This window comes from Leucopleurus acutus, assembly GCF_964270905.1.
Source record: "Leucopleurus acutus genome assembly, chromosome: 19".
NCBI lineage: Eukaryota > Metazoa > Chordata > Mammalia > Artiodactyla > Delphinidae > Leucopleurus > Leucopleurus acutus.
The window spans coordinates 21517905-21587878 of NC_139161.1; the positions used below are offsets into that span (position 1 = coordinate 21517905).

Here is a 69974-nt window from a genome sequence, read left to right on the forward strand (position 1 = left end):
AAGCTGGCAGATTCTAAAGGTTTGGTGCAGGGAAGCTGATGGAATTTCGGTTCGATGGTTTCTATTTAACTCCGTAAAATACGCCTGGAGTAAGGGGGTTGGCTGTGAGTCGAGGTTTGAGGAGACTGCGGATTTGAAAGGCCGTTTAGAAATTCCGGGCGGCCCAGGCTGATCCACGCTGGGGCTTCGCTAGGGAGGCCCCGAGTGGAGCTCCGAGGGGGACGCCGCGGTGCGTCGCCACGGCAACCGAACCGCCGGGCTAGGCCCAGGACCAATTGTAACTCGAAACAGCCGCAGCGTTTTAACTCACTACTCCAGAAATCAGGGGAGGAGCCAACCCGAGGCGACCAAAGTGAAACCACAGATCCCGCGATATCACGGCCGCAACCTGCGAAGCTGCACGTGACGCTACCGCCACGCAGCGCGACAGCGAGTATTAAACGTCATGGTACCGCGACGCAGTCGCTCTAATACAACGCTCTCCCGGAAGTGGTCTCTGGATCGGGCAGTGAAAGTGGTAGCCAGTCGTTCCCGGGATCAGGTCTCCGGAGGTCGTAGCTGAACTCTTTCTCTGCGTTTCGCCTCGATCCTTCCTGAGTCTTCCAGGTTCTCCACCATCATGGGGGGCGGAGACCTGGTAAGTGAGGGAGCCCAGGGCTGGGGCAAGACTGAGGCCGGAGACCGACTGAGGCTGGGGACGGAAATTGGTGGGGGTGGCAGTGGGTATTCTTGCAACGCAGCCGTTGGGGACAGGGAGCTGTAGCCCTGGACAGGGGACGGATAACTAAGGCCATGAGGGACCGGGCGGAGACTTGGGAAGATATGTGCGGTGGGTCGCCAAGGAGGGGAGATGGTGTTTGTTGACAGGGAGCTCTTCTGGCTGGAAATTCTGGGAAGACTCGGGGGCGGTTGGAACCATGGCTAGGAAAGGAGGCAGGTATGGAGAACGTGTCACTTTGTTTTGTATATCTTGTCTTGGGATACATCTCCTTTCCTCAGCTAGGAGCTCAGTCATGTCCTGGGCTGTAGTAGGGGTGATTTGTGCCCCCGTTCTCCTCGTCCCTGAGCCATGTCCTGGGGTCACGGAAGATCTTCCTCATGTTCACTTTTCTGACTTCCACTCCTTCTTCAGTGCTGCATTCTGATCTGTAGTGGCAGAGCTTTCTTCTGAATTCATAGCACTTAATATAAGTTATGTAGCTATTTCTCTTAAACTGTATAGTTCATTTGTAGGGGGCTAAGCCTCCGAATTGGGCAAATGTACCCATAAGAGCTTGGTGCAAGATCAGAAAAATGCTAATCTCCTGAAAGTGTAGCTAATTGAATCAGCAAATAGATTCGTTTAGCCACCTGTCCAGTAGCTATATTAGAGTTTGTCAGGTGTTATCAGTTAGAATGAGTTCCAAGATACCATCAAGGTTCTTCTGACTTAGTGTCTTCAAGTAGCTGCGTTTAGGGATAGGAAAGCTCTAATCCAGAGTTTCTCAACCTCAGTGCTATTGACATTTTGGGCTGGAGATAATTCTTTGTTGTGTGTGTGGTCCTGTGTATGTAGCAGCATCCCTGGCCTCTAGCCAGTAGCACCTTTCTCCTTCAGTTGTGACAACCAAAACTGTCTACAGACATTGCCAAATGTTCCCTGGGAGGCAAAATCACCCATATTGAAGGCAAGAGACGAGGACCATTAGGACAAGGTGGAGGGTTGGGGAGGAAGGGAGGAAGGACTGAACAACCTGATGAGGGGAAAGGAAGTACAAGAAGAGAGAGAGAAAAGGAAGCCCTCATCAAAAAAAAAAAAATTATTTTGGCCACACTGAGCAGCATGTAGGATCTTAGTTCCCTGACCAGGCATTGAACCCTGCCCCCTACAGTGGGAGCATGGAGTCCTAACCACTGGACCACCAGGCAGTTCCCTCATTTAGGTTTCTTAACTGGTCTCCTGGTTTTCAATCCTGATCCTCTCCAATCCATTCTTTACATGCTAGGCTGGTCATGCCTCCCACCTGCATATGAATGTTTAGTGTTTTCTGCTGTCAACAGGATAAAATCCAATCCCTTAACATGGCTTATAAGGCCCTTAATCTGTTGCTTTCTTAGTTGGCTTCATCTTGAGCCCCTTCCCATCAGCTTGCTCTCCTATCTCCAGCCATGCTGAATTATTTGTTCTTTCTCACCACTGGGCCTGCAGTTGTGTGTGCTGTTACCTCTGTGTGGAAAGCTACCCCACTCCTTCCCGCTTCCTGCATCACTGGGCTAATTTATAATTATCCTTGGATGTCACTTCCTCCAGGAAACCTTTCCTGGTTGGGAAGCTGAACCAAAGCAGTGGCTCATGGGGAGGAGGGAGAGGAGAAGCATTCCTTGAGGGTGAGGAGGAAGATCAGAACCAGGGGGAGATTCTTGGGAAGGAAGGTTGAAAGAGGTACTAGGTGGGGTTGTAAACCATGCAAGTTTAAGGCACGTTAAGTGGACTCAAGGAAAAGAAGGCTGTGTTCATAAGAATGAACGTCCAGTGCCAAAGGCACTTGAATTCTTCTGCCTTTCAGAGTCTATACTTTCCTGCTTCTCTACCCCATTCCTCCTGTATTGTCATCACCAACCCTCACTTCAGGCATGGCCAGTGGAAGTCAGACTCACACATTTCAGGATAGAAGTATTTGAAGGGAATCTCGGAGGGGCCTGTTTTATCCTGAAGCTTTATGTACTTGAACAACCTCTCTCCCGCCCCGCCATGTGTGAGATTTTTGGGTGCCAACCTTGCCATTGTTAAAGACGTCTTGCCCTTACATGCCTGCCTTGGCATGAATATAGGGGTGGGAAAGGGAGGGCCAGTTATACTCACCACCCACCCACTGCCCGCATTGTGTTCTCCCTCCTTTCGTTTACCTCAGAATCTGAAGAAGAGCTGGCACCCGCAGACCCTCCGCAATGTGGAGAAAGTGTGGAAAGCTGAGCAGAAGCATGAGGCTGAGCGGAAAAAGATTGAGGAGCTTCAGCGCGAGCTGCGGGAGGAGAGGGCCCGGGAGGAGATGCAGCGCTACGCGGAGGACGTTGGAGCTGTCAAGTACGTGAGGAGCTGGAGCGATTTGGCCTGGGGGTGTCTTGGTGTGTGGGGAATTGCAGAACTGCCTGCAGGTGCATCGTCCAGTTGTTGCATAATAGCTGGTTAAGAGCGTGAGTTTGGAATCAGACTGGCCTGGGTTCTGAGGCTGGCATGGCATGGACTAGCCTAGCTGTGTAACTGGGAGCAAGTTTGGGAGCCTTGGTTACCTTGGTAGAACCGGGGGAATGAGAGTACCCAACTCCTAAGGTTTGTTGAGGATCAAATGAGATGACATATAAAGGGCTTAGTGGAGACCAAGTTCATGGTAGATGATTGCCAAACAACCGTGGCTGAGGATGATTGCCTATACCCTGCTTCTCAGTATGTGTTGAGGCCTCAGTCCTGCTTTTGTTTATTTATGGATTGCAGGCTCATTTTAGGGAGGCAGAGAGGTCCCATGGAAGGAGGTAGATGGTGTGTCTGTCAGTAAAAGCTGTGTGAATGTGGACAGTCTCATTCGATATTCCCTGACTTCAGTTTCCTCTTGTATAATATAGGATAGGAGTAACAGACAATAATTACTCTACCCATCTCATAAGAGGGGATGGGAATAAATGTGTTCTGAGAAAAATTAAAAGCATAAAATATGCAGTGCAGGTTTCCCGGAACCTGGGATTCTAATCTGGGGCGTGAGGATAGACAGTGGGAATGTTCTTCTTTACTGATTTCTGTAATTTAATAAGGCGAGATCAGCTCCGGGTCCAGCCGGGGCTCTTGACCGGGAAGTGGCCGCGCAGTGGGGAGGGTGCTCTCAAGCGGAGGTTGCGCGGCCCAGGGAGGGCAAAAGCAAAGTCTAACTTGTTCTCAGAGGGAGGTTTCTTGAGCCAGGGAGGTGGTCTATGGTGGCGCTAATGGAATTAGCACTGGATAGAAGCTAGGTGTTGTGAGAGCGCCCCAATTTTTTTTTTTAAAGCCTATCCAAATTTCCATCTCTATTTTCTTTACTCTTTCTTGTTTCTAAATGTTCAATGTACTTTTTCTGCAGCTAATGAAAAGTGAAGGTCTTCAAATGTCATGTTTGAGAGTACAGGTAGTATTCAGTGGAAATTGGGAGTCGTCAATATGTTTTTTTTTTATTCCAAGAACATAAAACAATCTGTACATACATATTTTTTGTAAATCTTAAATGTAAGAAAATATAGTTAAAAATCACCTGCTTTAAAATCAAATGTAAAATTATTCTTTGGGAATTGTTTTTTTAAAACAGTGAAAAGCAATGAGTAGTGAATATACTAAAGATATTTATAATCTCTGACTTATTTTAATATACTTGAAATTTTGTTTCTGGTAAGAGCTATTGCTTTCTTGTTTGACTTCCTGATTAAGTTTCAGTAAAATGTGCATATAATAACAACAAACTGTATTCTGTATGAAAAAAACAAATCCGAGAAAACCCACGTCTTCACTGCAACGATCACCAATAAATCGGTATTTTTTAATTAAAAAAAAATATGCAGTGCATTCCTAAATCAGAATTGAATAAAAACTCCAGATAGACTAAAATTGACTTATCTGTACTACCCCTTGTTCATATCCTAGTGGGCAAGTCTCCAGGGTGACATGTGACATACTTCCCCTGTTGGATATACAAGGCTTTTCCTTAGTAATTTCATGACAGGAGGATTTGTGGCATTCAGAGGCATGTGTGTGTGTGAGAGAGAGAGAGACTTAGTTTCAGTTCGTGGAAATGGCATTATGGAATTTAGGCAGGATAACAATTACATTCTTTCTTTTTGTTTGTTTGTTTATTTTATTTATTTTTTATATAGCATGTTCTTATTAGTTACCTATTTTATACATATTAGTGTATACATGTCAATCCTGATCTCCCAGTTCACCCCCCCCATTTCCCCCACTTGGTGTCCATACATTTGTTTTCTAAATCTGTGTGTCTATTTCTGCCTTGCAAACCGGTTCAACTGTACCATTTTTCTAGATTCCATATATATGTGTTAATATACGATATTTGTTTTTCTCTTTCTGATTTACTTTTACTTCACTCTGTAGGACAGTCTCTAGATCCATCCATATCTCTACAAATGACCCATTTTCGTTCCTTTTTATGGCTGAGTAATATTCCATTGTATATATGTATACATTCTTTCAGGATTGGCAGAAGGCCATTCTGACTTAAGTATAAAATTTGAAATGTTTTAAAATAAATGAAGTCTTGGAGTTTTTAAAGTACAGCACAATATATTTAGGGCATTAATATATAAAATGAGGTAAAATAATGAAATTTTATAAGTTTTTTTAACCATAGATACACATTAAATTATTTTACTTTATACACTTGGTATAAATTATATTCTTTATAATTTAAACTAAATAAATTTCACACATTTGAATTAATTCCTGGGCAGCTTATATGACATTTTTATATGTGAGGTTTGAGATTTTTTGAACCCTTGATTTTAAAACAAATGTCAATTTTAGACGGAATACCCATTAGTTATAAGAGTTTACTTTCCCACTAACCAAAAGTAAAAAATTATTTTGAAATTTTTATTCAGCCAAGCATTACATATTCTGTGCCTGATACGTCAGAAATTTGGGCTTTGCAGAGTCTAATTAATGAGGTCAGAGTATAGATGAGCAGCTTCAGAGCTGGGAGTCAGTGTATATCCTGTTGCTGACCCTTATGCCCTCTTGTCTGTTGGGAATGGGAGGAAGGTGATTTTATATTCTTTTGATTTTTTTGCCCCCTCACATATTCTCCAATGTTATGAAACTCAAAGGTTAGCACGTAGGTCCCTTTTTTTGGTCTTTACTTGCAGATGTATTTAGACGATCTGCTTGTCCAGCTGACTGGTTTGTGTAGTTCTTTGCATAGTGTCGTGCTTTTCATTTATCCAATACAACCCTTTGCTATTTAACAATTCACTTGTATGGTTCAGATAATCTTTTCTGTGTTTATTATACAGCTCTCTTAGAACAAAGAAGAAACCTCAATATGCATGTTATCCTTGATCTCCATCCAAATCCCTCTTTGCAATAGAATGTTGTTTAAGTATTTACTGATAATATTAGAAAATTGTGTTTTCTTTACCAGCATTTTTCAACGCTTGCACTTTAGGGTGTCCTTGGAAGATGAGATAAATGAAGATGGGAGTGATTCCCACCCAAGCAGACTCTCTAAGATTAGCAGGGGGGTGTCTGGGGCAAGGGCATCTGGATACTTTAAGAGCTCCCCGGGTGATCCTCATGGGCAGCCTCAATTGAGAACCTGTTCTATATCCTTAGTGATAGCAACAGCAAAAGTCTATACACCATTTCGTTTTTATATGACTTTACCCCAAATGTTCTCTCATTTAAAAACTCAGAGAGAAGGTCTCACTTTAAAAATGATGAGAAATGGCAGTTACTAGCTCCATTTTAGACGTGAGGATATGGAAGTGCACAGAAGTAACTTGCATGTTTACCCAGCTGGGTAGTGGCGGAACCAGGTCAAGTCCAGTGGCACTGGATCTCAGCGATACAACATGTTCTCTTACTGGAGGGCCTGAACAGGACTGATATTAGTTGAGTCCTTTTAAGACTAGCTGTAGCCCTGAAAATACTACTTTATAGAAGTATCTGTCTTCATTTTATCTATCCTTTCTTCTGGATACGTCTTGCTCCTTTGCCTGCATATTCCTGGCCCTCCTACCTCTTCATACTGTCTCTTCTCTTTTATTCACTTGCTTAGCTTCTTTTCCCTCATCCAGTAACTGCTCCTGCTTCCCAAGGCTCACTCTTCTTCTCCCTTCACTCCTGTGGTACCAGTGTCTGCTGCATGCTGACGACTCCCACGTTTATCCCACACAAACTCTTGTACCTCTGTATATTCAGGCAGTTCTTTTTTTTTTTTTTTTTAATTCAGGCAGTTCTGCTTCAAGTGTCCCACAGTTACCCATCACATACTTAGCTCTCAGCAGCACTGTTCAGTAATTAGTTGACCTCTGTGCCTCATCTGGTAGCCTGTGAGCAACTCAGCTGCCTGAATCTTTGTCATCTTTCTGAGCTTCTTCCTCTGCCTGGCACATAGGAACTGTGCCGAGTCATTGTTTACAAATGAATAAACAAATATTTATTTCCAGTTTCCCCATCTGCATTCGTGTCAGGCATGCATAGACATGATCCCTTGAGCCATCTTTGACAAGTCCTTTTAGGATCCCCCACTACTCTATCACTGAGACCTGCTTTTCATTCAAAAAGTACTGCCAGTTCCAGACCCACTGCCCATGAATTGTCAAACACTGAACATATTAGGCAACTATCTGGGATTCATTCCAGCCATCTAGGAGTTTAAAAAAACCTGGTGGGAGATACAAAACACATACATAGAGAATAAAAAGACTAGCTAGTGGGAACATCAGTGATTATCCCCAGGGTAAGAAGACATGACAGAACTACAGGGTAGGTTATGGGATAGGAGGGGCAAAGAAATTATGAAGTACATATTTTATCTCAATACATTTATGTTTCTTCTGCCAGTTGATGAGTTGCCCTTGAAGTAAAACAAAGACAAAACAAAACAGACTAGCTAGTGTTTATTTAGTACTTACTTTGTGCCATGCACTCTTCTGAACACCTTAAAAATTCATTGACTTATTTAATCCCCAACAACCCTATGAGGCAGGTACTCTTTTATCCCCATTTTACAGGTGAGGACACCAGTGCTCAGGTGAGTTGCTTGGCTTTAGAGCCGGGATTCAAATCCATGTTGCCTGACTCCAGAGCTTGTGCTCTTAACCATTATGTTATACTGCCTTTCAGGAAAATGAGCTTGCCAGAATATTCTAGTCACCACTGATCTTCTTGCTTAGACCTCTTTAAGCTCTTATGTAGTCTGCCTTTCACAGTCAGTTCCCTCCAACCCCCAGGAGTGTTTTATTGTTTGAATAACAGAACACACAAAACCAGGCAGAGAAGTCTCCAAGGAAATGATGGTTGTGTTTCACTGTTATTTGTCCCTTGGTTCTTCATCTTCTAAGCACTTATTACAGTTTCTTTTAAGGCTGTTAGACATGTATTTTGATTATAAATACAGTCCAACTGTGAATAAATAACTATTGTCTTTTTACACCCATCCCCCATGTTCCTTTAAATAGAAAAAAGTGCTCAATATCTCTTAATAGCCTATTTGGCCATGGTTGTCTCACCTGTGATTTAAAAATACATTGTATCTTGATCTTCCAAAATCCTTCTTGAATTACAGCTTATTCTGTTAAAGAAATTCTGGGAAAGAAGTCATTGATATTGTCGATAGTCTCCAAAAGGTGAGGGTGGTAACTGAGTTGAAGGCACCTGGGAGGGATCTTCAGCAAACCGAGGACCATTGGGAAACTACACAGAGGCAGGTCTTGTCAGTAAGATACCAGCTCCTCCAATTAACCCTAGGAGAATGCCACCAGTCACAGCTGACCCAACAACTGTGGCCACTGGTCCCTTTTGGCTGCCAGTGTGACTCCTGTGAAGGCTGCACTTGTGACAGAATTCCAGAGGTCTTTCTAACATGCACCATCCAGCAGAGAATCGTGGAAAACAGACCTCCCCAAACTGCAAAGCCACCTCCCAACTGTGGAGGCCTGTTTTTTTTTTTTTTTTTTTTTTTGGCGGTACGCAGACCTCTCACTGTTGTGGCCTCTCCCGTTGCGGAGCACAGGCTCCAGACGTGCAAGCTCAGTGGCCATGGCTCACGGGCCTAGCCGCTCCGCGGCATGTGGGATCTTCCCGGACTGGGGCACGAACCCGTGTCCCCTGCATCGGCAGGCAGACTCTCAACCACTGCGCCCCTACGGAAGCCCGGAGGCCTGGTTTTAATAGCTGTCAAACTCCCACGTAGTCTCTGGTTTACTCCCACTGGAGAATGGTGAAAACCTTTAATTGCATAAAAGACACTACTACCTGTGGTACCCATCATAAAGGCCCCACCACAGTCTTCCACATAGTTCTCCGGGGCACGGCTCTCACTCTTGCTCCTCCATCTTGACCCCAGTGGTGTGAGTGAGGTTGGGTAAGCTGGGTGGAGCCTGACCCCTGTGGCCCACAATCAATTCTTTTTTTTTTTAAATAAATTTATTTATTTATAGCTGCACTGAGTCTTTGTTGCTGCACTCAGGCTTTCTCCAGTTGCATTGAGCAGGGGTTACTCTACGTTGTGGTGCACGGGCCTCTCATTGTGGAGGCTTCTCCCGTTGGGAAGCACAGGCTCCAGGCACGCGGGCTTCAGCGGTTGTGGCACACGGGCTCAGTTGCTCCGCAGCATGTGGGATCTTCCTGGACCAGGGCTCAAACCCGTGTCCCCTACGTTGGCAGGCGGATTCTTAACCACCGCACCACCAGGGAAGCCCCACAATCAATTCTTAATCATAGACTATAGTGTTTCTCAAGCCAATCCTTATAATAGGAAAAGAAATCTGAAGGGTTAGACCCTCTATTATTGGTTTAAATTATTTTTATTAAAAATATATGCAAAAAAAATATATGCAAAGATATAACTAGGAAGGTATTATTTATGCTCATAGTTGTTATATAATCTTAAACAAAAATAAATACACAAAATTTAAAAGTCATAGTCAAAAACCACTGCACCTAATGTTATAGATAATATTGTTTCGATGAACCTACTTTGCTACTTGTAGTGTGAATGTGATATTGGCTGCTCCAACACATGCTCTTATGAATGAATTCAGCACACCTTTACTGTCTGTTGTGTGAGGGCTCAATTTTCTCACCACTTTTTTTCTCTTAGAACCACAGGAAAATATTTGGCATGATACTGTGACATAATTTGGCTTCCCTCTTTTGGCTTGAAAGCATAACTTGTTATTGCTGGTCTTTTCTCATTATCCCCTTGAATGTAGTATATTACCGCTGGTGCCAAGGTGACAATAAGCACCAAAACACACAGTAAACACAACTGCATATGTGGTCACTGCAATTGTTTTGGTGATGAGCTGATCCAGAACATGCATGTTAGCTCTTTCAGATTATCCTCGAAATGAAAGCACAACATAAAGACTTTGTAAAGGAGACTTGAGAAACCCTGAGCAGAAGATCCATGCCCCAGGCTGAGGAACTTTTTTTTCCTCATAAATTGCTTTAGGTGTGTGGAAATGATTTCTCTCCTAAAATGTAAACTCCATGACAGCAAGTACCGTTTCTTCCCAAGTGCCCCATGGAGTGTGGTGTTTAGCCCTTGCTAAGGGGCCTGTAGAATGAGTCCAGTTCTGACCAGCTGTGCCTTTTTTTTTTTTTGAAGTTTGGCCACGCCTTGAGGCCCGCAGGATCCTTGTTCCCTGACCAGCAATGATCAAACCTGCACCCTTGGCAGTGAGAGCATGGAGTCCTAACCACTGGGCCGCCAGGGGATTCCCCCAGCTGTGCTTATCTATCCCTAATGTTCAGGTATTGTGTGTAGGTTTGAGAAGTCTACATTTTCTTTGACTGTATTTTTTTTTTTCTTCAACTAGGAAAAAGGAAGAAAAATTGGACTGGATGTACCAGGGTCCTGGTGGGATGGTGAACCGTGATGAGTACTTGCTGGGGCGTCCCATTGACAAATACGTTTTTGAGAAGATGGAGGAGAAGGAGGCAGGCTGTTCTTCTGAGACAGGACTCCTCCCAGGCTCTATCTTTGCCCCATCAGGTGCCAATTCCCTTCTTGACATGGCCAGCAAAATCCGGGAGGATCCGCTCTTCATCATCAGGTACTGATGAGCGGCTGAGAAGGGGGTTTTTATTACAGAGATGCTTAGCAGAGATGTTATCTCACCTCTTGCTTTGCAGTTGGTTTCCTGTTGGCTTTTGTCTGCCATGTAAAAGGATTTGTCTCCATTTGGGCTTCTGATGTTGAAAAGGAGGCTCTATTAAGGGTGCCTGAACTAGGCTGTTTGGGAAGAGATTGGTAAATGTGCCAGGCCAGACCAAATTTATTCACTTACCTTTGGCCCTTAAACAGAAATAAGAGGTAGAAGCAAGGTGAGAAAGACTGGCAGCTTCTTAGAAATTGGGGGATATGTGTAGAGTTGGCTGGGGGGTTGAATAGGCCTTTTCCCCTCCCCTCTACCCCTCCCTTTTGTTTGTTTTTTGCAGCAGAACCCTTTGAAAAGAAACTTTAGAATTTTATTTAACCCTAATATGTAACAGATCAAAGTAGAGCTGCATTTTGGGTGTTAAATGAAATCATGTGGTGCATTTTTTTTGTTTTTGTTTTTAATTTTCATTATTTTATTTCAAGTGTGTAAGGTTGAACATTAAAAAATGTTTATTTCTTATTTACATTTCTTTTGAAAATTCTTTTAAAGTTATCTATATGTTACAGATATATATTTATATGTAAATATTTTCTCCCATTTTGTTAGCGTCTTAATTAATTAATTGTAGTAAAATATACATAACATAAAATTTACCATCTTAACTTTTTTTTTCTTTTTTTTTCAAGTTCCTTAAACTCACCAGCGTACAAATGTGAGCAGGCACTCTTCCCACACTCACATTGTATCATGAGTACATGTTTGGGTTTTTTTAAATAAATTTATTTATTTTTGGCTGCATTGGGTCTTCACTGCTGCACACGGGCTTTCTCTAGTTGTGGTGAGCGGGGGCTACTCTTCATTGCGGTGTGCGTGCTTCTCATTGCGGTGGCTTCTTTTGTTTCGAAGCACAGGCCCTAGAGCGCATGGGCTTCAGTAGTTGTGCCGCGTGGGCTCAGTAGTTGTGGCTCGTGGGGTCTAGAGAACAGGCTCAGTAGTTGTGGTGCACAGGCTTAGTTGCTCCATGGCATGTGGCATCTTCCTGGACCAGGGCTCGAACCCATGTCACCTGCATTGGCAGGCAGATTCTTAACCACTGCGCCGCCGCGGAAGTCCCATTTTAACTATTTTTAAGTGTACATTTCAGTGGCAGTAAGTATATTCACAGCATTGTGCAACCATCACCACTACCTATCCTTCTCCAGAACTTTTTCATCTTCGCAACTGAAACCTTATACTCATTAAACAGTAAGTCCCCATTCTCTCCTCTTCCCAGCTCCTGGCAACCACTTCTACTTTCTGTCCCTATGAATGTAACTACTGTAGTTACCCATATAAGTGGAATCATATGGTATTTGTCCTTTTGTGACTGACCTGTTTCACTCAGCATAATGTCATCAAGGTTCATTTGTGTTACAGCATGTGTCAGAATTTCCTTCTTTTTAAAAATTGTGGTAAAATACACATGACATAAAATTTACCATTTTAACCATTTTAAGTATATATATAGTTCAGTAGTAAGGGTATCCAAATTGTTGTGCAACCAATCTCCAGAAGTTTTTCATCTTGCATAACTGAAAATCTGTATCTGTTAAGCAACAACTCTTCATTTCCTTTTCCCCCCAGCCCCTGGGAACAACTATTGTACTTTACATTTCTATGAGTCGGACTATTCTGAACCTCATAAAAGTTGAAATCATTCAATATTTGTTTTTTTGTGACTGGCTTATTTTACTTAGCATAATGTCCTCAAGGTTCATCCATGTTGTAGCATGTATCAAAATTTCCTTCCTTTTTAAGGCTGAGTAATATTCCGTTGCATGTGTATACCACATTTTTTAATCCATTCATCTGTCGTGCACATTTGGGTTATTTCCACCTTTTGGTTATTGTGAATAATGCTACTATGAACATCGGTGTACAAATATGGTGCATATTATTTTATAAACTCCTTTTTATCACCTAGTCATATATATGGAACATTTTTCTGTGTTGCTGACTATACTTCTGTCACATCATTTTTAATATCGATATTGTATGGATATACCATAATTTATTTATTTATTTTAAAACTTTTTTTTGACACCTTCCCTTTCTTTTTTTTTGTTTTGTTTTTTAAAATTTTTATTTATTTATTTTTGGTTGCATCAGGTCTTAGTTGCAACACGCAGGATCTTTCATTGTGATGCGTGGGCTCTCTAGCTGTGGTGTGTGGGCTTAGTTGCCCCAGCATGTGGGATCTTAGTTCCCTGACCAGTGATTGAACCTGCATCCCCTGCATTGGAAGGCGGATTCTTAACCACTGGCCCACCAGGGAAGTCTCTACCATAATTTATTAATATTCTCCTGTTGGATCCCTAACTTGTTTCCAAGTTTTCATTGTTATAACATGAACACCTTTTTAGTGACCTTCCTTGATTATATCCTTTCAGTAACAAATTCTTGAGGAAACATTTGTAAGATTAAAGAGTTTGTGAGTACGTACAGGCTGTGATAAATGTTGCCGAATTGTCCTCCGGGAAGGTTGACCAGTTTACCCTCCTATGAACCCTATGTGAGAGTAAGACTTCTTGAAAGAGGTATCCATTCTGTTCATTTCCCAGGGGTTATCATGCTAAGCAGTGGAGGTAGTATTGAAATGTTGCATACGTTTGATACACAAGATGACATACATTTACTTGACCAGTTGGGAAGCCCTGAGCATGAAGCTTCATAGGCAACAGACCAAACTCACTTTCTTGCACAACAGGGAACCAGTGTGAACTTTCCCCACAATAGTCAGTCCCTTACGCAGATTTGGGAAAGATTTCTGGCTTCCACACAGTCATGCAGATTGCACCATGGGGCCTGTCTGCCTGCACTGAGAAAAAAGATTGCTGTATAGAATTATGGAGAGTAGAATGAATGGTTTAATCCCCTTTTCTGAAAGAAAGAATCTTGATTTTTATAACTTCTCTTTAGGAAGAAAGAAGAAGAGAAAAAAAGAGAGGTATTGAATAATCCTGTGAAAATGAAGAAAATCAAAGAATTGGTAAGTAGTACATCAAATAAGCATCAAGAGCTACTTAACATGAAAACTCCTCTCCATTTACTCTTACGAGAGGGAAAGCAGCATGGCTTTAAACATTTTTGTCTTTTAGAGACCTTCTCCTGGTGATTTTGTGCAATCTTAACATATAAAGCTTAATTATGCTTGATTTTTCTCTTTTATGTCTTTTGGTTGGAAAAACAGCATGTTATATCATTCTTCCAGAAAAAGAGGGGTATTGGGATATGCCTGTGGAAAGCATGATCATGCAGTGTGTTCAGGAGATCAGGTGGTATCAAGCCTTTAGGGCCCATTCATCACTCATGTAACATATTATGTGATTGTTTCTTGGATTAGTTGGTAAGGAAAATTTAAAGATTGATCTTGTGGTCCCTGATTACTGTCAGCAGAGTTGCAGTCTTTTGACAAATGGGAATTCCTAAGCAGTGGTTCTGGGGACTGTTTCAAAACACAGATTCCCAGCCCCACCCACCAGAGAGTCTGTTCAGTAGTCTAGGGGTGTTTGTGCACAACCAGGGTCCAGGCCCTCCACTCTTGTCGACAGGGGACGTCTGATCATGTCCTGGACCCCCGTAGACCCTGAGGCCTGGAGGCAGGTAGTTTACACATGACCCTGTCCCCTCAGAGGGACTGACAGGGGTCCCAGTAATCTTGTGCGGTTATGTTCTGGGTATTTTCTAGTTGCAAATGAGTCTGGAAAAAAAGGAGAAGAAGAAAAAGAAGGAGAAGAAAAAGAAGCACAAGAAACATAAGCACAGAAGCTCAGGCAGCGATCGTTGCAGCAGCGAGGATGAGCACGGCCGGGAGAGGTGAGTGCGTGGAACGGCGTCCTGCACCTTGATTCACTCACTCATTCATTCCACAGATACGAACTGAATACCTGCTCCGGGCCAGGAGCCACCAGGTTCTGGGAGTTCAGTGGAGAACACTTGCACACCGGCCCTCTGCCCCCAGAGCTGGCCAGCTAGCACTTGAGTTCCCGGAGGAGTTGGCGAAACCCCCAGGGGAGCTGGCTGTAGCTGTGTCAGTCTTAGGTCAGACGTCCTGGATATGCCTTTCATCTCAGCTCTTGATTCCTGCAAGACTTACGTGGGTTTTATGGAGGCTTTTTTTTTTTTTTTCAAATGCATTAATGGGCCCATCTGGACCTGTTCTGTGTGTCTCCTTTGCGGGAGCCGCCAGCGCTGTCTCTGCTGACTCGTAGTCCCTAGAATAGCAGCACGAGGTGAGAGGAGAATGTGCTCGGGCGCTGGGGCTGAAAAGCAAGGCCCACGGTTTTTCTCAGTAAAAACATGACTGTGCTGATGCATCTTCCCTCAAAGCTAGAGAAACACACTCCCATGTGAGAGCCGGGAGGTGGGAGAGGTCACGTTTGAAACAGGAAGCACGTCTCAGCGCAAGAGCTGTAAACTGGACCTTTAGGCATTTTCTTTTTCAATGAATATGTGTTTTAATCTCTTAGATCTCAAAAGAAGATGGCAAATTCTTCCCCTGTTTTGTCCAAAGTCCCTGGATATGGCTTACAGGTAAGGATATGGGCTTCTCAAAGGGAGTGACTGTGGGACTGGAACGTGCCAACCTGGGTACCTTTTTGGACACAGAGCATATTTAGCAGCCAATCAGACGTGCGGAAAGAAGGGAGTTTGGGCAGCACAGACTGGAGAACAGGCCCATTCCTTATCCCTGAGCCTCTGACTATGGCTGAAGGCCCTCTGAGCAGAGAGGCTAAACTACCAGTGGGCATTTAGGCATTCCGTCCATCCCTCTGCATATAACTTACATGAAATGCGTACATGTTAAGGGTTGATGACTTTTTGATTAATGTACATCCCTCTGGATTCCTTTTTTCCCCTGAGTATGTTTAACCTGAGGTCCTGTCCTCCGTATTCTGCCTCCTGCTCCTCCTTTGGCTGTAGCAAAGAGCCAAGCCAATTTAGGTGGTTGGGTGATACATCCTTTTAGGGCATTCTGAGGATAACTTTCCTAAGTTTATACAGCTCTCAGTGATAACTGTGTGATGGGATCGGTATACCCAGTTGGCTCCTTACAGAACCTCAGTGCTTACTCATTTTCTTGTTTCACTGCATCTTCTCCTGAGCTGCTAGATTTTCCTATGAATAACTTTTCTTCCTTTCCTTGATGATATAGGTCAGGAACTCTGACCATAGCCAGGGACTGCAGGGTCCTCTGACAGCTGAGCAAAAGCGAGTGCGTGGGTTGAAGAATTACTCCAGGTCCAGAAGCTCCTCTCCCTCACCTCCCAGACATGGCAGCAAGAAGAGCACCAGAGAAGCAGGGTCTCGGGACAGGAGGTCTCGATCCCCGGGCAGAAGGTCACGGTCCCCAAGGCCAAGCAAACCGTGAGTATGGGAATTCAGCGGGAAATAACCTGTGTATGTGGGGGCCTGGTTACAGCTGGTATTTGCTTTTAGCGATGTCTGTTCATCAACTCTTCCAAATGTCTTTGCTTTGTTATTATCTTTACTTTTTTTTTTAATGTAAAGCTCAGACCCCTAGAACTACATATTTATATATGTGGAATCTCTAGAGTGAGATTAATATCAAATCTTACGTATCCTTATGCCTTTGTTTTTCTTCCACTTCGTCCCTCTATTTTCTTCAATTTGGATTATAGTTCTAAAACTGTTAGCTTTTCTTCCATCATTTGAGGGACATGATACAAGCCACTGTATTGAAAAAGCTCTTCTCCTCTCTGCCCTCTGTGTCTGTTACAGGCACAACTCTAAGGTAAATAGGAGAGACAGAGGCCGAAGTAAGAGCCTATCACCTAAAAAAGACATCTACCAAAGGCGGCATGGTCATGGGTACACCAGGTGAGTCAAGAGCCCAGTAGGTTAACTTCAGACTTTCAGGCCTGAGTCTTGGAATGGCTCAGACCAGGGCAAGTGGATAATCTATATCACCTTTTTTGCCCACCCCTCTTTTATTCATCTTGGTCAACTTTTAACCATCTGCCCTGCCCCCGACCCCATGCGAGTCACATTGAAAGGACAAAGTAAATAGTTTTGAACTATTGAACTAATGACCAATTCACTAAGTGATTGTCTCTCAACACCTGTAAACATGTTATTCTCACAGAGATTTCTACAGGAAGCTTTTCTTAAGAGTGTGCTCCTTTCTTGAGGCATCAGCTGAAAGGGAAACAGGAAGGTGGTCTTGAGGGCAGACACCCTAAGATAAACTCTGTGTTTGAGTTGGGTGTGGTGTGGGTCAGACAGAACATGGGTGTGCAGTCATGGGACCTGAGGGGAGTTGGCTGTGCCCATGAAAGGCTGTCCCTAGGGGTCTTGATTGCTCTTAGAAGTTTAGATGAGGGAATTCCCTCGCAGTCCAGTGGTTACGACTCGGCGCTTTCACTGCCGTGGGCTCCAGTTCAATCCCTGGTCAAGGAACGAAGATCTCATTAAAAAAAAAAAAAGTTTAGTTGACTTGGGCAACTTTTGTGTACTTCCTGTAACTGCCTCCCCCAGTTGGCTGCACATTAGAATCACCTGGAAAGCTTGAAGAAAAACCAAAATCCTAATCAATCCCTTGTTGCACCCCAGCCCTATTACATCACAATCTCTGGGGATGGGCCCAGACATCAGTATTTTTAAAGCATCCCAGTAGTTCCAGTGCACAACCAGCACTGAGAACCACTGAGAGTTCCTAACAACCTCTTTTATTCAGTATGCTGTTAGAAGAGAGGCAAACCCTAAAGTCCCTTTTAACTTTTAATTGCCTGATTCCCTAAGTTTAAGGTTTCATTTTCACTGGCAACTTTCCAAAATACCCATGTACATATTTCCCTGCCTTCCCAGAGAGGGAGGGTATATTATGCATAATTTAATCTTTTATTGGTGACACTGGGTCAGTTCTTCTGCTGTGCTGTCATTCATGCTGTTCTTAGGGATGGATGCTCATGAGTGTATTTTTTTTGATGTATTTTAAGGCTCTTGGTCAGCGCAAGATCTGCTTTTTCAGATCCCGCTTTGTTTTTCTGTCTCTTTTGCCATCTGCCATCACTTAAATTTGTCTCACTTTGTCAGCCTTTCTTATCGCCCTTAGAATCTTTGTTGAATTTTGTGGTTTAAAATGAGTTAGAATAAACAACAAGGTCCTACTGTATAGGACCAATAGACCAATACTTCAATAAAGTTTTTTTTTTAAATAAATTTATTTATTATTTTTGGCTACGTTGAGTCTTCGATGCTGTGTGTGGGCTTTCTCTAGTTGCAGCTAGTAGGGGCTACTCTTCGTTACGGTGTGCGGACTTCTCATTGCGGTGGCTTCTCTTGTTGCGGAGCACGGGCTTTAGGCATGTGGGCTTCTGTAGTTGTGGCACTTGGGCTCAGTAGTTGTGGCTCACGGGCTCCAGAGCTCAGGCTCAGTAGTTGTGGCACATGGGCTTAGTTGCTCCGCGGCATGTGGTATCTTCCCGGACCAAGGCTTGAACCTGTGTCCCCTACATTGGCAGGCAGATTCCTAACCACCGTGCCACCAGGGAAGTCCCAGTAAAATTTTAAAAAATAAATAAATAAATAAAGTGAGTTAGAGCCCTCAAGACTTTTGTCTTCCAGGAATGGAAACACAGAAACTTGAAAGCATGGATTCTATGATATCTCTTTGTTTTGGTTTGGTGTTCCAGCGAGTTGAACACCAAAGATGAAACCAAGATGGTGCTGAATTAAGACAAAAGAAAAGTTATGGCTGTGAAACCTTTCTTAGCACTAGTTCCACTGTTTCTCAGATTGAGAGTCACTGGATATTTCCTCAAGGGCCTGAGAGTTCTGTAAGGATTTAAAATTTTTTGAGTTATCTTTTGTGTGTATGTTTTGTTTTAATTAGTGATCTAAAACAACTTTTTTGTCAGCTGAAGGATGAAGCTTTTCTTTAGCAGTGAGGCTCTCAATTTAAAGCGATTTTTACAGACTAAGACTTTTTTTTTTCTCTTAAGTTTTTTTTGGGGGACTGAGGGATTCCACATTATTTTTCCATTGCTTTCAGTGCTTCCTAAATTTCTTACAGTCAACACAGCACTTTTAAAAAAAAATTATTCAAGTATAGTTGATTTGCAATGTTGTATTAATTTCTGCTGTACAGCAAAGTGATTCAGTTACACACACACACACATATGCACATTCTTCTTCATATTCTTTTCCATTATGGTTTATCACAGGATATTGAATACAGTTCCCTGTGTTATACAGTAGGACCTTGTTTATGCATTCTATATGCGATAGATATCACGATATCACAACACTTTTTTAAAAAATTTATTTAATTAATTTATTTTTGACTGCGTTGAGTCTTCCATGCTGTGCGTGGGCTTTCTCCAGTTGCAGCGAGAGGGGGCCACTCTTCATTGTGGTGTGCAGGCTTCTCATTATGGTGACCTATCTTGTTGCAGAGCACGGGCTCTAGGTGCGCGGGCTTCAGTAGTTGTGGCATGCAGGCTCAGTAGTTGTGGCTCGCAGGCTCCAGAGCACAGGCTCACTAGTTGTGGTACACGAGCTTAGCTGCTTTGTGGCATGCGAAATCTTCCTGGACCAGGGCTCAAACCCACGTCCCCTGCATTGGCAGGCAGATTCTCAGCCACTGCGCCACCAGGGAAGCCCCACAACACTTATAATTTAAAAAAATGTGTATGCTCAAAACAAACTAACAAAGATCACTACTATAAGGTCACACCCCAGAAGTGGCTAAAATTCCTTCTGTTGGGTTTGTAAATTGCCCAGAACAAAGGTGGCAATAGGAAATAGAAAATGGAGTTACTATTCTTGCATTAATTACTATTATTAAGGCACAATTTCTTTAATTGTTTTGATCAAATAATAGACACCTTTTTTTTTTTTTTTTGCGGTATGCGGGCCTCTCCTGTTGTGGAGCACAGGCTCCGGACACGCAGGCCCAGCGGCCATAGCTCACAGGCCCAGCCGCTCCGCGGCATGTGGGATCTTCCCGGACCGGGGCACGAACCCGTGTTCCCTGCATTGGCAGGCGGACTCTCAACCACTGCGTCACGAGGGAAGCCCCAGTAGACACCTTTTTTTAAAGTGTAGTTTATTTATAATATTATATCAGTTTCAGGTGTACAACATAGTGATTCAATATTTTTATAGATTATACTCCATTTGAAGTTATTATAAAATATTGGCTATATTCACTGTGCAGTATAATATATCCTTGTATCATATTTATTTTATACATAGTAGTTTGTACCTCTTAGTCCCCTACTCTTATCTTGTTCCTCCTCCATCCCCCTCCCCACTGTTTACCACTGGTTTGTTCTCTACATCTGTGTGTCTGTTTTCTATTTTGTTATAGTCATTCATTTGTATCATTTTTTAGATTCTACATATAAGTAATAACATACAGTCTTTCTCTGAGTTATTTTACTAAGGATAATATCCTCCAAGTCCATCCATGTTGTTGCAAATGGCAAAATTTTCATTCTTCTTTATGGCTGAGTAATATTCCATTACATACCACATCTTCTTTATCCAGTCTTCTGTTGATGGACACTTAGGTTGCTTCATATCTTGGCTATTATAAATAATGCTGCTATGAACATTGGGGTGCATGTATCTCTTCAAATTAGTGTTTTTATTTTCTCTGGATATATACTCAAGAGTGGAATTGCTGGGAATTCCCTGGCAGTCCAGTGGTTAGGACTCTGTGCTTCCACTGCAGGGGGCACGGGTTCGATCCCTGGTCAGGGAACAAAGATCTTGCATGGCGTGGCAGAAAAAAAGAGTGGAATTGCTGCTTCATATGGTAGTTCTATGTTTACTTTTTTGAAGAACCTCCATACTGCTTTCCATAGTGGCTGCACTAATCTACATTCCCACCAGCAGGGTAAGTAGGGTTCCCTTTTCTCCACATCCTCACTGACCTTTGTTATTTGTGGTCTTTTTGACACCAGCCATTCTTCAGGTGTGAGGTGATATCTCATTGTGGTTTTTGTTTCATTTCCCTGATGATTAGCAATGTTGAGCATCTTTTCATGTACATGTTGACTATAAGAAGACTAGCCAACATGCACAAGAAGATATAGAAGACTATATCTTCTTTGGAAAAATGTCTGTTCAGGTCTCCTGCTCATTTTTTAATTGGGTTGTTTGTTCTGATATTGAGTTGTTTGAGCTGCTTATGTAATTTGGATATTAACTCTTTGTCAGTCATATCATTTGCAAATATATTTTTCCCATTCAGTAGGTTTTTTTAAAAATCAGTTGTATTTCTTTTTTTTTTTAAGTTAATTAATTAATTTATTTTTGGCTGCATTGGGTCTCCATAGCTGTGCACGGGCTTTCTCTAGTTGCAGCGAGCGGGGGCTACTCTCCATTGCGGTGTGCAGGCTTCTCACTGCAGTGGCTTCTCTTGCTGCGGAGCATGGGCTCTAGGCGTGTGGGCTCAGTACTTGTGGCATGCGGGCTCAGTAGTTGTGGCTTATGGGCTCTAGAGCGGAGGCTCAGTAGTTGTGGCACACGGGCTTAGATGCTGTGCGGCATGTGGGATCTTCCTGGACCAGGGTTCAAACCCATGTCCCCTGCATTGACAGGTGGATTCTTAACCATTGCGCTACCAGGGAAGTCTCGTTTTTTTTGTTTTGTTGATAGTTTCCTTTGCTGTGCAAAAGCTTTCAAGTTTAATCAGGTCCCATTTGTTTATTTTGGCTTTTGTTTCCTTTGTCTGAGGAGACAGATCTAAAAAAATAATTGCTGTGACTTATGTCAAAGAATGTTCTGCCTATGTTTCTTTTTTTATATATTATTTTTAAAAATATCTTTATTGGATTATAATTGCTTTACAATGTTGTGTTAGTTTCTGTTGTACAACAAAGTGAATCAGCTATAAGTGTACACATATTCCCATATCCCCTCCCTCTTGAGGCTTCCTCCCATCCTCCCTATCCCACCCCTCTAGGTCACCACAAAGCATCGAACTGATCTCCCTGTGCTGTGGTGCAGCTTCCCACTAGCCATCCATTTTACATTTGGTAGTGTATGTATGTCAGTGCTACTCTCTCACTTTGTCCCAGTTTCCCCTTCCCGCTCTGTGTCCTCAAGTCTGTTCTCTACATCTGCGTCTTTACTCCTGCCCTGCCACTAGGTTCATCAGTACCGGTTTTTTAGATTCCATATATGTGCGTTAGCATACAGTATTTGTTTTTCTCTTTCTGACTTACTTCACTTTGTATGGTAGACTCTGGGTCCATCCACCTCATTACAAATAACTCAATTTCATTCCTTTTTATGGCTGAGTAATATTCCATTGTATATAAATGCCACACCTTCTTTATCCATTCATCTGTCGATGGATGTTTAGGTTGCTTCCATGTCTTGGCAATTGTAAATAGAGCTGCAATGAACATTGTGGTACATGACTCTTTTTGAATTATGGTTTTCTCAGGGTATTTGCCCAGGAGTGGGATTGCTGGGTCATATGGTAGTTCTATTTTTAGTTTTTTATAAAACGTCCATACTGTTCTCCACAGTGGCTGTATCCATTTACATTCCCACCAACAGTGCAGGAGGGTTCCCTTTTCTCCACCCCCTCTTCAGCATTTATTGTTCGTAGATTTTTTGATGATGGCCATTCTGACTGGTGTGAGGTGATACCTCATTGTGGTTTTTTTTTTTTTTTGCCATACGCAGTCCTCTCACTGTAGTGGCCTCTCCCATTGCGGAGCACAGGCTCCGGATGCGCAGGCTCAGTGGCCATGGCTCACGGGCCCAGCCGCTTCACAGCATGTGGGATCTTCCGAGACCAGGGATCGAACCCATGTCCCCTGCATTGGCAGGCAGATTCTTATCCACTGCGCCACCAGGGAAGCCCCTGTTGGAAGGTTTTTAATCACAGTCTCAATTTCAGTGCTTGTGATTGGTCTGTTCATGTTTTCTGTTTCTTCCTGGTTCAGTCTTGGAAGGTTGTACTTTTCTAAGAATTTGTCCATTTCTTCCAGGATGCCCATTTTATTGGCATATAATTGCTTGTAGTAGTCTCTCATGATCCTTTGTATTTCTGCTGTGTCATTTGTTATTTTTCATTTCTAATTCTGTTGATTTGAGTCTTCTCCCTATTTTTCCTGATGAGTCTGGCTAATGGTTTATCAATTTTGTTTATCTTCTCAAAGAACCAGCTTTTAGTTTTATTGATCTTTGCTATTGTTTCCCTCATTTCATTTTCATTTATTTCTTATCTGATCTTTATGATTTTTTTCCTTCTGCTAACTTTGGAGGTTTTTTGTTCTTCTTTCTCTAATTGCTTTAGGTGTAAGCTTAGGTTGTTTATTTGAGATGTTTCTTGTTTCTTGAGGTAGGATTGTATTGCTATAAACTTCCCTCTTAGAACTGCTTTTGCTGCAGCCCTTAGGCTTTGGGTTGTTTTGTTTTCATTGTCATTTGTTTGTAGGTATTTTTTGATTTCCTCTTTGATTTCTTCAGTGATCTCTTGGTTGCTTAGTAGCATATTGTTTAATCTCCATGTGTTTGTATTTTTTACAGGTTTTTTTCCTGTAATCGATATCTAGTCTCATAGCATTGTGGTCGGAAAAGATGCTTGATACGATTTCAGTTTTCTTAAATTTACTGAGGCTTGATTTGTGACCCAAGATGTGATCTGTCCTGGAGAATGTTATGTGCGCCCTTGAGAAGAAAGTGTATTCTGTTGTTTTTGGATGGAATGTCCTATAAATATCAATTAAGTCCATCTGGTCTATTGTGTCATTTAAAGCTTGTGTTTCCTTATTTGTTTTCTGTTTGGATTATCTGTCCTTTGGTGTAAGTGGGGTGTTAAAGTCACCTACTATTATTGTGTTGCTGTCGAGTTCCCCTTTTATGGCTGTTAGCATTTGCCTTATTTATTGATGTGCTCCTATGTTGGGTTCATAGATATTTACAATTGTTATATCTTCTTTTTGGAGCGATCCCTTGATGATTATATAGTGTCCTTCCTTGTCTCTTGTAATAGTCTTTATTTTAAAGTCTATTTTGTCTTATATGAGTACTGCTACTCCAGCTTTCTTTTGGTTTCCATTTGCATGCAATATCTTTCTCCATCCCCTCACTTTCGGTCTGTATGTGTCCCTAGGTCTGAAGTGGGTCTCTTGTAGACAGCATATATATGGGTCTTGTTTTTGTATCCATTCAGCCTGTCTGTGTCTTTTGGTTGGAGCATTTAATCCATTTACATTTAAGCCAGTTATCGATATGTATGTTCCTATTACCATTTTCTTAACTGTTTGGGTTTGTTATTGTAGGTCTTTTCCTTCTCTTGTGTTTCCTGCCTAGAGAAGTTCCTTTAGCATTTGTTGTAAAGCTGGTTTGGTGGTCCTGAATTCTCTCAACTCTTGCTTCTCTGTAAAGCTTTTGATTTCTCCGTCAAATCTGAATGAGATCCTTGCTGGGTAGAGTAATCATGGTTGTGGGTTTTGCCCTTTCATCACTTTAAATATATCTTGCCACTCCCTTCTGGCCTGTAGAGTTTCTGCTGAAAGATCAGCTGTTAACCTTATGGGGATTCCCTTGTATGTTATTTGTTGCTTTTCCCTTGCTGCTTTTAATATTTTTTCTTTGTGTTTTTAGTTTTTGTTAGTTTGATTAATGTGTGTCTTGGCGTGTTTCTCCTTGGCTTTAATCTTTGTGGGACTCTGTGCTTCCTGGACTTGATTGACTATTTCCTTTCCCATGTTGGGGAAGTTTTTAACCATAATCTCTTAAAATATTTTCTCAGACCCTTTCTTTTTTTCTTCTTTTTCTGGGATGCCTATAATTCGAATGTTGGTGCACTTAATGTTGTCCCAGAGGTCTCTGAGACTGGCCTCCATTCTTTTCATTATTTCTTTATTCTGCTGTGCAGCAGTTATTTCCACCATTCTATCTTCCAGCTCACATATCCGTTCTTCTGCCTCAGTTATTTTGCTATTGATTCCTTCTGCAGTATTTTTAATTTCAGTTATTGTGTTGTTCATGACTGTTTGTTTGCTCTTTAGTTCTTCTAGGCCCTTCTTAAAGGTTTCTTATATTTTCTCTATTCTATTTCCAAGATTTTGGATCATCTTTACTATCATTACTCTCAATTCTTTTTCAGGTAGTTTGCCTATTTCCCCCTCATTTATTTGGTCTTGTGGGTTTTTATCTTGCTTCTTTGTCTATACGATATTTCTCTGTCTTCTCATTTTGTCCAATTTACAGTATTTGATGTCTCCTTTCCCTAGGGTGCAGGGTTGTAGTTCCTCTTGCTCCTGTTCTCTGCCCCCAGTTGTGGGGTTGGTCCAGTGTCTTGTGTAGGCCTCCTAATGGGAGGGCCTGGTGCCTGCGTTCTGCTGGGTGGAGCTGAGTCTTTTCCCTCTGCTGCGTAGGGCCGTGTCAGGTGGTGTGTTTTGGGGTGTCTGTGAGCTTAGTATGACTTTAGGTAGTCTCTGTGCTAATGGGTGGGTTTTTGTTCCTGTCTTGTTTGTTGTTTGGTGTGATGCATCCAGCACTGGGAGCAGCTGGTAGTTGGGTGGAGCCCGGTCTTGGATTCATATAGAGGCCTCCGTGAGAGCTCTCGGACGCTCTCGGTGATTAATCTCCCCTGGGGCCAGGAACTCTCTACTGGTCCAGCATCCTGGACTTGGTGCTACGACTCCAGAATCCCAGGCCCGACTTGTGGTTGAAGGACCAAGACCCCGCAAGTCACTCATCCCAGCAATAAAGGGGATTAAAAAATAGACTAACAAAACCCCAGACAAATGGTAAACAGTAAAATCAAACAAACAGAAACAAGGAAACACACACACACACAAAAGAAACAAGAACGGAACTAAATAAATCAAATAGCAAGGTAACAACCAGACAAACAAAAGAACCCAAGAACGAAATCAAACAATTAAGAAGAAAGCTGACAGAAGCTCCGAAACAAAACCAAAGCAGAGCACCAACCGAAGAATGAAGCAAAGAAACGAAACAAACCGACAAAAAGTGATGTAAAAAAAAGAGGGAGAGAGAGAAAGGGGAAAGAAGGCAGAACAACAGAAAAGCAGCGCAGGGACAGAAATGTAAAACAGTAAAATAGGAGATATATTAAAGAAAAAGACAAAACCCTGGAGAAATGGTAAAAACAAAATCAAACAAAAGCAGAAACACTCATGTAAAAGAAACAGAAACAGAGCCCAATGAAACAAAAAGCAGGAGAACCAGACAAAGAGAAGAACTCAAAAATGAAATCAAACAATTAGGATTAAAACTAACAAAAACACATGATCTAAAAACAAAACCAAAGCAGTGTGCCAGCTGAGGAGTAAAGCAAGGAAACAGAACAAACCACTAAAAGCAATTAAAAAATAATAATAATGAAAGAAAAGAAAAAGGGAAAAAACACAGGACGACAGAAAAACAAAGTAGAAATGAAAAGACTCAAAAAAGAAAAAGAAAATGAGGAAGGAAAAAATAAGGGGAAAGAACACAGAACAGCAGAAGAGCAAAGTAATTGGATAAAAAATAAAAATAAACAATAAAAATATGTAATAAAACATGGAGATCCCAAAAGACTGAAAAAAAACGAAAGCAACAACAAACAAAAAAAGAAAAGAAAAACCAAAAAAAAAGCTAGAACCAACAACAGAATGAATCAAAACATAATAAAATTAATAGTAATAATTATGTTTCCCTGGGGTCTCTGCTGTAAGTGTCCTTGCACATGCCATGAGCCACAGCCCACCTCTGCCTCCCCAAGAGGCTCTTCTGCCTCTGGGCTGGTCTCTGGACCTGCTGTGGGCCCTGTGAGCACCACTCAGACTCTGATCTGGCCCAGTTCCTGTGTGTGCTTGCCCCCAAAGTCCACAGCTGCCAGAGCTAGACCGTTTTCATTTGTGGGAAACACTCATTGTCTACTCAGATATTCCATAGATGCAGGGTCTACCTAGCTGATCCTGGGGATTTAATCTGCAGCTTGTATGCTGATGGAAAGATTTTCAATCTTCTTCCTTAGTTACCCTGTCCCTGGGGTTCAGCTTTGGTTTTATCCCCACCTCTGTGTGTGGTCCACCCACAGGAGTCTGGTCCTGAGGCTGCCTTGGAGCTCTTGGGTCTGCCCCTGTGAGGATGGGGTACAGAGGTGGTCTGACTGCTTGGATCGCAGGAGCCCGGACCGTGCCAAATGCACAGGGAAGCCGGCGGCCACGAGCGCAAGAGATATGGCCCTAGTGAGGGCCTTTTCTGGCGCCCAGCATAAGGCACGTGAAGGCCAGCCCCGGCCGGGGTTTTTCTGGCATCCGGCAGTAGGCGTGTGAGGGCCAGCCCTGAGCGGGCTTCTTTTATTGTCATTGGCAGGCGCCGGCCGTGTGGGGAGAGAGAGGTTACAGTAGTGGCTCCTCCCCATGCATGTGACTCAGCAGTAGCGCCTGCTTTCATGGCAGTCCAGTCTTCCTGCATAGGCATTTCCTGCTGCAGATTTCCTCCCTCTCGTCCCCTCAGTTCATCTTCCCACATCCAGCAGCGGTTCTCACTCTGGGCCCGTTCTCCAATCCCCATGCACCAGTTCCCAGCCCCCTTGCACACCTGTGAACACACGTCCCAGTCTGGGGCACGCAGGCCCGTGGTATGGACCATCTGTGTATTTCTCACTCTGTCCCGTCTGCCACAGATTGGCCACTTCACCCTCTTCCAACAGCCTCAAATGCTTCCCTTCTGTCCCAATCGATTTTCCCGTCGGAGAGGGGGTTTCCCCGAATTCAGGACTATCTCCTCTGCTTCAGCTCCCCCGCCCCAGAGTGCAGGTCCCCATCCGCTTCCTTTCCTCCTCCTCCTCCCTTCTTTTTTTTCCATCCTACCCAGTTATGCAGGGATCTTTATAGTCCTTTCTGGCGTCCAAGGTCTTCTGCTAGTTTTCAGCCAGTGTTCTGTGAGAATTGTTGTATTTATAGATGTATTCCTCATGTATCCGTGGAGAGAGATGAACTCCACGTCCATAAAACTAGGAGTTTTATGGTTTCCTGTCTTACATTTAGGTCTTTAATCCATTTTGAGTTTATTTTTGTTATGTGATGTGAGAAAATATTCTAATTTCATTCTTTTACATGTACCTGTCTGGTGTCATTCTCCTGTGTGGTTCAATTTCTCAGAAACTGCTGGAGGGTCTGCCTTCTAGAGGGTCTGCTGTAGATGTTTGGGAGAGTAGTCAGAGGCTTCCCGGAGTCAGGCATGAGGACCCCAGAATGTCTTAATTGCTCCTTATACAGACCTTAAATTAGTCCCTTTGTTTTCAACCCTGTGCACCACCCTCCAAAGTGCTTGGTTCCTGCAGTCCCTGAACCTTTCCTGGGTTTTGCATTGTGAATATCTTGCTTCTGATCAGTATCAGGCACTTAGGATTCAGTTTCCTCTAATCTGTTAAAGTGGTTACTACTCCTTCATCCACTTCCATCTTCTGACAGTTTGTTCACATCTCTTATTTAGTGTTATTTCCTCTTCCATCTTCTTGTGCTTTTATGTATTTTAGTTAGTGGGGTTTTTGAAGGGGAGGCTTTTCATTTCGCTATAGATAACTAAATGTCAAATTTTAGTATCTTAATTTTCTCAAAATTGGGCTCCCACTCCCTTATGGGACTCCGATAATTATTTTTCCTTTTAAAGGGGGATCAGTACATCACACAAATTTGAGAAGCAATGGATTTGGATGTCTGACATTGGTAGTGATCGAGCTGGTTCAACACCTCCTCTTCTTGCTCTTCATTTGCAGTGAGTGCCAGGAAAGACCTACCTATTACTGTCCGAGGCTAAATTGAATTCTTCAGGCATCTTGCTTCTAGCTTAGTCCTAAAGTGGTATACTCATGCACTACGTCCATGAATTTCTAAGCACCTCTAGTGGGTAGGTGGTAGATGTTAACCGTTACATGGATGAACCTAGTCCCCTGTTTTATAAGTTGTTGAGCAAACAACTGGAATATAATTGCCATAGCCTGAGGCTCCTGATTAGTTCTCAGTTTATTTTTTGTATTTATTGTTTCAGAGTAATTACTCCAGAGATTATTGAGTGAGAGTATGGAATCCTTCACTAAAAGTCTTTGAAATTTGAGTGCAACCACCTGAATAAGATATTAGGAAGGAAGGAAACTCATGCTGAGTGTGGCACTGGGCTGGGCATTTCCGAGAGAAGAGAGCCATGGGCTGGAGAACCTGGGGTCCTACTTGGTTTCTCTTCTCCCTGTGGTGTTTCTCTATTTGTTGTTGTTGTTGCTGGGAGAGAAGTAGACCTTAGGGTGATTTTTGTGTTCAACAGAAAGCTCTCATCAGAGGAGCTAGAGCGAAAACGGCAAGAGATGATGGAAAACGCCAAGTGGCGGGAGGAAGAGAGGCTGAACATCCTCAAGAGGCACGCTAAGGACGATGAACGGGAGCAGAGGCTGGAAAAGCTAGACTCCCGGGATGGGAAGTTTATCCAGTGAGTGCATCATTTTCCTGCCTATCAGCTTTTGTGGCGATGGTCCCAAGGAGGCAGTTGGGCAACTGGTTCATTCATTGTGTTCCCAGTGTTTCTGTGTCGGTGCGGAGCTCAGCCCCCAGACACCATTGTTACTACTCCCAGCTTCTGGCCAGACAGTGGGACGTTTTTCATCTGAGGGGAGGAGAAGTGAGTTGGTATTTTCACTGAATCTCCTTGGCCTTCTCCTAAGAATTCATGGCTCAGGAAGCCTTTTTCAAATGAAGCTTGGACTTACTTTCCAAAACAGATACATTTCCCTTATAAATTGATAAAAAATTGAGTTCCACATGGAGTCACTCGAAAGTTATCTACATGGGCTTAAGAGAGCTTGTGCTTCTGCAGCGGCTTTATGGCTAGCAACCTGTTTCTTCTTACTCTGCCAGTTGATAAATGCATGTTACTTAACTTTCACCTGTCTTCTCTTCCCAGCCGCATGAAGCTAGAGAGTGCATCTACCTCCTCTCTGGAAGATCGGGTGAAGCGGAATATCTACTCTCTACAGAGAACCTCAGTAGCTCTGGAGAAGAACTTTATGAAAAGATGAAAGCCATCCCCTCTCTTGCTGGTTTTCCTGAAATTTCCAGGGAGGCTGCTGATCCCTTAAAAATTCTCTTTATAAGAGTTCAAATGGCTTCTTCCACAGATGTCAAACCACCACTGTTCAAAGTGACTCTCCTCCATGGATTCCAGAAACAGCCCACTTCTTTTGAGAACCAGTGTGACTTGCTCTATGGGACCCTCAGTAACTTGCTGGGTGCAGAGCAGGTCTTAACTGTTGTTAAATGGGTGGGCACTGGAACATCAAGGTGTGAGCACTCATCTTGCTCTGGAAGGAGGCTCCCTTATGCCTCTTCCCTCCACCTGTGTGAACAAACCTATTCTGCCACCTCAGAATAGACTGGACCTTTCAGAAACCTCTCTCCCCAGAGTCACCCAGATAGTTTGTGCTTACCAGGGTAAACGAACATTTACTTGATTTAGTAGATAATGTGACAGATGATGTCAGATTAGGGCAGAGCCAAGGGAGTGACAAAGAATCTGGAAGGGAAAACAATGCAAAAAAACCCCTAAATGAACTGTTGAATTATTTGGACTATCTTTCAAACTGTAAAGTATATTGTGTATATGTAGAAATGTGTAATTTTTACATGCTTTAAAAAAAAGTAGTTAGCTTTGTTAGAATATCTTGTTTGGTAAGTGACTTTACTATGTAATAGAACCACATTGTATCTTGTTATCCAGTAACACAGTAAGGCAGGTCAGCTTTTCTTTCCTCTTGGAATCTGGCTGGTTGTGGAGGGGCCTGGGTTTATTGATAGGATCTAGGGTATCTCTCCATTTACACTGCTTACAGTCTCTGATGTGGGCAGTGCAGTGTTGAAGTCAAATGATTTTAGTAGTCAGGACCAAACTACCAGTATGCTCCCTGGCTCTTAAAAGAAAATATAATGGAAGCTGTTCATTTCATGGCTTCCCTTTTATCATGTAGTAATCTTATTACAATTCTAGATTTTCAGGAGTTGTTTGCTATTATTTTTTAGTCAGGTATTAAACAAAACAAAACAAAAAACCCAGACTCATGGGATCCATCTCCTTGTCTTTACCCCTTTCCCTTCTCTTTTATCAGAAGCCCTCATTTGACCCAGGAAGTCCTAGGCACTCTTGACCCACACATTAGCTGGGGCCAGTTCCTTGTTCTGCTAATTCCTAACTCTGCTTAAAATGAATTTGGATTTATATTTTTGAGCACTTATGATGCCAGACACTGTTATGCTTAAAACCCAGTCTTTCCCCAGAGAAAGTAACATACACTTGTTATGCATTTAATCACCTTATCCTGCTTCCCTATACTAGGGTTAATTATGTCTTTTATTTTATTAATCGGTAATAAAGGCTACATTTATTTTTGTAACTGTGCAAAAAGCCACCTGTGCTGAGTAACGAATTCCCATACAGAACAATATTGATCCGCAATTTGTGTCCAGTATAAAATGGAGAGCCTTAGTCTGAGAGGAATTATGTAACAAACCGTGGACAGTTTACTCAAAGATTTCATCGAGTGAGCCAGGGAGTAAGATGATTATAATTCTCTACCGAAGGATAGGTGTCTTACGGTGCCGGCCTGTCCCTTAACTGGACCCTTTGGCGGGAGGAGGTCGGCAGCCAGTGGGTGGGAGCGGGACCCATTCATAAAACCCAGGGCTCCCGGCTGGCTCCTCTCATTGGCTCTGGGGGGAGGAGGCGTGTCCTGCGGGTGAAGCGAGCACCGGGGCCCAGGGGAGTGGGAAGATCCACGCCTGGGTGCAGCGAGGGGGCGTTTCTTTCCTTTCCCGGCAGGACTTTACCCCTCGCTGTGGTCCTCCTCTCTCCCCCGGGGTGGGGATGGTACGTCCCACCCTCCTCGCATTCCCGCCCCTCCGCCCCTCCTCCCCTCCGGAGCAGTGGCGCCGCCGCCATCTTGGCACGTCAGGTTGAGGAAAGAGCCAAACGCTAAATTTTGGGGCCCCGAACAGGGAGACCCTCCCGCGGTAGACAGCGAGACCTACCCAGCCCTCCTCCCCTCCCCGCTCGGCCGCGGGGCTCTGAGGCGCGCGGAGGCCGGCTCAGTTCCTGTCAGGCCCGGGAAGGAGGAGCGGGCCTGGCGGCCGCTGCCTCCCCCAAACGGGCGATACCACGCAGGCGGGGAGGAAAGGGCCTGGTGACTGCGGGGCTGCTGCACCGCCCGGGGGCGGGGTGCGGAGCGGGCCTGCCGGCTCCCTGGGGCGGGGCGGGAAGGGCGGAGCGTGGGGCGGACGGAACCACCGGGGCGGGGTGGGGAGGTAACGGGACGGGCGCGACCATGGCGCGGTGAGGGAGCGGGGGTGGTGATCGGTCCGGGGGAGGCCTGGGACCGCTGGCTTGTGTGCCGTCTCGGACGCCCCCCCTTTCTCTGCCGCCGCCGCCGCCCCGGGCATGTCGTCCAACTGCACCAGCACCACGGCGGTGGCGGTGGCGCCGCTCAGCGCCAGCAAGACCAAGACCAAGAAGAAGCATTTCGTGTGCCAGAAAGTGAAGCTATTTCGGGCCAGCGAGCCGATCCTCAGCGTCCTGATGTGGGGGGTGAACCACACGGTAACCAGCTCCCCGGCGCGCGCCCCTCCGAGCGCGGCCCCGCGCGTGCTCACGCCCCCCGCAGTCCCGGGCCTTTGCCCGGCGGGCCCCGCCAGTGACGCCTGCAACCCCTTGGCAAGCCAGTTGCACGCCCACCCCACCCTTGCACGCCGTCCCGGCCGGGTGTGCCTCCCCGCGCGCCACGCGAGGCCTGGTGTCACCGTCGGTGGTATGCCGTCGCGTCCTTCCCTCCTCTCCAGTCCCTCAAGCTTCCTGCGTCTGGCTTCGAGCAGCTCCTGGAGCGCAGAGGGAAGGCCTGGGTGGGGTGGAATGGCTTTCATCCCTTCTTCCTCTCTTCTCGCCTCACCCCGTTTGTTGCATTTGTTTTCCCCCATGTTCCTTATAATTGGCTGCCTAGCTCACTGTCCAGTTGACAGGGCAGGTGGCACTGGCCTGCCTGAGTATTCCTCTATTTCTGGTCGTTTGCTTGGTGTGACTGCTCAGAGTTTCCCCATCCTCCAGACCTCCTGGCCACTGACTGCAAATCCTCCTTGGGTTTCCTTTTTTTCTTCTTGAACGAGATGTATCAACTGAAGAAGCACAGGCTTCCTTGGACCACAGACACTTTACCAGGGTCTTCCTGGGTTAGGGAGAAGGGAGAATGTAACCATTTGAGAGAAGGTGAGGCCTGCTTATGAGGACCACTCATAGTAGAAATGATGTGTCTTCCTGAATACTGTGGTGTTCATGTCAAAGATGTTGACTTCTCAGTTACTGAGCTTTCTACTGTATGGTCATGAGGATGTGAAAATGGACAGTGATTAAGGTGAGAGAGAGGTTTCCTGGATCCTTGGGGTGTTTTGAGATTGGCCAACAGCTCCTGTTAGGAAGTTGGAGCCCCGCACAGTGTTTGATCTGGAGGACTTCATTTGTGTCCTGTTTGTTTGGGATCTTCTTTCTCTTCCAGCCACTTGCTCCTTGCGTTCTGACCATTTCATTGAGTCCCTACACCGGAAATGAGAAGAGGAAGTAAGAGGACCTGAAATGCCAGCTTCACCAACTAAAAGTTTGGAATGAGAAAAATGAAGCTAATGGCTTGAGTTTCCCGTGAATATCAGTTCTTTAGGCTCCCTGACTTTTCTGAGCACTTGAAATTGCCCACAAGACCAAATGATGACAAAGGGGCGCAGGGCCAGCAGGACTCTTTGCTTTGCTTTTCTAGAAGAGCCTCTGGCTGGAGATTGACGAACCATAGTCTGAGCCGGGGTTTTAGATCCTTACTGCTAATACAGAAGTGCACATGGGGGTCTCGGGCAGGTTACTGTTTTCAATAACCTCGCCGAGGTGGACATCCTGGCCAGGGTAGGGAGAACCGCTGGTTTAATGCCTAGACTTCTGGGAGCTGCTTTGATTCAGTAGTCCAGCAGCATTTGTTGCCACTGCTTCCTGCTGCCTCAGGGGTCATCTGACAACATTGCAAGGGAAACTGGGTCATCAAAATGTGAACCCTGTGTCCCTGCCTTGAAATCAATCCTTGATTTTGTTGTGCAGCTTGTTTCTCACTAGGAAGCATCCTGTCTGTATGGAGAATCGGTAGAGGTCTGAGAGTCAGGAATGTTACAGCTAGTCGTAAGGGACTTCGGGCCCCTTATTTTATACATGAAGAAATGGAGGCCCTGGATGGAGGATTAGGTCGCCTGTGGTTACAACAAAAGACGCAGCTCGTCGTCCAGTCCTGTGGGCTGTGTTGGCCGATGGTGGTGCTTGAATAGGAGGTCTCGTTTTCTTTGCCTCCTTTTCCTTGTCCTGCCTCTCATCCAAGTGCCAGGACAGATGGGAATTATGGTCTTGTTAGAGAACCTGAATGTTACGGTCAGGAGTGTGTGCCTGTGCCTGCCAGTTCCCAGGAGTGTTATGTGGTGCTTGGTTTTCTGATAGGCAGGCAATGAGTCTCTGGCAGATGAAGAGGCATCTGTGATTCCTAGTCACCCTCTAGTTTTGCTAACTTTAAGAAAGTTTGTTTGAGAGCTAGCTGGGAAGGCATTGACTTTAAGCAAGACCCAAGCCTCTGGACATAATGAGCGAACACCTCAGGGGGAAATGCACTGGGCACCACTGCCCTGGACAGGCCGAGCTTTGGAGCTCAGTTAGTCAAAAGTTTTCTTGCTTTCGCTTAGCCTGCAATAAGGTCTAGGACTTCGTGGGTCCCCTTGGGAAATGGAGCATCTCCCCAGAAGACTATAAAATCTTGCAGCTCTCAAGGGGGTCAGGACCACATTGTTTTGGTGGATTGATGGCGTTTCTTGGAGGTCACCTTCCTTCAGAAGCCCATCGTTGCAACTTTTTGCAGTCTGAGTTTTCAGTTACCACCTTTTCTTTGATTCTTTAGTTTCTCACCCATTTAAGCATTTAGGCTGTGACGGTCTATGGTTGATGGTGTATGAGACGTGAAGGATGGATATGTCTTTATCTGTAGTACAAGTCAGTTACATACTCTCTCATGAGGTGGTTGGTTTACTTCTGGGTGGAAAAAGAGGCCTTTGAACTCAGTGTTGTAACAGGAGCTCCTCTTGTGGACAAGACATGCAGCCCCTGGACTTTGCGGAGGAAGACTGTGTAGGAAACAGGGAGAAAAAAATCAGAAGACTTTGGATCTGTCAGGGGAGAACTAATAGAGAGAGAAAACCAGAGTTTTAGTGAATGAAATACAGCCCAGAGGGTCTGGAGTTAGGGAAGAGGTGGCCTGGGAGAGGGGTGTGGAGACCGGAGGAGGCAGACCTGGCTTGATAACCTGTTGGCCATTTTAGGAACCGGGTATGTATGAAGCCTCATCCCAGTGATTAGAAGGAATAGGGGAAGTTGATGGTAACTACGTTTAACTATTTGGAAAGCTGCCTGACTGGTTCTTCAAAGTGACTGCACCATTTTACATTTCCACCCGCAGTGTGTGTGGGTTCCAATTTCTCCACATCCTGTCAACACTTGTTATTGTCTGTCTTTTTCATTATAGCCACCCTAGTGGATTTGAAATGGTATCTCATTGTGATTTTGATTTGCATTTCCCAGATAGCTAACAACGTTGAACATCTTTTCATGTGCTTATTGGCCAGTTGTATATTTTCACTGGAGACATATCTATTAAGATCCTTTGCCAATTACCTTTTGCCCATTTTTAAATTGGGCTATTTGTCTTTTTATTATTAACTTGCAAGAGTTCTTTATATATTGTAGATACAAGTCCCTTAGCAGATACATGATTTGCAAATATTTTATCCCATTCTTTGGGTTATCTTTTTTACTTTCTTTTTAAATTAATTAATTAATTCATTTTTGGCTGTGTTGGGTCTTTGTTGCTGTGCGCGGGCTTTCTCTAGTTGCAGCGAGCAGGAGCTACTCTTCGTTGCAGTGCATGGGCTTCTCATGCAGTGGCTTCTCTTGCTGTGGAGCATGGGCTCTAGGCACGTGGGCTTCAGTAGTTGCAGTGTGCAGGCTCAGTAGTTGTGGCTCGCGGGCTCTAGAGCACAGGCTCAGCAGTTGTGGCGCACGGGCTTAGTTGCTCCGCGGCATGTGGGATCCTCCCGGACCAGGGCTTGAACCTGTGTTGCCTGCATTGGCAGGCAGATTCTTAACCACTGCGCCACCAGGGAAGCCCTTTTTTACTTTCTTGATGGTATCTTTTGAAGCTCAAGTTTTTAATTTTGCTAAAGTCCAATTTATCTATTTTCCTCTGGTTGTTTGTACTTTTGGTGTCATATCTAAGAAGGGTTTGCTTAACCCAAGATCGTGAAGATTTACTCCTATATTTTCTTCTAAGAAAAACTCAGCGTTTTCTAAGAAAAACTCTTTTAGTTTTAGCTCTTACATTTAGATCTGTAATCCATTTTGAGTCAATTTTTGTGAATGGTGTGAGGAACAGATTTATTCTTAAGTCTGCTCAGTTCTCTCCCACATTCTACCCCCATTCTGTCCACACATTTTCTTTGCCTAATGCAGACCCAGAACCTCCTTTCCCTGCCTTTTTCTCTTTTCCTGCTACTTTAAAAATCTTTAGTAAATAGGGACTTCCCTGGCAGTCCAGTGGTTAAGACTCCACGCTTCCAATGCAGGGGGCATGGGTTTGATCCCTGGGAGCTAAGATCCCATGTGCCGTGCAGCGTGGCCAAAAAAAAAATCTTTAGTAAATATTCCTGCTCTAGTGAAGCCTTTGGATGAATTTGTCCTTCAGCACACCTTCCCACCTCACAGAGAACACTGGGACTCAAACAGGAAAAGAAAAACCAAGGTGTAAAAAGGAGGAATAAACCCAGGGGTGGATTTGTTGGCACCTGTGGCTCTCTGTTCTTGCCCCTTTCCTTTCTGGAGTTTCACATCTCGCTTGGACCTCCTTGGTCTCGGGAATGTGTTCCCCAACACGTCATGTTTTCTGATGGTGGCAGGTAACAAATGATTGTCAGTGGTGGCCAGCCCATTGATGAGCCACCCACAGAACCCTGGGACATGTCAGGAAGCCTGCATGCCCAACGCGCGCCTCCTGGGTAGCAATCCCTATGAAGGTCGCAGAGGGAAGTGGAGGCTTCTGGAATCAGAAGTTCACCGGACTAGAACTAGTGACTGAATTCTCATGTCCAGTAGGATCAGCACAGGGTAAACCCTCTGCTTCTAAGTTGTTTCTCACTCAGCTTGTTTAGCCTCCTCATTATTTATGCTGATGGCTCATAGAGTCAATCTTGTGGATAATCCAAAAACCACTTACATGATGTGAGATACAACACATTTACCATCCTAATATGTTCTGTTTATCGTGCTACTCCAATGAGTTTGCATTCCGCAAGTGCATTTCTGCTGAAGGTGAAGGCGGTTGGCCGAGAAATGTGCTAGATAGTAAAGGAAAGGCACATCTTCCTGAAACATCGCTTTAGTCACAACCTTTCATGCTTCAGAGCTTTTGGTCACTCTCCTTTATTCTCCTCTCCCTGGCATTTAAGACTCTACATTCTGGTCATAGCCTCAGTAGCTAACCTTAATCATCTTTCCCATCTTCCAGGCCGTGAACCTTAGGCATGGTCACAGCAGCTTTGCTATCTCTTTTTCTTTTTATCCTAGTGTTAGCCATCTTTCAGTCCCCCTTTTCTAGCCATCCATCCCTCCAACCAACATTTATTGTATAACTAATTGTGCCAGCCATTCTGCTAGGGACATCAAAATGGGTAAGGTAGTCTCTTCCTTCTAGGGGCTCACAGTCTAGTGGAGAAATGAAACACGTAAGCAAACAATAACCCAAGCGAATGTGCTATTTACGATATAAAGATGCACATGGGAATGAGTAACTAGTTCAGCCTGGGGAAGACAGGGAAGCTTTCACAGAAGTGTTATTTAGTGAGATCTTGGCTGATTCTGTTAGCTTTATTCAAGCTTCTTCTAGTCTTGCTGCCATAGTCTGCTACCTGAACTATTGTAATAGCCCCGTAAATGGTCTTGCTGCTTCTTGTCTTTGCCCTGTCCAATCCTTCCTTGATTTTGATTTCAGAATTACCTTCTTGTATCACCCATCTGATCATGTGAATTCCCAGACTTAAACCTGAGAGGACTTAAACCTGAGAGGACTTCCCATTGCCTGCAGAGTTAAGTCCAAATTTATCATATAGTGGACAAACTAAGTTCAAATTCAGGCTATGTCCCTTAGTATAGCTTTGGAGTAGTAATTTTTCTCTCTGAGATTCATTTTCCTTTTCTATGAAATGAGCATAACACTTTCCTTGCAGATTATTAGGACAGAGGAAAGGAATGGAAAACACTACCTTAGCCAGGGTAGCTGCCCATAAGAAGGATTGCACAGCACAGTGTAACAGAGCCCAGGTTTTGGCACCAGCAGACCTGGGAGCAAATCCTGACTCTACACATATTGTCTGTGTGACCTTGAGCGAGGTGCCTTGAACCTTTTGCAAAAGGCAAAATCAGATTAATAATAATTAATGTGACTATTAAATATTAGAAATATAGAATAGGATATATATGTGAGATATATGATATATAATATATAATAATATAAAGCACTGGCCACTTACAGACATTCCATAAATAGAAGCAGCTGTTATTTACTAATATTGATAATATGCGAGGCTGCTCACCTGTCTTTCCTGTACTGTCTCCCTCCACTACTTATTACCTCTGTCCTACCCTGCCACTGTCCCCCCGCCCGCCTACCTAAAACGGGCAGTATACTTTTACAGCTCTGAGGCTTGTTTCCGACTGTTCCCACAGCTGGGATTCCCTTCCTCGGGTTTTGTGTTTTGTTCCTTTTTTTTTTGGAGAACTACCCTCGTAGGCCTTTCTCACAGGTATTTCTCTATAGCTTCCTCTAGCCACCAGCTCTCCCATGCCCATGCAGAATCAATCATTTCTTAAGCTACTTTTCCGTCTACCTTTATTCATAACTCTGTAGCACTCATCACGTTGTATTTGTTATTTGTTATCTGTCTTCCCAGGTAAACAGAGACCATATCTTTTCATTTTTGTATCCCCAGCTTCTGGCACATAGTAAGGCTACACTGAGTAGAAGTTAACTGAATAGAAGTTTGGCAGAGTCTGAGCCAGATCAGGAAAGACCTTAATTGCTAGGCTGAAGGAGTTAAAACTTTACCCTGAGGTTGGTGAGGAGCCGTGGAAGATTTTTAGGCAGGGTGTAACGTGATCTTGTTGTGGGTTCTTCCAGTGTCAAGTGCTCTTGGCAATACCAGGAGGGGCATTAGGTTCCGTTTCTAGCCTGATGTGTAAGGACTGGGAGCCTGACTCTGACCATATTAACCTCACCCTCCTCTGACATGGCTGTTCTGTTCACCGTCCCTGTGTTCTCACTTACTTAAATGCTCCTTGACTTCCAGATTTACTGTATCATAGGTTTGTGTCATCTCCCGGCTAAAAGGATAAGCCTCCCACTTTTGTGTGCACAGTGCACACAACGCTTCCCTTGCTGCACACCCCCTTCTCCCTAACATAAAATGAAGCATGTAGTAGGTATTTCAGTAAGTGCTTGTTCAACTGAAATTGAATAGAACTCTCTGGGGATGTAAAATTTAGCACAACTAAAAAAAAGAAAAAATAGTACAGCTGATCCCTAGAGTGAATCATCTACATGTGGCCCAGTGGAAATGAGGGTGAGTCTACGTAGTTCAGCTTATGGATTGTTCAGCAATATATTATCTGTTAGAAATTCCTATAGTCAAGAATAGAGATGAATTGAGAACTAAAAACTGACCAGCTTACAACTATTCAAGCTATGCTGCACTTAGAATTACACAGAGAATTAAGGAATGGAACATCCCTGAATAGCTCTTATTAGAATAATTCATCCTGGCTAAGGGGCAATTGACCCCTCGCAAGCAAGTGTTTTAGTCTTTCCTAGTTCTCCCAGTAACAAGCCCTGGCCATGGCATAGAGTCTGGATTTTAGACTAACCCAAATCAATCAGTAGCAGATACTAGAACCTTTTGGTATAAAACCATATTCTTTGAGCCAGTGATATGTTCTTTCTAGCATGGTGGAATAAGCTAGAAAAGGCAGAACTTAACTTTTTTAAACTCTCAGAGCCAGGCTTAATATGCCAGGAAAAAGGAAGTGGGACAGCTACAATGAATTGTTTCTATTGGCAGAAAAATGATGCGAAATGGTTTCCTCTCTAGTCGCTCACTAAACAACCAGCTTGCCCTGTGAGCACCCCCTGGAATGGTAACTGGCAGAACTTTTTTTCTGTGGCTGTTGAGCCAGTGGTGGGCATCTCAGACCTGGATGCTGGGAATTTTAAGTGTACGATTTGAGGACTTTAGACAAAATGATGTACTCATGTAGTCATCATCCTAAACAACATATAGAACATTTCTAATAGCCTAGAATTGTGCCTCTTACATCCCTTTATAATCATCCACACCCCTCACAACCCAGGCAGCCTCTTACTGGATTTCTGTCGCTATAGATTCTAGAATTTCATATAAATGGAATCATACACGCTGTACTTTTACGTTTATGCCAGTCAGTTATGCCAGCAGTTTATTGTCTCTGCCCCACTGCCAACTTACACTGCTACCCTATGGCCCCTCCCCATACACATACACTCCTATGCCTTCCTTCATTTCCCTGTGAGTAAATTGAGTTTTTCACCAGTTCTAGGAAGGTATGGTTTCCCCAGCCCAGTTACTACATTAACTTGAACTTCCTCCATCCTCTGACATTTCTAAATAAAAAAGGTTTGGAACATGAAAGGAGCAGCAAATTACATGGTATTTCCCCCCATTTATGCTCCTGGAGGAGTCCTAATGACTAGGTTATTCCCTCACTGCCACATGGGGCCTCATTGAGATAATAGGATTTGCAACGAAAGTATCCAGGAGACACAAGACTGTGCTCCCCCTGCCCCCTATCCATTAAGTCGGGACTAAGGTTTCCTCTCTAAATCCTGAATGCATTAGTGGCAACTGGGTTGAGGGTCAAATGTCAAATACTCTGCTGTGATGGGAGAGGACATCTGTGGCTAATTAGACCACTAATTGGCTAAACTGGGGATGGGGAAGGGCAGGAGCTGCCCTCTCAGCTCTGCACCAATGGGAAGCCAGTTCCCTGTGCAGCCTCCAGCTCCCTGAAGGGGGGATGAAGGACATTGAGAAGGTTTGTTTGCAGTGGGGGCAAGGCACCCTCCCGCATCTCCCCCAGTTCAGCACAAGAGAGGACATGGCTTTAGGGCCTGGCCCTGCTTTATTTAGGAGAGTAAGAACGAGCCAGTGGCCAGATGTCTACCTCTTCTGCTCACTTTAAATTTAATCCTTTACTTTGGAGATAAGAGTTACATACCCACATAAACCCATCCAGCTTTTTTCTTGCCCCAGGCTGATTTCTTGAGTGATCCCCAATTGTAATGAAGATGTTCAAAGCCCTCAATTAATACTCACATAGGTTGGGTGATATTTACTCATAGATCCATGTATTATTGCATTTGATAAATACATATATAGTACCTGCCATATGCAAATCGTGGTGCCAAGTACCATGTGTGGAGCCTCCAAGGTCAGTTAGATGATCTTTGCTTACAAAGATCAGTGATAGGATCTTGCCTAGCTTATAGTCAAGCAGGCTTGTGAGGTTTGTAAGCATTAACTGCAACGTGAGGGAGGCTGTGAGATGGCCAAAGGATGGATACAAACAATGCTTCAGGAATCCCGAGATAGGAAAGAACATTTATGGTCTAGAGAATCATGGAAAGCTTCATAGGGGAGGTGCCTTTTGAGCTGGACCTTATCAGGTGGAGAGAATTTCAGTAGGTAGAGATGAAGTTGGGAACTTATTTGAAGAAAAGAACAGAAATAAAGACAAGGAGGGGGGCTTCCCTGGTGGCGCAGTGGTTGAGAGTCCGCCTGCTGATGCAGGGGACACGGGTTCGTGCTCCGGTCTGGGAAAATCCCACATGCCACAGAGCGGCTGGGCCCGTGAGCCATGGCCGCTGGGCCTGCGCGTCCGGAGCCTGTGCTCCGCAGTGGGAGAGGCCACAACAGTGAGAGAGGCCCGAGTACCGCCAAAGAAAAAAAAAAAAAAAAGACAAGGAGGGAATCCATGGACATGTGTTTGGTGAGATGGTGGCATCCACGGTGTAGCATATTTTCTCTCTGAGGCAGGTGCCTTGGCTGAGAACCTCACTTTCCCCTTGCTTTGCAGATCAATGAGCTGAGCAATGTCCCTGTCCCTGTCATGCTAATGCCAGATGACTTCAAAGCATACAGCAAGATCAAGGTGGACAATCATCTCTTCAATAAGTAAGTTGCCTGCTGAGTGGGCTCAGGTTTTGTGGCAGTTCCTTCCCTCAAGGCAGAGAGCTTCCCAAACCTCACCGTGGTGAGGACAGGCAAGCACCTAGCAGGGTGTGACAGCAACACCTGGCTCACAGAGCTGAAAAACTGGCTGGGAAAATGCATTCATTATGTGCCTCTCCCCCTTGTGCCGTCCTGTCATCTCAGTCCTTTATCAGCCTACCTCCAGTGTCCCTCAGGGCTTGTGGCTCAGCCCAGGGTGATTCATCTAGGGCCAGTTTAGTTAACAGTGAGCTGCTCGGGAGCTGAGGTATCTAGTATGAGGCTGACAGCAGTGGCCCTATCTTGATCTTAGTCTGAGGCAAGAAGCTGCCAGGCATGTTCCTGGCCTGGGATGCAGCCAAGCTTCTTTCTTTCCAACTAGCGTGTGAACAACAGGCTGAGCATGGTGCCCAGGGGCGCTATCTAAAATCATTCTTCCCGTTTTTGCTCATTGTGGCTTCTTGGATTAACACTGGTGTCTTTGTCTCGGACTTTGATGGCGCAGCTGCCTCACCTGGCACAGTTTGGGGCTTGCTGTAAGCCCTTTAGAGGCCTTGCTTTTTCATCCTCCTGTGGGTCACCCAAGGAAATATTTGCAGCTCACACTCTCTTCCTTTCTGCATTTGAATCCTGGTTCCACTCTCCATTGTCTCACCGTCTCCACCACCTCACCAGCTGGGCTCTGTCACCCCACCATTCCCAGACTGTTAGCCCAGAGGAGAAGCTTGATTTGAAAACATCCATTAGTGGCCTCTCTCTGCCATAGTAAGTAACAACATCATATTCTAGAAGCTGTCTGTCTTCATAGCTGCTACTTGCTAAGTGGCCACCTGTATAGAAGAAAAACTGTTTCTCCTCTACTCTCACATCACTACTCACTTCTAATACCAAATGTGTGTGTTTCCCACACATCAAGCAATTCTGTAGGACACTAACTAGGCATCCTACAATTCAGTTCAGTTCTGACACTCTCGACCTGGAGTTAGCATCAGGTCTCACAGGTTAAGGGCTGAGTCCCACAGGACTGCCCCTCCACCCCACTTCGGACCCCAGTCTCCAGTCCAGGTTGTCACCTGTGCTTCTGACCAATTTGCTGTAGATCAGAGGTTCCCATGACCCTCCCCCTTGGGTTGGATTAATTTGCTTGAGTAGCTCACAGAACTCAGGAAGACAGTTTACGTACTAGATTACCGGTTTTTTATAAAAGGATACAACTCAGGAACAGCCAGATGGAAGAGAGGCATAGGGCAAGGTATGTGGGAAGGGGCAGGGAGCTTCCATGCCCTCTCCAGGCACACCACCTGCCCCAAACCTCCACGTGTTCACCAACCTGGAAGCTCTCGAACCCTGTCCTTTTGGATTTTTATGGGGACTTTTTTATGACAGCGTGATTGATTAAGTCGCTGGCCACTGGCGACTGATTCAGCCTCTAGCCCCTCTCCCCTCCCTGGAAGTCAGGGGTATGGGACTGAAAGTTCCAACCCTCTAGTCCTGGTTGGTTCCCCGGCAAAGAGCACCCATCCTTAGAGGCTTAACAAAAGTCACCTCGTTAACGTAAATTCAGGTGTGATTGAGGGGGGTTTGTTACAGATAACAAGACACCTTTATTACTCTTACCACTTAGGAAATTCCAAAGATTTTAGGAGCTCTGTGCCAGAAACAAGGACAAAGACTAAGTATATATTTGTTATTATATCCAGTATCACACCACCTAAGGAAAGAGAGGCAGTGCTACCCTGTGAGGCAGGAAAGGGGATTGTTCTGTGCCAGAGGTCAGGGCTCAGGTGTGGCCATTGTACCAGGGTCCATGGTGTCCACCACATTGACATCTTGGCCTAAAGTGGACATCCAGTATCTTTATTTGTTTTTTCATCTTTCTTGATTCCTTTTGTCTTTTCAACAACTGTTTACATGCTAGTTATTAGACTGCAGTGCTGTTTACTAGAAGATCAGGCCCCTGCCTTCATGAGAGGCCACTGCTTTTTATTTCCTTGAAGTCTACCATCCTGGAGTAGTCAGAGGGACATATTTCTTTTTTTTTTTCCCCTCAGTTTTATTGAGATATAATTGACATACAGCACTGTGTAAGTTTAAGGTGTCCAGCATAATGATTTGACTTAACATACATCATGAAACGATTGTCACAATAAGTTTAGTGAATAGCCATCCTCTCATATAGATACAGAATTAAAGAAATAGAAAAAAAATTGTTTTCCTTGTGATGAGAACAGAGGGCCATGTTTCTGAAAGGGAGTTCCCAAGCAGGTTGACTGTTGTCAAGATGGAGGATTTGGAGGAGGCATCCCTTCAAGGTGATCTCCTTCCTCCTGGGAGTCTGTGGATTGACTAAGGAGTGGGGAGGACGTAGACTGGTGCCAGCAGCCAGCAAACGAGGCTTCATGGAAAGATGGGATCCCAGTCAGTTGACTGAGGACCTCTTCAATCTAAAGCACCCTTCCATCCCAGTGGAAGCCAAGGGCAGGACTCGCTGGGTGTAACCATCTTCAGGATGTATTGATAGGAGCATCTCCAGAGGAGGGGGGTCCTTTGATGAGAAAAGCCTTTCCCTTTAGCAGTCAGACTGACATTTACCTCACAGCAGCTCTTCACATGCGGCCACCTACCTGCAGCAAGTACAGCACTTGTGAAGTAGGGCCAACACTCAGTCTCACTTCTCTGCAGGTAAGGTTTTTTTTTCCCTTTAATGTAAATTTTATTGAAAGATAGCATGTCCTCAGAAAAAGTACACAAATCATAAGAATACAGCTAGATTAATTTTTACAAAGTATATACAAGGAATGTGAAGTTTTTAAACTTTTACATGCTCAGAATCACCTGGAGAGTGTGTTAAAAATGCAGATTTCTAGACTGACCTCCAGAAGGCTGAGGGCTTAGCAGCCTACATTTTCAGTGCTGCAGATTGTTCCGATCCAGGTGACCTGTGGACCACACTTTGAGAAGTCCTGGTGTATGAGTTAGAGGAATAAGAAGTTCACAAGAACATGTCTCTGCTTTTCCCCAGAGAGAACCTCCCCAGCCGCTTTAAGTTTAAGGAGTACTGCCCCATGGTGTTCCGAAATCTCCGGGAGAGGTTCGGGATTGATGATCAGGATTACCAGGTATGGGGTGTCTTTGCAAAATCGTAGGGGTTAGGGAGTGGAGGGGGGTCAGGAAGCCACAGGACAAGTAGGGAACCAAACGTGTCTACTGTTCTTGTGCTGCGTCTTCCTGTCCTGTCTCACTCCAGCCCAGGCAGTCTTTCTCCAGTGTTGGTGGGCTCTTGGAGGAGTGAGGGCCTTAGAAGTGCTTCTCATGATGCCTCACAGGCTCAGGCTCCTCTCCCTGGGAGGGAGCACAGTGGGAGGGAGAGGGGTCTACGGAAGCTGCTTCATTTTAGTCTGACATTCCCAGTCTAGGCTGAAGAACCCTTCTCCTTCGTAGTTTGACTTAAAAGAGAGAATTATTGCCAGCGGGAGATGAGGCCTCTTAAAGCTGATAAGACAGATTATAAAAGGAAGACTTCAAGGGTAGTATAACTTCTTGCCAGGTATGAGTGCCACCTCCTAAACTCCCCTGTCCTAATGTTGGGAGGGGGGCTAGGCATGGCAGGGCAGCTGCCTCCTTCAGGGGGTGATGATGTCACAGAGGCCTTTGGCCTATTGGGAGGAATCAGTCCCAATATCAGGGACATTCTAGTCTGACTCATTGTCTGGGGCTTCTGTTACTTCTCCACCGAGCACCTTCCTTGGACTTCCTCCCCTGGCAGACAGCCTGGTGGTGAAGGTGGGAGAATTTTCCACTTCACTTGTGCAGCAGTAGGAAATACAGCTGATTTTCAGTTGTCTGTTGGGGGAAAAAAGGAGTGTACAGCCTAGTGAAATCTAAAATGCATGCTCGCATCTTGTAAGATACTGTCATTCCTCCCATCCCGCTCCCAGGAAGTCTTTCACAGAGTAGATCATGAGAAGCAGGGTCTCCTTCTCCTCTGTCCTCCATCCAGGGGGCCTCCTGAAGAGGAGGGTGAGGGAACGTGAGAGGAGGAAGAGGTGCCAGGGACTTGCACAGTCAGGACCAGCCATGTCCAGGAGGTGCTGGGAGGGCCTCCAGCCCCTCCTATTGGGACCAGACCCTGAACTAAGTCATGCCCTGATTGGAGCATGAGGTTTTTGGAAAACTTCTTGCCATTATTGGCAAGGTTGCTCGGGTATCTTCCTTCCATGGTGGCTCTTTCCCTTCCCCTTGGCCATCTAGCCACATCCTGTATTTTTTCTCTAATAAACTTTTGGGCAAATAATTGTGCTCAAGACTGAAATAGAGGCAGGGAAGATGGTGTTCAGGGAGGGGACTCTCTGCTCTTAGACTACCAGTGACTTAAAGAGACAGGAAATGCTGCCTGGAAATGAGGCAGGGGTAGAATTATGCTTGTCAACCCTCTGTCTTGTGACCTCCCGAAGGTCTTTTCCCAGCATCTGCTCGGTGAACACATCTCTTTGGTTGACTCACACCTTCCCCTACTCCCTCCCCGCTTGAGGCTTCTCCTGCCTTCTGATTCTAATGGGAATGGGGCTCCGAGAAGGAGCAGGGACAGAGCTAGAAAAGCTCCCCGGATCTGCCTCGTAGCTCTGCAAAGACAAACAGGAGTCTGAGGTCAGGGGAGAGGTGTTGGGCAGAGTGGTGAGGACCAGCTTCCTGCTTTGGGAAAGGTTTTCCAGCATGAGGGTACATACAGGAGATAAAGATGACTGTGTCCACTCCTTCTTTATGCTTGACTTCTTGAATATTTCCTAAGCTTTGTCTTCGTCACCCCCAAGAGACTGGGACAATCATCTCATGTTGCAGGTGAGGAAACTCAAGAGTAGAGAAGTTCCGTGGCTCACCCAAGGTCCTATTACACATGAGCATCAGGATTAGAGCCGAGGCCCCTAACATCTGAGGCCGAGTTTTAGTTTCTAGAGCAAGTTCTCTAGGATCAGAATGAAAAGAAATATTTCAGTCAGTCCTCTTCCCATCCCAGTCAAGGATTAGGAGCAGGTGGTAAGGAACAACCCTTGTCTCTCTTATGGAAGACTTTTTGGGAAGGATGTGAATTTCCCATGAGAAATGGGGTGGATAAGGTCCCATCTGTCTCAGTGTTGTTGGCCTTAGAGCAGTCTGACCCATAAGAGAAGACTCAGAATACAAGTCAGAGTCTTCATTCCCCTCCCAAGACCAGCTTTTGTCTTGGTCCATCAGAATTCAGTGACGCGCAGCGCCCCCATCAACAGCGACAGCCAGGGCCGGTGCGGCACACGTTTTCTCACCACCTATGACCGGCGCTTTGTGATCAAGACTGTGTCAAGTGAGGATGTGGCTGAGATGCACAACATCTTAAAGAAATACCACCAGGTATGGTGAGTCAAGAGCCTCAACAGCAGAGGATGGGTTGGTGGAAGAGGGAGAGGAGCCCCCGGTAGAGCTTCTTGGGGAGGGCTTGGTCCTCTTTGGTAATGGCAGGTACCTCCTGATAACCAAGCACTTGCCCTCCCCCAGGGCCGTGTTTCTGTGAGGTGAAATGCCTACTTGAGAAAAAGAGAAAAGAAATGAAGGCACGTTATGGATGCAGGCCCAGTTGAACAGCTGTGTCTCGTCAGAGTTGGAAAGTTTTCACACTCTGGCACCTGCCTCATTTCTTCTAAAAGAGGTCCTGTCGGCTCAGCAGGGCTGCTGCTTTTCCCACTCCCATTCTCCTCTCATCTGGAACTTGCCCATGAGAAAGGCAGGGAGTGCCTGTCCGAAGCCTGCCTGGGTCTTCAGGGAAAGCTGGCTTCTCTCTGGCCACCTGAGAGGTGCTGAAAGGGACTTCTGGTGTTTCGGGAGTTAGAGCAGAAAACCCTGGGGCCTGGCATGGGCGAGAGCTTTGGGTACGAAGCCATTCAGTTTTCCCAGGCGACCCCATCACAGCCCTGCCTCTGCATCCTCTCTCTGCCCTTTGGCTTTCCCATTTCAGGCTGGCAGAGAAGATGCAAGTCCTAGATCAGTGATTTTCCTGCAGAATCCCAATCGGATGAAACCAAAGGGGCTCTGCACTGCCTGCTCAGCCTCTCCCTCTGCCTTGCCAGTTAGGGGTGGTGGCGGCTGTTACCTGTTGTAAGTCTGAGGAACCCCCGTGACTTCACAGAATCCAGTTTGGAAACCACTGGTCTAGAGGCTAGAATCCCAGGGAGCATGTTAGCCCAGGAAGAGCCCCGTCCATCCTGGCACCTTCACCTGTTCCTTCCCTGCCTTCCTTTCTAGTTCATAGTGGAGTGTCACGGCAATACCCTTCTGCCACAGTTCCTGGGCATGTACCGCCTGACTGTGGACGGCGTAGAAACCTACATGGTGGTCACCAGGAATGTGTTCAGCCATCGGCTCACTGTACACCGCAAGTATGACCTCAAGGTAAGGGGCCCTGTGTTTCCCAGCTCTGTGGCCTCCCTCTCCCTGAGGCTTGGAGGGGCCATGACTCCAACTTCCACATAATGGGAAAGCCGGAGTGTATGTTTTCGCATGGGCAAGTGGCTCTGGAGTTGATGTGCCTAATTCTTAGGAGCCAAAGGCTGTCTCAAGTCCAGGTGACGGTGACAAGAGGTTGTTGAAGCCCCCAGTGTACCATATTTATGTAACAATTGATGTTTTTCCACCCCTGTCAGGGGGATGTGCACACAGAGGGCAGCAGTACGGGGACAGGCTGTGCAGACGCAGGCACCCTGGCAGCTGTCCAGGCCCCATGGACTGACAGCACAAGCACATTTCTAGACACGGACAGAAACACACGTGTGCCTGTGAACCACAGCACTCCGTTGTTCTTGAACCTGGCTTCCTGACTCCTGTCTCCTCACACCACTCTCCCTCTCTCTGCTGCGGCTGCACTGGTTTCCTTTCCGTTCCTGCAGTGCCCATGCTCTCCGCCTCCCCAGATCTCACATAGGCTGCCTGTGATCTTTTCTCTCCCTGCCCTTTTCTCCACCTCCACCTTCCCCCACCTAATTACTTCCTACTTAACCTTCCGAGCTCGGCTCAAAATCAGTTCTTCTAGGAAGCAGGCTTTGGCCACCGCCCCTCCCCAGTCTGGACCCTGCCCCTGTACTACATGCTCTCAGAGTCCTGCCTTCTCCCCTGTACCACTGAGCACCATTGTAATTAATGGATTAATTAATCGTGTAACTCCTGCTTACTGTCTGTCTCCCCTGTTAGAAGGAGAGTTCCTTAAGGGCAGGGACTGAGTCTCTCCGTTCAGCCCGATATTCTGAGCATGTGTCTGGTGTATAGTCAGAGCTCTGTAAGCGGTCTGTGACAGAGGAAGTGAACAAGTTGCTGCCTCCTGGCCCCTCTAGGAGTCTAACCAGCCTACTTGAGTTCACCTGCTGCCTCTCCCTAAAGACCGGTGCATGTTTTTTCGATCAACGGAATTTGCCTCAGCTGGACTTCTCCTGATGGCTCTTATCCTTTCAGGGTTCTACTGTTGCCAGAGAAGCGAGTGACAAGGAGAAGGTATGCTGGGGCCTGTGCTGATCACTTGTGGAATGGGTCGCTGGGAATCAAAAACGCCTTCTGTTGGCCATCCTGTCCCTTCCTCTGCTGCCGCCCCAGCCTAGTTCCCAGACATGCGGTCTGTTGATGTGAAATGCTGTGTCACTGAGCTTGTGTCTGTCCTCATCCTTGGCCTCGGCCTTGGTCTCCAGCCTTTTCCTTTGCCCTTGCTGGGTTCTTCATAGTCCTGGAGGGCTAGCAGTTTCCATCTCAGGCCAGCCTGAATCCGTGGGTGGCTGGCTGCTTGAGCTCTGAGGTAGTCTCAGGGCTCAGCAGGAAGTCCTTTGGTCAGTCCTCATTGTCTGACTCGTGCTACATATTTGCCATCCCTGCCTGCCCGAAGCTGGGACTGTAGACTCCTGGACTGAGCTGTTGGTTTGGCAGCTTGGCCACCTTTGTGCTGAGGACCCTTTCCTTTCCTGTACCATTGCCCCCAGCAGAGGACTCCTTGGGGTGAACAAATCAGGCCACCAGCCTAACGCTGCTATTGCTCTCTCAGGCCAAGGACTTGCCAACCTTCAAAGACAATGACTTCCTCAATGAAGGGCAGAAGTTGCACGTGGGAGAAGAGAGTAAAAAGAACTTCCTGGAAAAACTGAAACGGGATGTAGAGGTATATATTTACCCTCGTTTTTACTTTGGTTAAACAGGACCTCCTCTTGTCCCCAGAGCAGAAACCTCTTTAATCTTAAGAAAAATTGAATTCACCACTTCCCAGGAGTGTAGACAAGAGGAAGGGTGGTGATTTGAGCCATGTAGGTAGGTATTTGCATCTAAAGCTAGTGCAAATGTACATTCCATTTGGGGGGACACAATTTGTGCCAGTAGAACGTGTGTAACTCGGTTTGGAGTGCTTTCCCTCATCTCTTCTCTAGTCTGTTCCAACCCCTCTTCAAGCTTCCTTTCTGGTGGTGTCCCCGTAGTGGAGGGGGCATCCAGCTGTCAGAGTGACAGGAAACCAGCTGTTAAGATCTGCCAACCGTGCCTTTCTCTGGCTCTGATTCTCCACTTACCTAGCAGCATTCTGGTTGGAACAGGACTTCCTGTGGAGAAGTTCCTTTGGGGGGGACAGGTGGTAAATAATGAATGTGATATCTGATAATTCAGTGTCTCCTTTTTTTTTTTTTTTTTAATATTTATTTGGCTGTGCCAGGTCTTAGTTGCGGCACGCGGAGCTTCATTGCTGCGTACGGGATCTTTAGTTACGGCATGTGGGATCTAGTTCCTTGACCGGGGATAGAAACCGGGTCCCCTGCATTGGGAGCACAGAGTCTTAGCCACTGGACTGCCAGGGAAGTCCCAGTGTCTCCTATTTTAATCAATTGGGAGCCTGTTCATTAAAACCAAATTCTATAAACTTCAGAAAATGTTTTATTTTTTTTATTGTGGTAAAATATGCATAACATAAAATTTACTATCTTAACCATTTTGAAGTTGAGTGGCATTAAGTACATTGACATGGTTGTGCAAGCATCCCCACCGTCCATCTCCAGAACTTTTTCATCTTCTCCAACGAAAACTCTGTACCCAAGAAACACTAATTCCCCATTCCCCCTTCTCCCTTGCCCCTGGCAACCACCATTCTACTTTGTGTCTCTGTGAAATTGACGGCTCTAGGAATCTCATATAAGTAGATCATACAGTGTTTGTCCTTTGTGTCTGGCTTATTTTCACTTACCGTAATGTCTTCAAGGATCATCCATGTTGTGCTATGTGTCAGAATGTCCTTCCTTTTTGAGGCTGAGTAATATTCCATTGTATGAATATACTACAGTTTGTTTACCTGTTCATCCATTGATGGACACTTGGTCACTAGTTAAGGTTAACTAATTAATCTAGTTTCTAGTCTCCAGAGAAACAGAATAGGGTGTAGAGAGATAGGTAGATGTTTATTGTAAGGAATTGGCTCACATAATTATGGAGGTTGACATGTCCCAAGATCTGCAGTTGACCAGCTAGAGACCCAGGAGACCTGATGGTGTAGTTTTAGTCCAGAGGTCAGCAGGCTTGAGACCCAGGAAGAACTGATGTTTCAGTCTGCATCTGAAGGCAGGAAAAAACTGATGTCCCAGCTCAGAGGCAGTTAGGCAGGAGGAGTTCCCTTTTACTCACAGGAGAGTCAGCCTTTTCGTTCTTCTCAGCCCTTCGACTGATTGGACAAGGCCCACCTACTTTAGGGAGAGCAATCTGCTTTACTCAATTTACCAATTCAAATGTTAAGCTCATCCATAAACACCCTCACAGACATATCCAGAATAATATTCGACCCAATTTCTGGGCACCCAGTAGCCCAGTCAAGTTGACACATAAAATCAACCCTCACACTTGGATTGCTTCCTTGTGAATAATGCTCCTGCGAACATGGGTTTAACAGACTTATTTTTGTTAGTAAGCTTTACCTTAACCACCCCCTACTATGTTTGTGCTTTTATTCTGACATTTGGTTTGTCCAGAGTCTTTCTCCTCCTTTTCCTCCTTTTCTCCCTACTCTGCTTTCAAGAAGAATTTAAGGCAGTTAACACAATTCATTTGTTTTCACTTGCATGTTACTTTATAAATGTTTGCAGATGGATGGGAGGGGGTGCGGCTCACAGAATCTCTCTTTTCTGGGACCCTGGTCCCTTCTCCTTCGGCCTTCAGAGGGCATTGTCCAGAGGTGCTTGCAATGGTGCCCCTCACCTTTCTTTCCTGAGGAGATTCTGCTGATCTCCTACCACTGGGGCTTCTTATGCTTTTAGTTGTCTTCTGGGCCTGTGCATAGAGCCCCTCTGGTCCTATTATGATTCTCCGTCTAGTCAGTCAGACAGTTTCCTGCAGTGCTGCAGGTTCATTTGTGACCATGGCAGGATGCCTGGCACATGGCTGATGGTGGCTGCTGGCTAGTTCACAGAGGACTTGGACCAGTGACTGTGGCGTCACCTTAGTTAAACTGGAATGCCAGTTGGCCGTTTCCATCCTGTATCATTCCCACGCTCTTTGTTCTTCTCCAAGTCATTGAGTCCTGGCTCAGGAGACTTAGATACCATCCTGCTCCCAGCACTTGTTAGATGGATGAGAAATGCGCAGTGCAGCGTTCCATTATTTCTTTCCTCCACCTCACCTCACCTCACCTCTTGATCCCAGACAGAATCGGCTCTTCCCTCTTCCTGCAGTGCTCCTTCTACTTTTACTCCCGCAGCCTCTGCCTGCCTGACTTCTCTTCATTCATTGGGTCAGGCTCAACTCCTTTCCTCAGGGAGGCCCTCTCCCCTCTGCTGTCGACTCCCGCAGCTCCTCGCCCTTGTGGAGTGACTGTCTTCTCCATTAGATAGTGAGCTCGTTGAGGGCAGAGGCTCTGATGTCTTATTCTCTGCTGTATTTCAGAATAGGAGAATTAAGTTGAAAGGAATGCCTTTTCTCCCCTTTCCAGATGCCACTTTGCCTCTCCAGATGTCCCTTGTAACCTCTTCCTTCCCTCTCTCCTCCCCCCACGCCCCTAGTTCCTGGCACAGCTGAAGATCATGGACTACAGCCTGCTGGTGGGCATCCACGATGTGGACCGGGCAGAGCAGGAGGAGATGGAGGTGGAGGAGCGGGCGGAGGATGAGGAGTGTGAGCACGACGGGGCGGGGGGCAGCCTGCTCTGCTCCTACGGCACACCTCCGGACAGCCCTGGCAACCTCCTCAGCTTTCCCCGGTTCTTTGGTCCTGGGGAATTTGATCCCTCTGTTGATGTCTATGCCATGAAAAGCCATGAAAGTAAGTAGGAACCTCTGCCTGCCTGCCCCGCCCCCAGCCCTCATCCTACCCGCCCTCCCCCACTTCAGTGGGCCTCCATCTTAGTAACTGCTGACTTTGGCCCCTTTCTGCCTCCATCCTGGGTCACCAGCAGTAACGCTGTCTTCTGGGGCGCTGGGGCCTTCCTTCACCTCTTTGCTTGTCCTGGATAGCTGAGGCCTGGTTTGGCTCTGGTTCACGGGATGGACAAAGCCTCCTAAACGGTGTCACGTCAACCCCACAGGGTGGCTGTGAAGATCAAATAAGATAAGAGCTATGAAAGCTTCTAAGAAGAACTCCATGGGTCATTCCTTTCCTCACATTCAAAGTGATAGGGATGAATCTGGGTGTCGTATCTGGAGGGTTATGGACCCAGCTGCTTTCTGCTCTTCTCCCTGCTCTTCCTCCTTTCCTGCTCCCCATCCCGCTTCAGGTGCCCCCAAGAAGGAGGTTTACTTCATGGCCATCATCGATATCCTCACGCCATACGATGCTAAGAAGAAAGCTGCACATGCTGCCAAAACAGTGAAACACGGGGTGAGTCCTTCGTGTCTCCATCCGGGCCCGGGGGCGGGGCCTCAGACCCCCCGGGGTGAGTCCTTCGTGTCTCCATCCGGGCCGGGCCCGGGGGTGGGGCCTCAGACACCCTGGGGTGAGTCCTTCGTGTCTCCATCTGGGCCCGGGGGTGGGGCCTCAGACACCCCGGGGTGAGTCCTTCGGGGCCCGGGGGTGGGGCCTCAGACACCCTGGGGTGAGTCCTTCTTGTCTCCATCCGGGCCCGGGGGTGGGGCCTCAGACCCCCCCCCCCCCCCCGGGAGGCCTTCTGCTCGAAGGGGATGCTCTCGTGGCCCCTTCTCCCAGGACAGGGACCAGGAAGAGCAGCCCACCTGGTTGCCTTGTGTTCTTTCTCCGCCATCTACGTCCCATCCCCTCCCTGCAGCTGGCTGATATGCCCAACTTGCTTTTCCCCTAGTTCTCTGGCTCCTTCCCCCAGGGCTGCTGGGCATGTCATGCATCTTGTTGACCGCCAGTAATAGCCTTGTTTACATGCCCACACTGCTCGCCAGAGGCCTGTTTCTGCATGGGCTTCAAGCTACTGTTCTCTAAACAGGGGCCCCCCCAGAGCTCTGGGGCCCCTCTGCCGTCTCCCCATTGCCTTGTTCCTGCTTCAGTGGGAGCAGCCCTGGATTGTGAATCAGAGGAGCGGGGCCAGGGCACTTCTGAGACATGGGAACCATTTCTCAAGGTGGCCTGCCCAGTTGGGGGCGGGGGGTAGTATTCAACTCTAACGTGGAGCCAGAGGCTCCTGAATACCCAGGCCCCTCCTAGGTACAGCCTCCTGATTAGGGCCTCTGTGTATTACAGGCGGGAGCGGAGATCTCAACTGTGAACCCTGAGCAGTACTCCAAACGCTTCAACGAGTTCATGTCCAACATCCTGACGTAGTTACCCTCTACCTTCAGCCAGAGCCAGAGTGCTAGATGTGGGGTCGGGGATTGGAAGAGGGAGAGGGTGTTATTTGGGCTGGATGGGAGGGTGGGGAGCAGAGTGGCGGGTAGGGGAGGGCTTTAGCAATGCGACTGCAGCCTGTGACACTGGAAGAGACTAGCTGGAGAGGAGGGGATGTGCTGTGTGTGCGCGTGCTCACAGGATGTAACCTCACCTGCTTACTCTTGATTTCCCCCCCATTTGACCCAGGTTAAAAAGGGGTTTCCTTTTTGTTACCCTGTAACTTTTTAAGATACCTTGGGGCTAGAGATGACTTTGTGGGTTTATTTGGGTTTTGTTTCTGAAATTTCGTTGCTCCAGATTTGCTATTTATAACGATGTATGTCATCACCCCATCCACCCTCCCCATCCCTGACCTGCTCTCACTTCCCTTCGATTAGAGAAGCACCCATAGACCCAGCGAAGGGTCCTCTCAGAGCAAAGCGCTCTGGTGCCACAGGAGAGGAGGTTAGACGCCTCTGCCCTCCCTGCTGCATTTGATCTTGTCGAGGTTAACTTTTAACTTCATGGAGTATTGTGCACAGCTTCCTCCACTTTTTCAGCCTCAGCTCCAAGTGAAATGTTACATGATTCCTCCATCTAAGTGCTGTTCTTCCCGAAGGAACACTCCACATCAACATCAGGCATCTTGGATCAGAATCAAAGATCTCAGAGGGGAGTGAGTTCATCCTCATGGGATGGTAAGGGGTCGGAGGCTGCTGGGCTCTCGGACAGCTGGTTCTCAGAGAACCCCATGATCACCACCCAAGCTCCTGGGCTCTCTCGGCCCCTGGAGTTCAGATGTCTTCTCTGTAAAGCCTCCCACTGAGTCAAGAGGAACTAGAAAGCACCTTTGGCTATAACAGGACCCTCGTGCTTATTAAATGGTTATTTCCCCTTGGGAAAGCCCAGCAAAGCTGATGAGTATCGAATGAGGTCCTATGCCCTCCATCCATTTACTTCCTTCTGACCTTCTCCCAGGCACTCTCATTTGTAGGTGAGCTTTTAGTTGGGGGCAGATCTCCATGTGCCTGGGGTGCTCCTTGCAGAGATACCTCTTCAACCCCCAGGGCTACCATGTAGGTAATCTGACTCCCTGTGGTTTGTCACCTGGATGGTTGTGGCCAGCAGGGAGTGGTGCCCCCCACCTTGGAGCGTGGCACCCAAGCCTGAGGTTGCTTCTGAGCCACTTGAGGATCTGACCTGGGAAATCCAGTTTGGAGGCTTGATGTGCGATTCAACCTGGCCCCAGCCTTGGATCTGGTTTTCCTCGATGGCCCCCCTAGACTTTTCGCAGATCTGCCACCCGCAAGCCTCCTCAGGAGGGGCATCCTGCAGCTTCCTTCAGGATCTCTACCCACCTTCTGAGCCGGCTACCTAAGCCTCAGAATTGTGTCCGTCTGCGATGCCATCAGAGCAGTCTGGTCTGGCTAGGAGAGAAGACAGCCCTGTGTTGGGGGAGGTACCTTCCTGCGTCTTCTCACCATCTCACCAGGAACTGGGGTCTTGGGATGAGACACGGTAAAACTTGTAGATAACTCCGCAAATGGAAAGAAAGAGTGTGGAACCATTTTGAATGAATGGATTGGTTTCCTTGGCTCCCTGCAAACCTGGCCAAGCTCAGCTTCTGGAGCAGGAACAAGCACCATCTCTGTGCCCAACCCACGGTATTTAGGTCAGGGAGGAATGGAGACCGCATTCTTGGACTCTACTGGGGCTGTTGGAACCCTTCTGGAAGAGGCAGACAGGGGCCAAACAACTGCCCTGGCCCCAGGAAGGGGCTGTAGGTAGCTCTGAACGTCAGCAGCAAGACCGCGAAGTGACCGGGAGAAGAACTTGGAACCAAGTGGCTCGTGGAGAAAACAAATTTGACTTAGGAAGGGATTAGTAGGAATAATGTTTGGACTTGATTTCCCCACCTCCTAATCAAGAATGAAAATTTGGATCTGCTCCTAGTCGAGCCCAGCATCTCCCAAGCTTTTCAGGCTGTCCTCTTGCAGCCTCCACAACCTTGGGCTCCCTTGGCTTCCTGCATTTGGTCTGCTGATCATGTCGCCATCATGTGTACGAAAAGTGTAACCAGTTGTGTTCAGTTGAAGGTGAGCTACCAGGTATCTAACTTCTTTAACATCGAGTTTTTGTGGGCTTTTGTTTTTGTTTTGTATATTGTTTACATTTTGAGAGGTAGCATTCTGTTTTAAATGCTCTTTTTGTTTTTCTAACAGTATTGTTGACTGGGTCAAAACATTTAAGCTGTGGTTTGGTGGATTTTAAATTTTGTTTAAAGCTCATTCTCTGTGCTATCTTCAAAACCTTGGGTTTGGTCCTTTAACTCCTTTGGCATTCAAATGTTTAAAAGCTATTTATCTGGTTTTATACAAGTTTTTTCTCTTCTTTTTGTAACGATGAAGATGTTAAATTTGGTTTGCAGTCTGAATGTAGAGAAAGTGAAGTGATCCCCAAACCTTTGTGTTTTTTCTCCAAGTCCCACCATGCCCTCTCTGGGCAGGTGTCTGAGGGGAAGTGACTACCCTCACCATCACGCTTTGGAGCCATGAAGAAAAACTGAATGGTCTTACGGCATCCCAGAATAATTTGGTCTCCCAAGAACAAAGGCATAAGAATAGAACGTGGCTGACTGGGTGAGGCCTGGATGGGGACAGGGCAGGATTTTTCTCCATTCTCTCCCTCTGCCATTTAACCAGTCACAGCTTCTCCTGCCCTGCCCCTCTTCTGAAAGTCTATGGCTGAGAAAACTCTAGTCTCCCAGGTCTCCCCACCAAAGTAAGGGGTTCTCTGAAAACTCCACCTAGACCACTAGAAGGCGGCCTCTGGCCCTTGTTCCTATTAATGAACCACTGAGTCTTTGTCCCCTAGTGCAAGCTCATTCCCTGTGCCCTGCAGTTTGGGGGTTATGGGGCAGGCTAGGAAGCCAGCAGTTCCAGAAGCACAGCCTGAGGCAATGCTCGATGTCTCCTTATCTAGCTCAGGGGTTACTGGTCTGTGGGATGTGCTATGAGTCGCCCCTGTGGCTGCTCTCAGTGGCACTCCCTAGGTTCCCTCCACAGGCAGCTCGTCATCCCTTCTCCCTCTTCCTACTTCTGTTTCTCTTGCCTGTGCTTTAGGCCTCAAACAGGTACCCTGGTAGCGCTCAGGGCTTGGGACTACATACTCCTGCCCTACTGACTTTCCCCTCTTCACAGTCTGCCAGGGCCTGCCCCAGGGAGGTGGACCAAAGACCCAGGACTTTTCTCAGTAGCCAGTCCCACCCTCCTAATTGTCTTTTTACCAATTCAGGTTGGGAGAGAAGAAATGTCAGCAATCCCCAGCATTTGAGCTACTCAAGTGTTAGGGGCCAGAAGGGACAGTGTGTTTAAAACAACCCTTAGGAAGCTCTGGCCTTAGACCTGTGGCTCCCCCAGTACCAGAGACCTCACTTTTTTCTGGCAGAAATGTGGGGAGGAGGCTCCAGCCTGAGCACAGGAATCAAAGGGAAAACATTCAAACTGCCCCCAAATCTACCAGCCATCTGCAGGCGGCTTTGTGACACAGCCCTGGCCTTCTTCTGAAACGTGCCACTTATGAAGAGTGTCTCCAGAGGGACGAGGAGAATCGGCTGTCCCCGGCGGGCAATCCTTTGGAGGCTGGGGAGGAAACTTCCAGAGGAGCCCCTTCCCCTTACTCAGAGCCATTTTGGGAGGAAGTGGGAACCAACAACCTTTGGGGGAAGGCCTGGTGCGGCTCAGCACACCCAAGCATCAGGTCGGGTCATTGTAATAAAAAAATGTGGATGAAGTTTAGATTCAGCTTTTGGGGGAGCAGGATAAACGACCACCCCACCATGTGTGTGTGACTTCTCAATTTCCCACTGCAATTTCCATTTTTTTTAAATAGGAATTTTCAACCCCCTGTGCTTGTCTAATGTCTGCTCGGAACAGTTCGAGACCCTGTTACTGTTTTAAGATGCATGCATGTTAAGGTGAATCTCCAACCCGAGGAAAAAAATAAAATTCAAAAAAGGTTTGTGTACACACCTGTTATGTATGAGTCCTTCGGAAATAAGCCTTTTATCTATCTTTTTCATAATTAAAAGGTTTTGGTCCCAGTTTTAGGGGCTGCTTGGGCTAAATCAGGGTATGGCTTGAGTTTGGGGAAAGAACAGTCAATGACTTTGGTCACCCACTCTCAGATGCAGTTAATAAGCAATGGTTAAGAGCACAGGCACCGGACCATCTGCCTGTCAGCTGCCATTACCACACTCGCTGAGGAATGGACCAACAGCCCCTCACTTCTCCAGCCGCATAGAACCAACACTTGCTGGGAGCCACACACCCGACACACCTGTCCTAGCTCTCCCTTGACTAGCTATGTTGCTGACTTAACAGGTCACCTCTATGTGCCTCCGGTTCTCCATCTAAACTTTTAGCTTAAAATCTAGTGGTTCTCGGGCTTCCCTGGTGGCGCAGTGGTTGAGAATCTGCCTGCCAATGCAGGGGACACGGGTTCGAGCCCTGGTCTGGGAAGATCCCACATGCCGCGGAGCAACTAGGCCCGTGAGCCACAACTACCGAGCCTATGCGTCTGGAGCCTGTGCTCCGCAACAAGAGAGGCCCGCGCACCACGTTGAGTGACCCCCCCGCTCGCCGCAACTAGAGAAAGCCCTCGCACAGAAACGAAGACCCAACACAGCCAAAAAAAAAAAAAAAAAAAAAAAGTCTAGTGGTTCTCAAAGTGTGGTCCTGGACCAGCACCTGGGAATCATAAATTCTTAGGGCCTTCTGCAGCTCTGAATCAGAAACTGTGCTTTAACACAGTGAGCCCCAACCTTTTTGGCACCAGGGATTAAAGACAATTTTTCCACAGATGGTTGTGGGGGATGGTTCAGGCGGTAACGCGAGCGATGGGGAGCGGCAGATGAAGCTTCGCTCGCTCGCTCGCCTGCTGGTCCGAGGCCCAGGCATTGGGGACCCCTGCTTTAACAAGCCCCCCAGATTCTAATGGAGGCTAAAGTTTAGGAACTACTTGCTTATTAGGGCATCTGCTTCAGGTTGCAAGCTGGAATCACTTGGGGAACTTTTCGAAAAAAGAGGTGCCCCAGCCCCTTTAAAAGGCCAGATAAATCAGGGATGGGATCAAAATACCTGTGTTTTAGAAGCTCCCTAGGTGACTAATATGCAGCTAAGGTTAAGAAACACTGATGTGGGGACTCCCCTGGTGGCGCAGTGGTTAAGAATCCACCTGCCGATGCAGGGGACACGGGTTCAGGCCCTGGTCCGGGAAGATCCCACATGCCACGGAGCAACTGAGCCCGTGTGCCACAACTACTGAGCCTGTGCTCTAGAGGCCATGAGCCACAACTACCGAGGCTGTGTGCCACAACTACTGAAGCCCGCGTGCCTAGAGCCCGTGCTCCACAACAAGAGAAGCCACCGCAGTCAGAAGCCTGAGCACCGCAACAAAGAGGAGCCCCCGTTCACCGCAACTAGAGAAAGCCCGCGCGCAGCAACAAAGACCCAACGCAGCCAAAAATAAAAAATAAAAAAAACACACACAAAAAAGAAACACTGATGTGCAAGGATATTACTTATGGACACTTGGCCAAATTTCTACCTGAAACAAAGAAGATTTAAGCGTTTTCCGAGAGTTGAGTAAAAAGGATCCTAGGCTTTGGAGGCAAATGGAACATGGGTTGACATCTTTGCCCTATCACAAAGTGGCCCTGGCAAGTTATTTAACTCGTTAAACAAGGATAATTAATGTATATTACCTTGAGTCAATATGATGATTAAATTTTAGAATGTGTAAAGCACTTTGTGCAGGGCCTAGCACACAGCAGGTACCCAGCAAGTGATTTGTAGATACTATCCCCACTGGTGGACCGGTGGAGCACGCTGCAAGTCAAGAAAACCTGAGGGCTGAGCTATACCCCGAGTAGCTATTTGTAACTGCCCAACTGGGGACAGAGATCTGTGGTAAAACACTCAAAGAAGCAGGAGTGAAAGAAAATCTTTTATTTAAAAAAAAGAAAAAAAGTGGGCTCTGGGAAGAACAGAGTTAGTCCATCCGGGCCTTCAGTGTCCTCGTGGTGATTTTGTCCTTCTCACTGCAGAGGGAGAAAGTCACAGAACATCTACACCCATTCTAGACTGCAGAACAAAGTAGAACAGCTGTCCTAACTCTGGGGTTAACTGTTTTGCCCACGTTACACTAATGTTAGCTTGTTTTCCTGGCCTGTGGTGAGGAAGGGGAGAATGGAGAAACTTCCATAGGTGGAGCCGTCAAGAGTTGGGATGATTCAGGGCTGGAGTGTGAAGCGCTCCAAAGCAGGGAAGGAGCTCCCCAGGCCTAGAGAACAAGTAACTTAGGAAGGAGGTGTGAGGTGTTTCACTCCAGTGAAGGGAAAAGATCCTTGGGATGGTAAATTGTCTGTATTAGCCCCAACCTGTTTTTCACGGTAATTAAGCAGGTTACCCCATAACAAAAGGGTCCAAATGCTTGTTCTGGGAGGTTCCCAAGGAAAGCTGTTGGGAGGATACCAGGTTCCTGGTGACAGCCCCAAATAAGTAAGAGGGAAAGAGGGTGGCAGTTAGGCATCTGGCTGGGGGGTTGGAAAACATTCCCAGGGCTCAGCACACCACACAGTTGTGGGTTCCATGCTGGTGTGAGCTGGGAGAGGAGAGGAGCCACCCAGGATTTATTCTGATCAATCTGCAGTAGCTCTGCTGGGGCTCATCCCCACAAAGGTCCCTGAGACTTTGGGGACAGTGCTCAGGAAGGAAAGAAATGTCTATTGTGAGCAAGGGGAGGAGACTCGGGGACACAGAGCCTCACCAGACGGACGCCAGGGGAATCTGGGTAGGCTCCCACCTTAGCTGCCACCCTTAGGAAGCATGGATTTCTGCTATCCCGGGCCTGCTGCAAGCGCCCTTCTTATTTCACACCTGACTAGGGGGCTGGGAAGATGGGGTGTTTGTGCAGGAGGGGAGAGGCACGTGTCTGCAGAGCTTCTGGACTTCTCCCAGTGCACACTTACATGATGTGAACAATGACTCCCATGCCTGACACCGCATCCCTGTCCACAGCATTCAGCATGGCTTGTGAGATGGTTTCAAACAGGTGTTCTGGGTCCTGCCGATAGAGCAGAAACCTTTCAATCCCCAGAGCCTTGGACCCTCACTTGGTCTGGCCCCTTAACTCTCTCTTCTCTAGGCTCAAGGTGCCCAGCTCTGGCCCCTCCCGTGTCTGGAGTGAGGGATGGTTCCCTGGATGCGAGAAGCCCCCTCACCTCCTTCTCAGAAGGCAGCAAGGTTACATAAGATATAGTTCAAGCCCTGCACTTCCTCCGCTAACCAGCATTGTGACCTTGAGCAAGTCAATGTCCCTTCGCTAAGCCTCAATTCCTCTTCTGTAAAATGGGGGAAGAATCCCCGTGGCTCCTGTGTGCTTTACCAGCTATCTCATGGACTCTCCTCCTGGGTGGCTCAGAGGTATTGCACAACTCAACCTGTCCAACCATGAACCCATTTCCCCCCAAACCTGTTGCATCCACCACATCCTCTATCTTGGTTGGCTTAGCTAGAAAACTCAAGTGTCCTCAGCATCTCCACCTCCCTCACTTCTGTTTTAAGTGACCAAGTACTCTAGACTCTGGCTGCCCCGCTCCCCCACTGCCACTCTCTTTGCTCAGGACCTCAGTGCCACACCGACCTGCAGGCCTCTGGTGCCTCAGGTCTCTTACTGCCTTTGACACCATGTCAGAAGAAAAAGTTCCAATGAGGTATCACCTCTCACCAGTTAGAATAGGCATCATCAGAAAATCTACAAAAAACAAATGCTGGAGAGGGTGTGGAGAAAAGGGAACCCTCTTGCACTGTTGGTGGGAATGTAAATTAATACAGCCACTATGGAGAACAGTATGGAGGTTCCTTAAAAAACTACAAATAGAACTACCATACGACCCAGCAATCCCACTACTGGGCATCTACCCTGAGAAAACCATAATTCAGAAAGAGTCATGTACCAAAATGTTCACTGCAGCTCTATTTACAATAGCCAGGTAGGTCATGGAAGCAACCTAAGTGTCCATCGACAGACGAATGGATAAAGAAGATGTGGTACATATATACAATGGAATATTACTCAGCCATAAAAAGGAACGAAACTGGATCATTTGTAGAGACGTGGATGGATCTAGAGACTGTCACACAGAGTGAAGTCAGAAAGAGAAAAACAAATATCGTATAATAACACATATATGTGGAACCTAGAAAAATGGTACAGATAAACCAGTTTGCAGGGCAGAAATAAAGACACAGATACAGAGAACTCACGTATGGACACCAAGGGGGGAAAGCGGGGTGGCGGGGGCGGGTGGTGGTGGGACAAACTGGGAGATTGGGATTGACATGCATACACTAATATGTATAAAATGGATAACTAATGAGAACCTGCTATATAAAAAATAAAATTCAAAAAAAAAAAAGTTCCAACTGCTTGGCGTGGCATCCAAGGCATTTCCGAGTCTCATCCTGATTTCACTCTCCTCCTTCCTCTCACCCCACATTCTGCCCACACGCCAGCGGCCACAGCAAGCTCTCTCCAGTCACTGAACACACTGGGCCCCTCCTGTACTTCTGACCTTTGCACAGGCTGCTCCTTCTGCCAGCCAGGCCCTTTCTTTCCTCCTGTTCCTGGCAAACTTCATTTCAGCAGGTATCCGTGGGTCTGTCTTATTTCATTAGACTGCAACAGGCCCTCGAAGACAGACTATCTGGTTTCCCCGGAGCCTGGCAGAGCTGGCACGACAGCCGACCCTGTCAGGTACTGTTCCAATCATCCCAGGTGATTTCCTCACAGCACCACTCATAAAATAGATTCTGTTATTATCCCCATTTTACAGCTAAGGAAGTGGAGGCACAGAGAAGTAAAGTGACTTACCCTGAACATAACTAATGAGATGGTAGGTGGATCTGGGTTTCCAACCCAGACAACCTGACTCCACAGCCCATTCTCCTGAGGTGCCCCTAACCCTATACCTTGTTAAATGTGTGTTCAATGAATGGATATGAGAACCCTGTAAACCCAACGTGGGGAAGTATTTGTTGTTGTAGCAAATATCTGACTGAGGTCTCTTCATGGGAGGTGCTCTCCCTGGGAGCCAAGGCCCTGGCAGATGGAGTTTCTGGATGCCCTTCCAAGGCTCAGCAGCTGTGGCTTTCTTTCCTACCTGCACCATTCTTCCCATTACCTGCCAGGTAAACACATTTTCCCCTGATGGCCAAGAGGTGGGCACCTGAGAACCCAGCCCCGCTCCATGCCACCAACTCACCATGTTGGGTTCCCAGAGGGACTCGCACATCCCGTACATTTGTTCAGTGCAGGTACCACTGACTACAAAGTCTTCAGTCACCATGGGGCAGCCGATAAGGTCTAGAGAGCAAATGAAGGGCTTAAAGGTCTTCGGGTCCAATCCAGCAATGACCGGCTCAGTGTAGTAGGGCCCAAACCTGTGGGGGCCAGGAGCAGAGAGAGAAAGTGGAGCTCAAGAACATTCACTTTCCTGTTCAGGCCTGTTCAGACAAGGCCCCAGCCCAGACCCAGGGAGGAAAGTGGAGGGCCCGTTTGGGACAATCCCCTTTCCCCCTCTCCTGGCATCTAGCAATGCTCTAAGACTTTTTCTTCTTTTCTCTGACACTTACCTTCATATCCTCCTCACCCCGACCCTCTCTTCCTCTTCCTTTCTTTGGGAATTCTGTTGTTGTTTTTTTAACCTACTCTCCCTATTCTCATCCAGGTCCTATCACCATTCAATCTTCTATTTATACACCTATACCTTTACTCCTTTCAAAAAAGGATTTGAAGCAGTTTGTAGAAAAAACACTGAAAAATAAAACCAAACCGCTAAAACATAATGCCATTTGCAGCCACATGGATGGACCTAGAGATTACCATACTACGTGAAGTAAGGCAGAAAAAGAAAGACAAATACCATATGATATCACTTATGTGGAATCTAAAATATGACACAAATGAACTTATTTATGAAACAGAAACAGACTCACAGACATAGAAAACAAACTTATGGTTACCAAAGGGGAAAGGGAGTGGGGAGGGATAAATTAAGAGTTTAGGATTAGCAGATACACACTACTATATATAAGACAGATAGACAAGGCCCTACTATATAGCACAGGGAACTATATTCAATATCCTGTAATAAACCATAATGGAAAAGAATATGAAAAACAATATGTATATATATGTATAACTGAATCACTTTGCTGTACCAGAAACTAACACAACATTGTAAATCAACTATACTTCAATTAATTTAAAAAAAAAAAGTCCTTCCCATGCACCAACTAAAGAAAAAAACAACCCCAAAATCAAGAATACAAGACACTCAGACAAAACACAAAGTTTTGTTCTGAGTCTCCCAGCAGACAAAGCAAAGAAGGATACTCAGTGAGCTGGGTTATTTTCATTGTTTGCCATTAGGAAATAATAGCTTATCAGAAACTTGTTCTAGACACTGAGCTTTAAGAAGAATCAATCTTAGGGATATTTAGATAGAAAATAGAAAATACCCAAAAAGTAATAGCCACTATCCTCAATAGAAACAGTAAGTAAACAGCCATTTTCCATGTCTTATATCAGCTCTCAGTAATTTCTACGGGCATGATCTTAAGTTACAACTCTGTAAAGATAATTCTAAATAAAAAAATAATAATTGTAAGGTGGGGGAAGAGGTTGGAGCAGCGCACTTTGATCTGGCATTTCTCAAACAGATCCCTAGGCATCAAATTTCTCTAACAAATCTTAAATTTTGTATTTTCCTCTCAATAAACTGAAAACAAAGTTAATATAAGAATGTCCTGTATTATCTGGGTAACAACCTTAAAACTAAATACAACATGGCTCAGGGCCTGCGTTTGTACTTCCAGTCGTGTCGATGTCACGGTACCACCTAAAGGTCAGTGTTTCACAGAGGTGCTTGGATGGATTCTCTGGGGTCCATGAGAAGTTATTTACTTTAAAAAGGGTCTGTACATGGCTCAATTTTGCAAATCACTGCATTAGCCTATCCTGCTGGAAAATCAATGATTTCAGTTGGGCTTGTAGAGAAGGTTCCTGGTTACAGTAGCTGAGAATCTAGAATTTTCCAGGTCAGCTTCAATGTCCTGTATTTTTATTATGAGTAAACATGAGCCATTAAATATATACCGAAATGTGAGTTAATCTGTACAACTTTGTAAGACTTCCTCCCTATATCTGAAACTAATATAATATTGTAAATCAATTACACCTAAATTAAAAAAGAAAGAAAGAAAGAAAAATAAAGACCTCTCCCCCGACCCCCATGAACCAGTTTTTTAAAATCTCTTGGGGCTTCCCTGGTGGCGCAGTGGTTGAGAGTCCGCCTGCCGATGCAGGGGACACAGGTTCGTGCCCCGATCCGGGAAGATCCCATATGCCGTGGAGCGGCTGGGCCCGTGAGCCGTGGCTGCTGAGCCTGCGCGTCTGGAGCCTGTGCTCCGCAACGGGAGAGGCCACAACAGTGAGAGGCCCGTGTACCGCAAAAAAAAAAAAAAGATCTTTTGTTAAGCCTTTCTCAATTTGGGATTTTGATAAACATGGTTACTACATATGGCAGACAATTCATAGCTGAGGATATTAACATAAACCTAAAAAAAAGGTAACCATTTGTTTTGTTTATTTTTTAATAGTGAAAAGACAATAATATTGCTCCAGGTATGGAAATGGCAAAAACTTAGTTTTGAAAGCTAAAGAGTACTTTTGCAACTTTTCTATAAAGTCTAAAATTATTTCAAAATAAAAAGTTAAAAAAAAAAGGAAAGAAAAAAAGCTTAACCTGTCTTCTTGCCACCCAGTCTTTTTTATTTAATGGCCATTTTTTTCTTTTCTTATTGAAGTATAGTTGCTTTACAATGTTGTGTTAGTTTCTGCTGTACAATGAAATGAATTAGCTATATGTATACATATATCCCCTCCTTTTTGGATTTCCTTCCCATTTAGGTCACCACAGAGCATTAAGTAGAGTTCCCTGTGCTATACAGTAGGTTCTCATTAGTTATCTGTTTTATACATAGTAGTATATATATGTCAATCCTAATCTCCCAATTCATCCCATCCCTCCTTTCCCCATTTGGTGTCCATACGTTTGTTCTCTACATCTGTGTCTCTATTTCTGCCTACAAATAGGTTCATCTGTACTATTTTTGTAGATTCCACATCTATGCCTTAATATACGATATTTGTTGTTCTCTTTCTGACTTACTTCACTCTGTGTGACAGCCTCTAGGTCCATCCACGTCTCTGCAAATGGCACAGATTTGTTCCTTCTTATGGCCGAGTAATATTCCATTTTATATATGTACCACATCTTCTTTATCCATTCCTCTGTTGATGGACATTTAGGTTACTTCCATGTCCTGGCTATTGTAAATAGCGCTGTAGTGAACACTGGGGTGCATGTGTCTTTTGAATTATGGTTTTCTCCACGTATATGCCCAGGAGTGGGATTGCTGGCTCATATGGTAGTTTTATTTTTAGTTTTTTAAGGAACCTCCATACTGTTCTCCATAGTGGCTGTATCAGTTTACATTCCCATTTGCCACCCAGGTCTGCCCAGAGGTGGGTGGGGAAAGTACCTACAGAGTTCTCCCGTCAGTTTCATCCCAGCTTCTGCACTGAATTCTACAGTTAGGAGCCCCTTCTTTTCTCATCATAAAGTCCTCAAATGTCAAAAGTTAACATACCCAATTCCTAGGTTCTGTGTATTCCAGAGTATCTAATGACAACAGAATAAGCTCTTGGGTAAGGGTGGCTCCTGGCTGGGAGACGCCAGGGCACACTTTGGTAGCGTTAAGTTTGTTTCCTGGGAGCAACTTCACTTGCTGCTTGCACTCCCTGTCTTCTTCTGAAGTAGCCCTTTCTTTCCTATTTGGTTGTTAGGTCCACAGAAGAGACCCAGAAAATAAGGATACTATCCAGCAAATAAGAAATGAGTCAAGGAGGAGGAATCTCCTTCCTGGGTGCCCCCTCCATACTACTTGCCCAATCAAAGGTCTCTGCATTCCCCGAGTCCCAGGCTACATTTCTACTCACCGTTTCTCGTACAAGAGGTTGGCCACCATGCTCATGAGAGTGTAAGGCTTGATCTGCCGACCTTCCTTCAGCTCATACAGGTTCAGCCGGAACTTGAGGCGCTGGGCACTGTGGTAAAAGGAGAAAAGTGAGTTAGTAAGTCATTGCTGAATGTCCCCTGGTGTCCGCCTCATGGAGACACACAATCCCAGCCCCTGCCGAGACTCCTCCCGATCTGCCAGATTTTCTTCTGATTTTCTTACCGGAAGTCCAGCCTCACATCCGCTTTTCAGTCTTGTCCAACACTTCTACCCATAAACATGCCACTCTGCTAACCCTTTTTCTCATACTTTTTTTTAGGGTGAGAAAAGGGGAGTTAAGAAGTGGATTCTCCCCCCACTTTTTTGAGGAATAGTTTATACAGTACACTCTGGGTAGGAGTCTGCCTGCAGACATAATGATGGCGGCTTACAGCAGAAAGAGCAGTGAACTGAGAGAGCTGACCTGGGCTAAGCCTTCATCTTACCACTTAAGTTTTCCATCCCTAAGATAGGGACAAAATAAGTCACCTTATTTTGTGAGATAATGTATGGGTGTTAACAAGCAGCAGCTGCTGCTAATGGACTGAAAGGCGCCTAAGAAAGCAGGCCGCACCTCCTCCAGTCCCATCTCAGAGCCCAGGGATAGGCCCTGCAGGGAACAGACCCGTGACATACATGCTGGAAGCAGAGCAATGAGTAACAGGACACCAGAACAAAGAGCCTTAGACACGACCTAAGCATCACACAGGTGAGGAAACTGAGGCCCAGCAAAGGTAGCAATTACTGCCCACAAACATGCAAACTCGGTGAGAAGAGGCTCCTGAAGAAAAGGAAATAGTGTGAAGGGAACAGCAGTGACTGGAGAGAGGAAGGCTGATGGGGGCCTTCATACTGACAGGAATGCTAAGCCGTCATTCTCTGATTCCACCAACAATGGAAAAAAAGGGCTGGTTGGGTTAGATTTCAGGAAGAATTTCCAAAATATACATTCTTGAGACTTTAGAGAGGTTTAAGGGAAATGAGAGAGAAAACTTTCTGACAAGCTCCCACCCACCTTAGTGAACTATCAATCTTCTAAGAACAAAGTCCAGGAACTGCTGCTCCTTAGGCCACCTGTGACCACATCTTCCCTCTTGAAACGTTGACCCTCTTTTCCACTGGCCTCTCTTCTTCCCCAACTGACTGCTGAATATACAGTTCAGCTCTGGAGCTGCAGCTTACTTTTTCCCTCTGTGTATTCTGTCTCTCCAGAATCTGTTCCCATAGATTTAACAAATCACCAATGCCTATCCAGCCCTGAGATATAATCTCAAGACCCCAACTGCTCAGAAGATGTTTCTACTTGGCTTGCCTTGTCCCTTTAAAATTGGTATCAAAATCAAAGTCGTCACCTTTCCCCTAAAACCAGTCTTCCCAATTCCCGTATTTCAGTCAACATGCTCAAAACAGAAATCACCTTTAAAACACTTCTGGATTGCCTACATGCCAAGTACTAGAATAGATACTAATAACAAATAAAAAAGACACGAACCCCGACTTCAATGGTTAACTCTTTGGCCTCACAATATCCAAGTAGCCACTAAGGTTGGTCAGCAACAACTCTCAGAAATGCCTTCTTTTCCTTTCCCACCTCACCACCCCATCAGAACCACAACCTTCACACCCGGACCATCACAAGAGCCACCTATTTCATCTCCCAGACTCTCCCTTCTCTCACAGAACCACTGTCAACTAGGTAACTGCTCTA

At 45.8% G+C, this 69974-nt stretch overlaps 3 protein-coding genes and 1 pseudogene across 4 annotated transcripts in view; 2 read left to right on the top strand and 2 right to left on the bottom strand.

Annotated features, from left to right (window-relative positions):
* The first annotated feature begins 520 nt into the window (after positions 1–520).
* CWC25 (CWC25 spliceosome associated protein homolog) lies at positions 521–31250 on the top strand. The gene is made up of 10 exons (XM_082860985.1): positions 521–637; positions 2892–3064; positions 10561–10797; positions 13804–13873; positions 14573–14700; positions 15354–15417; positions 16040–16251; positions 16627–16725; positions 29158–29319; positions 29791–31250. The coding sequence occupies exons 1-10, from the start codon at positions 620–622 to the stop codon at positions 29903–29905; spliced, it is 1278 nt and encodes a 425-aa protein (XP_082717111.1). The 5' UTR covers positions 521–619; the 3' UTR covers positions 29906–31250.
* On the bottom strand, positions 8336–9005 carry LOC309976067 (mitochondrial import inner membrane translocase subunit Tim17-A-like; annotated as a pseudogene). The gene is made up of 2 exons: positions 8899–9005; positions 8336–8673 (listed from the first exon to the last, which is right to left on the bottom strand). The product of its transcript is annotated as a mitochondrial import inner membrane translocase subunit Tim17-A-like (transcript).
* A 991-nt stretch (positions 31251–32241) lies between the features above and the next one.
* On the top strand, positions 32242–55080 carry PIP4K2B (phosphatidylinositol-5-phosphate 4-kinase type 2 beta). Its single transcript, XM_082860352.1, has 10 exons — positions 32242–32472; positions 42151–42248; positions 45307–45403; positions 47517–47669; positions 48558–48704; positions 49758–49796; positions 50335–50448; positions 53315–53573; positions 54025–54128; positions 54957–55080. Exons 1-10 carry the CDS (start codon positions 32314–32316, stop codon positions 55035–55037), a joined length of 1251 nt encoding a protein of 416 aa, XP_082716478.1. The 5' UTR covers positions 32242–32313; the 3' UTR covers positions 55038–55080.
* Positions 55081–61055: 5975 nt separating this feature from the next.
* PSMB3 (proteasome 20S subunit beta 3) overlaps positions 61056–69974 on the bottom strand; it is a 9961-nt gene continuing 1042 nt past the window's right edge. Inside the window, exons 3-6 of the mRNA XM_082861006.1 lie at positions 68208–68315; positions 64408–64585; positions 62113–62207; positions 61056–61182 (exon numbers count right to left, since the gene is read on the bottom strand). Coding sequence (XP_082717132.1) covers positions 61134–61182; positions 62113–62207; positions 64408–64585; positions 68208–68315 — 430 coding nt within the window. The 3' untranslated portion in view covers positions 61056–61133. The remainder of the gene's footprint in view (positions 61183–62112; positions 62208–64407; positions 64586–68207; positions 68316–69974) is intronic.

What these genes read in the sequence shown, in the direction of transcription:
- PIP4K2B (XM_082860352.1), top strand. Translation starts at nt 32,314, where the DNA reads ATGTCGTCCAACTGCACCAGCACCACGGCGGTGGCGGTGGCGCCGCTC. An exon ending in TGTGGGGGGTGAACCACACG is followed by an intron (nt 32,473 to 42,150) that starts GTAACCAGCTCC and finishes CTTGCTTTGCAG; the next exon opens with ATCAATGAGCTGAGCAATGT. An exon ending in TCTTAAAGAAATACCACCAG is followed by an intron (nt 47,670 to 48,557) that starts GTATGGTGAGTC and finishes CTTCCTTTCTAG; the next exon opens with TTCATAGTGGAGTGTCACGG.
- CWC25 (XM_082860985.1), top strand. An exon ending in GATCCGCTCTTCATCATCAG is followed by an intron (nt 10,798 to 13,803) that starts GTACTGATGAGC and finishes ACTTCTCTTTAG; the next exon opens with GAAGAAAGAAGAAGAGAAAA. An exon ending in CATGGTCATGGGTACACCAG is followed by an intron (nt 16,726 to 29,157) that starts GTGAGTCAAGAG and finishes TGTGTTCAACAG; the next exon opens with AAAGCTCTCATCAGAGGAGC.